Genomic DNA, 72,089 nt, shown 5'->3' on the forward strand with positions numbered 1-72,089 from the left:
ATTGATTGATTGATTGATTGATTGATTGATTTTATTGGAGTTCAATTTGCCAACATATAGCATAACACCCAGTGCTCATCTCACCAAGTGCCCCCTCTCAGTGCCCATCACCCAGTCACCCCAACACTCCGCCCACTCCACTTCCACTACCCCTTGTTCATTTCCCAGAGTAGGTGTCTCTCATGTTTTGTCACCCTCACTGATATTTTCACTCATTTTCTCTCCTTTATTCCCTTTCACTAATTTTTATATTCCCCAAATGAATGAGATCATATAATGTGATATATGTATACAATGGAATATTCCTCAGCCATTAGAAATGACAAATACCCACCATTTGCTTCGACGTGGAGGGACCTTGAGGGTATTGTGCTGAGAGAAAGAAGTCAACTGGAAAAGGACAAACATTATATGGTCTTATAGGTGATTTAGACCTTACCTTCCCAGCAGCTGTGGAGGTGCTTTGGAAATGACCTGGCATTAATTCTGTGACTCAGGTGCGGAGGCCAAAAAAATTAAGGCCATTCCACCTCAAGTTTAGCATTAGCACAAGTACAGCCATCTTAGCCCCCTGTGAATAAGAGCTGAACTTTACAGGAAAAACTGCAGAATGTCCTTGACAGGGAATCCCATATCAGAAAGACAACAGAGTTCAGAATGCCCTCGGCAGAGAATCCCATATCAGATCTTAAGAAACTCCCCCACCCTTTCCCCCATATTGGGATGGAAAAATTCCTCCACCCCTTCTGAAAATCCCCTAGACCCACCCATAAAAAACCCAGCTGTAACCCACTTCGGGGTCCAAGCCCCTGCACTGCTGTGTGGAGTATACTTGGACCCAAGCTTGAGCTTCATGCATTTGCATTGGTGTCAGCTCCTTGGTGGTTTCTCAGATTCGTAATCTTGGGCACAACATCAGGCATTCCTAGCCAGCCAGCTTCTCGATCAAGGAAGTTTAAACCTATATCTACAGCAGTTTGGGAAGCCTGGTATATATGGGCTGAAGGGCCTCTGGGAAGCCACAGATAATTAATTGTAGGTTTCCACTAGCCTCTTCAAAAAGAAGATAGACCCCTCTTCAAGGGTTGCTTACTGGCCGTGGAAAGGTGGTCTGCTTCACTTTGAAACCAGACTTCTCAGATGTACCCTTCAATGAGCATTCATACCTGAGGAACCTTAGAAGCTAGCCCCACACTTTGGTGTGTTGGCTCAGTGGAAATGCCAGGTGTTTAACACTGAAAGAATCTTTTCTGGCCTGTAGCTTACAACTAGCCTATCACCAGAATGATTTAGAACCTTCTAAAATTTTCATGTGGAGATGTAGTAACAAACTGATATTGTTAATTCTTAGACACTAGTGTTCTAGGGTTAGAGTCAGGGTCAGGCTTAGTGGTTAGGGTTAGGGTTAGGGGTTAGGATTAGGGCCAGGGTGGGGGTTAGGGGTTAAACTTAGGGTAAGAGTCATGGTTAGGGTTAGGTTTTGGTCAAGGTCAGGGTCAGGGTCATGGTTAGGGTTAGGGTCACAGTTAGGGTAAGGGTCAGGGCCAGGTTAGAGTTAGGGTCAGGGTCAGTGTTAGGGTCAGGGTTATGGTCAGGGTTAAGGTCAGGGTCAGGGTTAGGATTTGGTTTACAGTTAGGGTCAGGGTCAGGGTTGGGGTTAGGGTAAAGGGATAGGGTTAGGGTTAGAGTTGGCATTTGGGTCAGTTGTATGTCTTAGGAGCTTGTGGTTTGTGCTTGGTTTTCTGTTAGTGATACATCTAGTATTATGGTTAAGGTTAAGATTACGTTTAGAGTTATTATTTGTAGAGTATGAGTTTGTGTCTTGTGCATGTGCCTGGCATCTGGGACTCCCAGTATCTTCAGTGGGTTAGTTTTTTTTTTTTAATTGTGCTTTTGTGTGTGTGTGTGTGTGTGTTTTCAATGGAAGTGGGTTAGTTTTAAGTGCTATATTCTGGTTGTTGTTTTGAAAAAGGCCTGGCTCCAATTCAGAGGCCTCTCCAGAGAATCCCACTCCAAGCCTCTGCTAGGGTGAGAATAGACATGGCAGTCATCTCCTAAGCTGAGACAAGGAGGAGATTTGTGGCTCTAAGTACTCTTTATATGGATACTCAATTTACTTTCTGTTTTTATATGTGTGCACCTTTGTCATTAATACTAACAGTTATTTTTAAAGTTTTATTTAAATTCCTGTTTGTGGGATCCCTGGGTGGTGCAGCGGTTTGGCGCCTGCCTTTGGCCCAGGGCACGATCCTGGAGACCCGGGATCGAATCCCACATCAGGCTCCCGGTGCATGGAGCCTGCTTCTCCCTCTGCCTATGTCTCTGCCTCTCTCTCTCTCTCTGACTATCATAAGTAAATAAAAATTTAAAAAAAATAAAAAATAAATTCCTGTTTGTTAACACAGTATAATATTAGTTTCAGTTGTACAACATAGTGATTCAACACTTGGATACAATGCCTAGTACTCATCACAGGTGCCCTCCTTCATCCCCATCTCCTGTTTTCCCCATCTCCCCTCACCTTCCTCAGGTTTTTATTAGTTTATTTTCTATGGTTAAGAATGTGTTTCTTGGTTTGCTTCCCTCATTCCTCCTCCCCTTTGCCAATTTGCTGGTTTCTTAAAATCCACATATGAATGCAATTGTATGGTATTTGTCTTTCTCTGACTGACTTATTTCAGTTAGCATAATTCTTTTTAGGTTGTAAATGGCATCGTTTCATCCTTTCTGATAATTGAGTGATATTCCAGTGTGTATATTTACCACATCTTCTTTATCCATTCATCTGTTGATGTTTCCATAGTTTGGCTATTGTTGATAAATGCTGCTATAAACATTGGGATGTATGTACCCCTTCGAATCTGTACTTTTGTATCATCTGGGTAAATAACAATTGTGCAATTCCTGAATCATAGGGTAGTTCTATTATTAACTTCTTCAGGAACCTCCATACTGTTTTCCACAGTGGCTGCACCTGTTTGCATTCCCACCAGCAGTGTAAGAGGGTTCCCCTTTCTCCCTATCCTCACCAATACCCATTGTTTCTTGTGTTTTTTTAAATAATAAATTTATTTTTTATTGGTATTCAATTTGCCAACATACAGAATAACACCCAGTGCTCATCCTGTCAAGTGCCCCCATCAGTGCCCGTCACCCATTCACCCCCACCCCCCGCCCTCCTCCCCTTCCACCACCCCTATTTCGTTTCCCAGAGTTAGGAGTCTTCATGTTCTGTTAATTTTAGCCATTATGACAGATGTCAGGTGATACCTCCTTGTGGTTTTGATTTGCATTTCCCTGATGATGGGTGACGTTGAGTGTCTTTCCATGTGTCTGGTGGCCATCTGGATGTCTTGTTAGAGACAATGTCCATTCATGTCTTCTGCCCATTTTCTTTTTTTTTCTGACCATTTTCAATTGGATAATTTGTGTTTTGGATGTTGAGATTTCTATTTTGGATACTAACTCTGTATTGGATTTGTCATTTACAAATATTTTCTCTCATTTTGTATGTTGCCTTTTAGCTTTAGTTGTTTCCTTCACTTGCAGAACCTTTTTATATTGATGAAGTCCCAATAGTTTCTTTTGCTTTTGTTTCCCTTGCCTCAGAGGCATATCTAGAAAGAAGATCCTATGGCCAAGTCAAAACATTACTGCCAATCTTTTCTTGTTTTTATGGTATCAGGTCTCACATTCAGGTTTTAAATCCATTTTGAATTTATTTTTTATATATGATGTAAAAAAGTGGTCCAAATTCATTCTTCTGCATGTAGCTGTAGTTTTCCCAACACCATTTGCTGAAGAAACTATCTTTTAACCATTGGATAGTCTTTCCTGCTTTGCTGAGGAGTAATTGAACATACTTACTGGTTCACATCTCATTTCAGTTTTCCATTCTGTTCTATTGATCTACGTGTCTCCTTTTTGTGCCTGCACCATACTCTTCTGATCACTAGAGCTCTGTGATATAACTTGAAGTCTGAAACTGTGATGCCCCTAGCTTTGGTTTTCTTTTTCAACACCACTTTGGCTATTTTCAGTCTTTTGTGGTTCCATACCAATTTTAGGATACTTTGTTCCAGCTCTGTGAAAAATGCTATTGCTATGTTGACAAGGATTGAATTAAATGTGTAGATTGTTTTGAGTAGTATAGGCTTTTAAAACAATATTTGGTCTAATCCATGAGCATGAAATGTCTTTCCATTTTGTTTGTGTCATCTTCAATTTCTTTCATCAATGTTTTATAGTATTTACAGTACAGGCCATTCACCTCATTGGTTAGGCTTAATCCTACATGTCTTATTGTTTTTGGTGCTAGTATAAATGGAATTGATTCCATAATTTTTCTTTCTGCTGTCTCATTATTGTTACATAGAAATGCATCATATTTCTGCACATTAATTTTATATCCTGCAACTCTTCCAAATTCATATTTGACTTTTAGCAATTTTTTTTGGGTTTTCTACATAGAGTATCGTGTGGTCTGCAAATAGTGAAAGTTCTTCCTTGCCTATTTGGATCCCTTTTATCTCTTTGTTTTCTGGTTACTGAGGCCAAGACTTCTAGTTAAATTGGAATGGTGAGAGTGGACAACCTTGTCTTGTTTCTGAGTGTAGGGGAAAGGCTCTCAGTTTTTCCCCACAAAGCATGATATTGGCTGTGGATCTTTGGTATATGGACTTTATGATCCTGTGGTATGTTCTTTCTATCCCTATCTTGCTGAGAGGTTTTTTTTTTTTCAAGAAATAATGCTATATTTTGTTGAATGCTTATTCTGCATCTATTGACATATCATATGGTTCTTATTCTTTCTTTTATTAATGTGGCATATCATTGATTTGTGAATGTTGAATCACCCTTGCAATCCAGTAATAAATCCCACTAGATTGTGGTGAATAATTCTTTTAATGTACTGCTGAATTTTATTTGCTAGTATTTTACTGAGAATTTTTACATCCATGTTCATTAGGGGTATTTGTCTGTAAAAAGTGGCGTCCTTCTCTGGTTTTGGGATCAAGGTAATGCTGGCCTCAAAGAACGAGTTTGGAAGTTTTCCTTCCATTTCTATTTTTGGGAAACGTTTGAGAAGAATAGGTATTAACTCTTCTTTAAATGTCCAGTAGAATTGCCCTGGGAAGCCATCCAGCCCTGGGAGAGTTTTTTTTTAAGATTTTTTATGTATTCATGAGAGACACACACAGAGAGAGGCAGAGACAGAGGTAGAAACAGAATCCCTGAGGGGAGCCCGATGCAGGACTCAATCCTAGGACCCGGGATCATGATGAGAGCTGAAGGCAGACACTCAACCACTGAGCCACCCAGGTGCCCTGTTTTAATTGCTACATGAGTTTCTTTGCTAGTTATGGGTCTGTTCACATTTTCTATTTCTTCCTGTTTTAGTTTTGGTAGTTTGTACATTTTTTGAGATTTGTCCATTTATTCAAGATCTCCCAGTTTGTTGCCATATGCTTTTTCATAGTGTTCTCTTATACTTGTTTTATTTTTGTGGTGTTGATTCTGATCGCTACTCTTTCATTTGTGATCTTATTTTTTTGGGTCCTTTCTCCTTTTGATAAGTTTGGCTAGGGTTTTATCAATTTTATTAATTATTTTGAAGAACCAGCTCTTAGTTTCATTATTCCATTCTATTGTTTTGTTGTTGTTTCTGTATCATTTATTTCTACTCTAATCCTAATTATTTCCCTTCTTCTGCAGGCTTTAGGCTTTGTTTGCTCTTCCTTTTCTAGCTCCTTTAGGTGGGTGTAGAGTTAAGTTGTATATTTGAGACTTTTGAGGCTTTGTTTGCTCTTCCATTTCTAGATCCTTTAGGTGTACGGTTAAGTTGTATATTTGAGACTTGTTTCTTGAGGTAGGCCTATATTGCTATGTACTTCCCTCTTAGGACTGCCTTTGCTACATCCCAGAGGTTTGGACAAACACGTTTTCATTTTCATTTGTTTCCATATACTTTAAAAATTTCTTCTTTAATTTCCTGGTTGCCCCATTTATTCTATTTTTTACATAATAAATTTATCTTTTATTGGTGTTCAATTTGCAAACATACAGAATAACAACCAGTGCTCATCCCGTCAAGTGCCCCCCTCAGTGCCCGTCACCCATTCACCCCCACCCCCACCCACCACCCCTTCCACCACCCCTAGTTCGTTTCCCAGAGTTAGGAGTCTCTCATGTTCTGTCTCCCTTTCTGATATTTCCCACACATTTCTTCTCCCTTCCCTTATATTCCCTTTCACTATTATTTATATTCCCCAAATGAATGAGAACATATAATGTTTGTCCTTCTCTGATTGACTTACTTCACTCAGCATAATACCCTCCAGTTCCATCCACGTTGAAGCAAATGGTGGGTATTTGTCGCTTCTAATGGCTGAGGAATATCCCATTGTATACATAGACCACATCTTCTTTATCCATTCATCTTTCGATGGACACTGAGGCTCCTTCCACAATTTGGCTATTGTGGACATTGCTGCTAGAAACGTCAGGGTGCAGGCATCCCGACGTTTCATTGCATCTGCATCTTTGGGTAAATCCCCAACAGTGCAATTGCTGGGTCGTAGGGCAGGTCTATTTTTAACTCTTTGAGGAACCTCCACACAGTTTTCCAGAGTGGCTGCACAAGTTCACATTCCCACCAACAGTGTAAGAGGGTTCCCTTTTCTCCACATCCTCTCCAACATTTGTGGTTTCCTGCCTTGTTAATTTTCCCCATTCTCACTGGTGTGAGGTGGGATCTCATTGTGGTTTTGATTTGTATTTCCCTGATGGCAAGTGATGCAGAGCATTTTCTCATGTGCATGTTGGCCATGTCTATGTCTTCCTCTGTGAGATTTCTGTTCATGTCTTTTGCCCATTTCATGATTGGATTGTTTGTTTCTTTGGTGTTGAGTTTAATAAGGTCTTTATAGATCTTGGAAACTAGCCCTTTATCTGATACATCATTTGTGAATACCTTCTCCCATTCTGTAGGTTGTCTTTTACTTTTTTTGACTGTATCCTTTGCTGTGTAAAAGCTTCTTATCTTGATGAAGTCCCAATAGTTCATTTTTGCTTTTGTTTTGTTCACAATATTAATTCTGCCAATCCATGAGCATGGAATATTTTTCCATCTCTTTGTGTCTTCATCAATTTCTTTCAGAAGTGTTCTATAGTTTTTAGGGTATAGAACCTTTACCTCTTTGTTGAGGTTTATTGCTAGGTATCTTATGCTCTTGGGTGCAATTGTAAATGAGATTGACTCCTTAATTTCTCTTTCTTTAGTCTCATTGTTAGTGTTTAGAAATGCCATTGATTTCTGGGCATTGATTTGTATCCTGCCACGCAGCCAAATTGCTGTATGAGTTCTAGCAATCTTGGGGTGGAGGCTTTTGGGTTTTCTATGTAGAGTATCATGTCATCGGCGAAGAGGGAGAGTTTGACTTCTTCTTTGCCAATTTCAATGCCTTTAATGTCTTTTTGTTGTCTGATTGCTGAGGCTAGGACTTCCAATACTATGTTGAATAGCAGTGGTGAGAGTGGACATCCCTGTCTTGTTCCTGATCTTAGGGGAAAGGCTCCCCTTTGAAAATGCTTCCCCGTTGAAAATGATATTTGCTGTGGGCTTTTCGTAGATGACTTTTAAGATGTTGAGGAATGTTCCCTCTATCCCTACGCTCTGAAGAGTTTTGATCAGGAATGGATGCTGTATTTTGTCAAATGCTTTCTCTGCATCTAATGAGAGGATCATATGGTTCTTGGTTTTTCTCTTGCTGATATGATGAATCACATTGATTGTTTTACGAGTGTTGAACCAGCCTTGTGTCCCGGGGATAAATCCTACTTGGTCATGGTGAATACTTTTCTTAATGTACTGTTGGATCCTATTGGCTAGTATCTTGTTGAGAATTTTTGCATCCATGTTCATCAAGGATATTGGTCTGTAATTCTCCTTTTTGTTGGGGTCTTTGTCTGGTTTTGGAATTAAGGTGATGCTGGCCTCATAGAACGAATTTGGAAGTACTCCATCTCTTTCTATCTTTCCAAACAGCTTTAGTAGAATAGGTATGGTTTCTTCTTTAAACGTTTGATAGAATTCCCCTGGGAAGCCATCTGGCCATGGACTCTTGTGTCTTGGGAGGTTTTTGATGACTGCTTCAATTTCCTCCGTGGTTATTGGCCTGGTCAGGATTCCTATTTCTTCCTGGTCCAGTTTTGGTAGTTTGTGGCTTTCCAGGAATGCATCCATTTCTTCTAGATTGCCTAATTTATTGGCATATAGCTGTTCATAATATGTTTTTAAAATCGTTTGTATTTCCTTGGTGTTGGTAGTGATCTCTCCTTTCTCATTCACGATTTTATTTTATTTTTTTTTTATTGGTGTTCAATTTACTAACATGCAGAATAATACCCAGTGCCCGTCACCCATTCACTCCCACCCCCCGCCCTCCTCCCCTTCTACCACCCCTAGTTCGTTTCCCAGAGTTAGCAGTCTTTACGTTCTGTCTCCCTTTCTGATATTTCCCACACATTTCTTCTCCCTTCCCTTATTTTCCCTTTCACTATTATTTATATTCCCCAAATGAATGAGAACATATAATGTTTGTCCTTCTCCGACTGACTTACTTCACTCAGCATAATACCCTCCAGTTCCATCCACGTTGAAGCAAATGGTGGGTATTTGTCATTTCTAATAGCTGAGTAATATTCCATTGTATACATAAACCACATCTTCTTTATCCATTCATCTTTCGTGGACACCGAGGCTCCTTCCACAGTTTGGCTATCGTGGCCATTGCTGCTAGAAACATCGGGGTGCAGGTGTCCCGGCGTTTCATTGCATTTGTATCTTTGGGGTAAATCCCCAACAGTGCAATTGCTGGGTCGTAGGGCAGGTCTATTTTTAACTCTTTGAGGAACCTCCACACAGTTTTCCAGAGTGGCTGCACCAGTTCACATTCCCACCAACAGTGCAGGAGGGTTCCCCTTTCTCCGCATCCTCTCCAACATTTGTGGTTTCCTGCCTTGTTAATTTTCCCCATTCTCACTGGTGTGAGGTGGGATCTCATTGTGGTTTTGATTTGTATTTCCCTGATGGCAAGTTATGCGGAGCATTTTCTCATGTGCATGTTGGCCATGTCCATGTCTTCCTCTGTGAGATTTCTCTTCATGTCTTTTGCCCATTTCATGATTGGATTGTTTGTTTCTTTGGTGTTGAGTTTAATAAGTTCTTTATAGATCTTGGAAACTAGCCCTTTATCTGATATGTCATTTGCAAATATCTTCTCCCATTCTGTAGGTTGTCTTTGAGTTTTGTTGACTGTATCCTTTGCTGTGCAAAAGCTTCTTATCTTGATGAAGTCCCAATAGTTCATTTTTGCTTTTGTTTCTTTTGCCTTTGTGGATGTATCTTGCAAGAAGTTACTATGGCCGAGTTCAAAAAGGGTGTTGCCTGTGTTCTTCTCTAGGATTTTGATGGAATCTTGTCTCACATTTAGATCTTTCATCCATTTTGAGTTTATCTTTGTGTATGGTGAAAGAGAGTGGTCTAGTTTCATTCTTCTGCATGTGGATGTCCAATTTTCCCAGCACCATTTATTGAAGAGACTGTCTTTCTTCCAATGGATAGTCTTTCCTCCTTTATCGAATATTAGTTGCCCATAAAGTTCAGGGTCCACTTCTGGATTCTCTATTCTGTTCCACTGATCTATGTGTCTGTTTTTGTGCCAGTACCACACTGTCTTGATGACCACAGCTTTGTAGTACAACCTGAAATCTGGCATTGTGATGCCCCCAGATAGGGTTTTCTTTTTTAAAATTCCCCTGGCTATTCGGGGTCTTTTCTGATTCCACACAAATCTTAAAATAATTTGTTCTAACTCTCTGAAGAAAGTCCATGGTATTTTGATAGGGATTGCATTAAACGTGTATATTGCCCTGGGTAACATTGACATTTTCACAATATTAATTCTGCCAATCCATGAGCATGGAATATTTTTCCATCTCTTTGTGTCTTCCTCAATTTCTTTCAGAAGTGTTCTCTAGTTTTGAGGGTATAGATCCTTTACATGTTTGGTGAGGTTTATTCCTAGGTATCTTATGCTTTTGGGTGCAATTGTAAATGGGATTGACTCCTTAATTTCTCTTTCTTCAGTCTCATTGTTAGTGTATAGAAATGCCACTGACTTCTGGGCATTGATTTTGTATCCTGCCACGCTACCGAATTGCTGTATGAGTTCTAGCAATCTTGGGGTGGAGACTTTTGGGTTTTCTATGTAGAGTATCATGTCATCGGCGAAGAGAGAGAGTTTGACTTCTTCTTTGCCAATTTCAATGCCTTTAATGTCTTTTTGTTGTCTGATTGCTGAGGCTAGGACTTCCAGTACTATGTTGAATAGCAGTGGTGAGAGTGGACATCCCTGTCTTGTTCCTGATCTTAGGGGAAAGGCTCCCAGTGCTTCCCCATTGAGAATGATATTTGCTGTGGGCTTTTCATAGATGGCTTTTAAGATGTCGAGGAATGTTCCCTCTATCCCTACACTCTGAAGAGTTTTAATCAGGAATGGATGCTGTATTTTGTCAAATGCTTTCTCTGCATCCAATGAGAGGATCATATGGTTCTTGGTTTTTCTCTTGCTGATATGATGAATCACATTGATTGTTTTACGGGTGTTGAACCAGCCTTGTGTCCCAGGGATAAATCCTACTTGGTCATGGTGAATAATTTTCTTAATGTACTGTTGGATCCTATTGGCCAGTATCTTGTTGAGAATTTTTGCATCCATGTTCATCAGGGATATTGGTCTGTAATTCTCCTTTTTGGCGGGGTCTTTGTCTGGCTTTGGAATTAAGGTGATGCTGGCTTCATAGAACGAATTTGGAAGTACTCCATCTCTTTCTATCTTTCCAAACAGCTTTAGGAGAATAGGTATGATTTCTTCTTTAAACGTTTGATAAAATTCTCCTGGGAAGCCATCTGGCCCTGGACTCTTGTGTCTTGGGAGGTTTTTGATGACTGCTTCAATTTCCTCCCTGGTTATTGGCCTGTTCAGGTTTTCTATTTCTTCCTGTTCCAGTTTTGGTAGTTTGTGGCTTTCCAGGAATGCGTCCATTTCTTCTAGATTGCCTAATTTATTGGCGTATAGCTGTTCATAATATGTTTTTAAAATCGTTTGTATTTCCTTGGTGTTGGTAGTGATCTCTCCTTTCTCATTCATGATTTTATTAATTTGAGTCTTCTCTCTCTTCTTTTTAATAAGGCTGGCTAATGGTTTATCTATCTTATTAATTCTTTCAAAGAACCAACTCCTGGTTTTGTTGATCTGTTCCACAGTTCTTCTGGTCTCGATTTTGTTGAGTTCTGCTCGAATCTTAATTAACTGTCTTCTTCTGCTGGGTGTAGGATTTATCTGCTGTTTTTTCTCTAGCTCCTTTATGTGTAAGGTTAGCTTTTGTATTTGAGTTCTTTCCAGTTTTTGAATGTATGCTTGTATTGCGATGTATTTCCCTCTTAGGACTGCTTTTGCTGCATCCCAAAGATTTTGAAGGGTTGTATCTTCATTCTCATTAGTTTCCATGAATCTTTTTAATTCTTCCCTAATTTCCTGGTTGACCCTTTCATCTTTTAGCAGGATGGTCCTTAACCTCCACGTGTTTGAGGTCCTTCCAAACTTCTTGTTGTGATTTAGTTCTAATGTCAAGGCATTATGGTCTGTGAATATGCAGGGGACGATCCTAATCTTTTGGTATCGGTTCAGACCCGACTTGTGACCCAGTATGTGGTCTATTCTGGAGAAAGTTCCATGTGCATTTGAGAAGAATGTGTATTCAGTTGAGTTTGGATGTAAAGTTCTGTAGATATCTGTGAAATCCATCTGGTCCAGTGTATCATTTAAAGCTCTCATTTCTTTGGAGATGTGCTTAGAAGACCTATCGAGGGTAGAAAGAGCTAGTTTGAAGTCACCGAGTATAAGTGTATTATTATCTAAGTATTTCTTTACTTGGTTATTAAATGATTTATATATTTGGGAGCTCCCACATTCGGGGCATATATATTGAGAATTGTTAAGTCCTCTTGTTGGATAGATCCTTTAAGTATGATATAGTGTCCCTCTTCATCTCTCACTACAGTCGTCGGGGTAAATTTTAGTTTATCTGATATAAGGATGGCTACCCCTGCTTTCTTTTGAGGACCATTTGAATGGTAAATGGTTCTCCAACTTTTTATTTTCAGGTTTTAGGTGTCCTTCTGTCTAAAATGAGTCTCTTGTAGACAGCAAATAGATGGGTCCTGCTTTTTTATCCAGTCTGAAACCCTGTGCCTTTTGATGGGGTCATTAAGCCCGTTCACGTTCAGAGTTACTATTGAAAGATATGAGTTTAGTGTCATCATGATATCCATTCAGTCCTTGTTTTTGTGGATTGTTAAACTTCTTCTTAAAGGGGAATTTTAAGAGTCCCCCTTAAAATTTCTTGCAGAACTGGTTTGGAGGTCACATATTCTTTCAGTTCCTGCCTGTCTTGAAAGCTCTTTATCTCTCCTTCCATTCTGAATGAGAGCCTTGCTGGATAAAGTATTCTTTGTTGCATGTTCTTCTCATTTAGGACCCTGAATATATCCTGCCAGCCCTTTCTGGCCTGCCAGGTCTCTGTGGAGAGGTCTGCTGTTACCCTAATATTCTTCCCCACAAAAGTCAGGGATTTCTTGTCTCTTGCTGCTTTAAGGATCTTCTCTTTATCCTTGGAATTTGCAAGCTTCACTATTAAATGCAGTGGTGTTGAACAGTTTTTATTGATTTTAGGGGGGGATCTCTCTATTTCCTGGATCTGAATGCCTGTTTTCCTTCCCAGATTAGGAAAGTGTTCAGCTATGATTTGTTCAAATAAATATTCTGGCCCTCTGGCCCTTTCGGTGCCCTCAGGAACCCCAATTAAACGTAGGTTTTTATTCCTCAGGCTGTCGTTTAGTTCCCTTAATCTATCCTCATGGTCTTTTAATTGTTTGTCTCTTTTTTCCTCAGTTTCCCTCTTTGCCATCTACTTGTCTTCTATGTCACTCACTCGTTCTTCCACCTCGTTAACCCTCGTCGTTAGGACTTCTAGTTTGGATTGCATCTCATTCAATTGATTTTTAATTTCTTCCTGATTGGATCTAAATTCTGCAGTCATGAAGTTCTTGAGTCCTTTATGCTTTTTTCTAGAGCCACCAGTAGCTGTATAATAGTGCTTCTGAATTGGCTTTCTGACATTGAATTGTAATCCAGAATTTGTAGCTCTGTGGGAGAGAGGACTGTTTCTGAATCTTTCTTTTGTGGTGAGGTTTTCCTTCTAGTCATTTTGCTCAGTGCAGAGTGGCCAAAAACAAGTTGTATTGGGAAAAGGAGAAAAAGAGAGAGAAAGAAGGAAAGAAAAGAGAAAAAGACAAAAGAAAAAAGGAAGAACAAAAATTTAAAAAAGAAAAGAAAAAGAGAACGAAAAAGAAAGAAAGGAAAAAAAAAGGATGGAGGAAGCAAACAGAAATCAAAAAGAAAAAAGAAACCCACGGGGGAGTATCTTCTGATTCTGTATACTTTAAGTCTCTTGACTTCCCCTGGAACTTGTCCGTCTAGCTGGTCTTCTGGGGGAGGGGCCTGTTGTGCTGATTTTCAGGTGTTAGCACTTGGGGGAGCTGCTCTGCCCGCTGCCTGGTGCAGGGCTCAGTGGGGGTTGTTTACCCCGTGAGGCCCCAGGAGGAACAGCCGCAGTGGCGGGGCCAGCTCTGCAGTCTGGATTCAGCTCCCACAGTAACTCCGGAGCTCTCCGTCTGCAGGGCCTGGAGGCTCCGGGGCGGGGCCGCTGATCTGCTCAGTTCGGGGCATGAGCGTCCTTGTGGTCCTGGGCCCTCCCGGCCTCTGCCTGTCCCGGGGGGAGGCCGGATCCCGGGCTGTGTCCCGGTGCCCTGTGCTCTGTGGCCTGCGCTGTAGGATTCGCGCTCCTGCCCCGCAGCCCCCTCCGCAGAGCCTCTTCCTCTGCCCGAGCCCCTCGGAGCTGCTCCGTCCTGCTGTGCCGGCGCAGCCCTCAGGGAGTTCGGCACACTCTCCTGGGCGCCCAGGCATCTGTTAGTGTCCCAGGGAGCCTGAGGGCCTCCCCGCCCTCCTGGGGTCCTGCTCTAACTCCCTGTGGGCGCCTTTCCACCTGGGAAGATTGGTGAAGCTCCTGCTTCTCTGGGTCGGGGCTCTCCTGTCCTGGGGACATTCGCCTGGCCTTAGCACGGCTCCTCGCAGGGCCCCTCCCCCTTGTAGGCCTTTTGTTTCTTTATTTCTTTTTCCCCATCTTCCTACCTTGATAGAAGCATGAACTCTTCTCACTGTAGCATTCCAGCTGGTCTCTCTTTAAATCTCAGGCCGAATTCGTAGATTTTCAGGATGATTTGAAGGTTATCTAGGTAATTTGGTGGGGACAGGTGATTTGGGGACCCTACTCTTCCGCCACCTTGCCCCTCCTCTAGTGCCCGATTTTTACCCACACCTGCCTTTGAACTCATGACCTAGAGTTCCTTTACAAACGGATGTTAGCAATAGCATCCGGAGGCAGAGGAAACCTCTCTTAGATATTACACATAGGGACACAAAGACACAAACAAGATGCCAATGAATTCTAGCCTTTGTCTCACTCCTTATGGGTCATGAAAGACCCAATATTCCAATCTCCCCCATTTATGAAAACTACTCTAGTTACCAGGTAGTTCGACCATGTCTGGATCCCATCCATCGGTTGTTTTTACTTTCCCATCACAAAAATAGCCAAACTATGGAAGAAGCCTCGGTGTCCATCAAAAGATGAATGGATCAAGAAGATGTGGTTTATGTATACAATGGAATATAACTCAACCATTAGAAATGACAAATACCCACCTTTTGCTTCGACGTGGATGGAACTGGAGGGTATTATGCTGAGTGAAATAAGTCAATCAGAGAAGGACAAACATTATATGGTCTCATTCATTTGGGGAATATAATTAATAGTGAAAGGGAATAGAGGGGAAGGGAGAAGAAATGGGTAGGAAATATCAGAAAGGGAGACAGATCATGGAAGCCTCCTAACTCTCAGAAATGAACGAGGGGTGGTGGAAGGGGAGGTGGGTGGGGGGTGGGGGTGACTGGGTGGCGGGCACTGAGGGGGGCACTTGACGGGATGAGCATTGGGTGTTATTCTGTATGTTGGCAAATTGAATACCAATAAAAATAAATTTATTATTTAAAAATTAAAAAAAATACATTTTATTTATTCATGAGAGAGAGAGAAAGAGAGAGAGAGAGAGGCAGAGACACAGGCAGAGGGAGAAGCAGGCTCCATGCAGGAAGCCCAATATGGGACTCAATCCCGGGACCCCGGGGTCGCCCTCTAAGTCGAGGGCAGATGCTCAACCACCGAGCCCCCCAGGTGTCCCTCAGCAGATTCTTTGTGGTGAGAGGCAGGGGGAGATAATGGACACCAAAATGATGCAGTATCATTTGTTGAAATAAACAGCTTTGTTTCATTGAATTGTTTTTGCACTTTAGTAAAAAATCAGTTGGCCAAAAACAAACAAACAAACAAAATAAAAAAGAACTATTGGCACTTCATCAAGATAAAAAGCTTCTGCATAGCAAAAGAAACAGTCAACAAAACTAAAAGACAACCTACAGAATGGGAGAAGATATTTGCAAATGACATATCAGATAAAGGGCTAGTATCCAACATCTGCAAAGAACTCATCAAACTCAACAGCAAAGAAACAAACAATCCAATCCTGAAATGGGCAAAAGACATGAACAGAAATTTCACAGAGGACAACATAGACATGGCCAACAAGCACATGAGAAAATGCTCGGCATCACTTACCATCGGGGAAATAGAAATCAAAACCACAATGAGATACCACCTGATACCAGTGAGAATGGGGAAAATTAACAAGACAGGAAACAACAAATGTTGGAGAGGATGTGGAGAAAGGGGAACCCTCTTGCACTGTTAGTGTGAATGTGAACTGGTACAGCCACTCTGGAAAACTGTGTGGAGGTTCCTCAAAGAGTTAAAAATAAATCTCCCCATATAAAAAATAGTGAAAGGGAATTAAGGGAAAAGGAGAAAAAATGAGTGGGAAATATCAGAAAGGGAGACAGAACATGAAAGACTCCTCACTCTGGGAAACGAACTAGGGGTGGTGGAAGGGGAGGTGGGCGGGGGATGGGGGTGACTGGGTGACGGGCACCGAGTTGGGCACTTGACAGGATGAGCACTGGGTGTTATTCTATATGTTGGCAAATTGAACACCAATAAAAACAAATAAATTTGTAATAAAAAAAAGAATAAATCTCCCCTATGACTCAGCAATTGCACTGCTGGGGTTTTACCCCAAAGATACAGATGCAGTGAAAAGCTGAGACACCTGCACCCCAATGTTTATAGCAGCAATGTCCACAATAGCCAAACTGGAGAAGCAGCCTCGGTGTCCTTCGAAAGATGAATGGATAAAGAAGATGTGGTCAATATATACAATGGAATATTACTCAGCCATTAGAAAGGATGCATACCCATCATTTGCTTCGATGTAGATGGAACTGAAGGGTATTATGCTGAGTGAAGTAAATCCATTGGAGAAGGACAAACATTATAGGGTTTCACTCATATGGGGAATATAAAAATAGTGGAAGGGAATAAAGGGAAAGGAGACAAAATGAGTGGGAAAAATTAGGATGACAATGCTTAAAAAACCCCTAACTCTGGGAAATGAACAAGGGGCAGTGGAAGTGGAGGTGGGTGAGGGGATGGTGACTGGGTGATGGGCACTGAGGAGGGCACTTGATGGGATGAGCACTGGGTGTTATACTATATACTGGCAAATCAAATTCCAATAAAAGAAATTTTTAAAAAAAGTTCCAGGTTGTCAAATTAAAAAAAAAATACACTGCAGATCTACAAATGACCCAACCATCTTCCAGTTGGATTGATTATATAAAACTCTAAGGCATTTGGCTATGTCTTCCCCAGAGTCCTAGGCAGGAAGTTTTTTATGGAATTCCATGGAAGGAACACTCTCAAGGCAAGCCAGACCCTCAGAACCTTGAAGAAACAACCCACCAGCATGAAACAGTTGAGTGCTGAGTCCCCCAGTTAGTTCTCCAGAAATAGCTTCCAGTGAAAAGTAATTTGTGCTCATAGTTCAATGAGATATGGAAATGGGTTCACAATGTCTTCTATTTACTGGTAGGTAACACATTGTCCTGCTAGTAGATGTGTGAGTGAACTAGAAGTGGCTGACCAACACTAACAAGGCATCAAGTTCTCAGTACCAGCCCCTGAAAAGCACACAAAAGGCAAAAAGGCCACAGAAATAAAGTCAACGAATCAACTTATTTAAATGTTTTGCAAGTGTATTTGCTTCTTTAAATGGAAGTGAGAGCAGTTGAATATGCTAGAAGATAATTAGACCTCTTCACAGTGTTTCTTCAGCATAGTGAACTCAAATTTCCAAGGTTTGGTTGCAACAATAAAGGTGCAAAAAAACATCTAAAAGAGACAAAAAGAATAATTAGCTTGTAAGAAATAAAAAAGAAAAATAAATAAACGGAAGTTTCTATTTCTGGGTTTCTTATTTCTAAACCAAATTTCAGAATTTGGTTTCAGGCTGTCTAAAATCAGCCTAAGCCAGCCATACCCCTGCAGTCCCTGGAGCTACTGTATCTGAGACCAGATGGGAGTGGAGCCAGCCTCACTCACCAGAATGAACCCCTCCCAATTCACCTCCCTGTGATCTGAAGCCATCATGTATAGCAGGAGCCCAGAAAATTGTTCTCAGAAATTCTCATCTCCAGCTTGGGCCTTCATCCAGCCACGGTGATTTCTCTGCAGCCTACTGAGATTGCATGCTGCATGGAGGGCCCAATGAGTCCTTCCCAAGAGAAGCAACCCAACAGGAATAATACAGAGTCCTGCACATCTTGGTGGGGCAGCAGATCAAGGTTGGCCAGAGACAAGAAGCAAAACTTGAAGCCAGGGAACTGAGGTTTCCCAAGACATCCAGAATGAGCAGAGAGAGTTTCAGGCTCTTGTGTGGGATGAATTCACTTATGTCCCTCCTCTCACTCCTAAAATTTGTATTCACTTAGAATAAAAATACAAATGAGAAATCCCTCACTATATCAATGAAAACATGGATGCAACATTAAATAGAATTGAAGTTATAGAAGATACAAATATTGAGGATCAGCTTGAGGAAGAAAATAGGACCAAGCTACCAGCAGTCTAGTCAAACCCTTGGTGAGTAATTCAACATCCAGGAACTCTGTCTACAAGGAAACAATAATAAAACAAATAGAAATAAAGAATATTTATTAAATCAATGTTCATAATAGCTAAAAGTTAGAAAAACTTAACCAATGCTCAGGGATTTGCTAAGTGAAATGTGGAACACCATTAAATGAAATCACATAGTTCCACTATATGATGCTTTCCAATATTTTACAGTTTTATAAATTCTTAGTTATTATTAAATGAAAATCTGAATTATAGAATAGTATACAGTAGGATCCCAACTACACAAAACTGCAGATATAAAATATAGGAAAACTAGTATAAAAATATATGGACAGTGGTAAACTTTACATAAGGGTATTAATAACTGATTTTAAGTGGTTTAAATTTTTGAAAGTTCTAAATTTTCTACATGTATCAAGCTAATAACTTTAAAATCATGTCAAGTTTTAAATTTATATTTCAAGGATCTCAGATGTTTGCCTTTTATTCCTTTCTAAATCCCAATAAATAACTAAAGAAAGCAGATAAGGTCAAATCTGCAGAAGCTCTATGAAACAGGAGGGGACATTTTCCAAGGACAGAGACAGAGAGGATTCTCTGCGTGATAAGAAGTGGATGCAATCAGGGTGACCAAGTCTACTGAATGCCAGTTGCTCCATGTAGAGGATGAGAACATAAGAGGAAACCAAGAGAGCAAACTGCCTCCAAACTCCACAAACCTTGAAGTCATACTTAACTCTTTTTACTCTCCATGGCCAATCAATCAGCAAATTCCAAGCCTTTCACAGACATCTAAAACCGAGTACTTCCTCCATCCTAACCAACATCATCTCTCATCTGATCTATTCCATTAGACTCCTAACAGATTCCTATTAATCCACTCCTGCCCCTATGCCGTCTTTTCTCCATGTGTCTCTCAGTGTCTGTACTTCTTCTATTCATACCTGGTGTATCTTGAAAGACCAATGACTTTTATGGGCTGTGTCAATGGGCACTCTCACCCTATGACCTCAACTCTCTGTGACAATGGGAACCCTGCTCTCTGACCTCCATAGATCACATCACTGGGCACCCTCTGGCTTCCAGTTGGGTTTGGCCAAGGGGAGATAGAGGAAGGAAGTGGGAAGCATGAGGAGTTGAGGTCAGGGGGTTCCAGTGGGTTGGCTGTGGCTCCTGACAGGGACCCTCTGGTTGCTCCAGAAAAAAAAAAATATTAAAAAGCAAAGCCTAGAAGTGAAAACTTGGATGATCAGTAGGAAGCAACCAAGTGAAGTGGTGGGGAGATCACCTTTCACATACATCAGAATGAAAACATTTTAAGATTCAACCCCAAGTGCTGAGGGAAAATGAACAACCACACACATCACTATGGAAGATGTGCTGGTCCAACCACTTTGGAGAGTAAAACTGAGGTTGCAAGTCACATGTAGTGGCCCCAGGAGCGCTGAAGCTGCATGTGTAGCAGTATGGCAGCCCTACTCTAGAGGGTGCCCCCGGGGATAGCCCCAAACCTGCTCAGTCAGCATGCATCCAAACTGTCACTGCTGCATTGTGGTTAAGAGTGAAATTTTAAGACAACCACAGTATCCAAAATAGTGAGATGGTCAAATACAACATAATACAGTCATATAAGAGCTTAATATGCAGTAACAAAAACAATTTTGGCTGATTTCTATACACCTTAAATGGCCCAAGAAATCACTTGGCATAAATAAATAATAACAGATTGTACCAACATAATAAATCTCATAACAAGAGAAAGTTCCAAAATGTACGTAAATTTTGAAAAACACACAAAACTCTGCATGCACAAATTTAAAAAAATTTTTAATGGGTAAGAACACATTTTTTTCAGTGTAGAGAATATTTACTATGGAGTATTTGGGGATCAACACTTGTGGAAAGTGGATGGGATATTCCACAGCTTGGTTTTACAAGTTATAGGCCTAATGGCAGAGGGAAGATGGGGGTAGTGACAGGTACAGGGAGAAGCTTTCGCATTTTCTTCAACAAGGAGTGATGGTAATGGAGGTGGGTGGGTAAGAACACTTCTCAACAATTTGAGTGTTTATATTTGAGAGGGAGAAGTGGAATGCATGTTTAACATTTTACTTGTTGAAATAAACATTTAAATTAATGTAATAAAATGATTACAGTTATAATATCAAGTTCATGGTTATTTGATATATCATTCTTAGTATCTACCAGAACTTTTAAAATATTACTTCATTAAAATCTAGTAATTTATAATAATAGCAATTTATAATAACAACTTACTCTCTAGATGTAGCCATCCATTCATGTTTGGTATTCTGCTGTGGTGCCTACTATTCATCAGAATATGAAGATGTATTTTATTTGCACATGTATGGGCAATTTTCAGGAACCACTAATCTGCCATTATTTTTGCTTAGCCGTATCTCATGCCAGCCAGCCTTAGGTATTCACCAAACAGGTGAAGAAAATTCAAAAGACACAGAAATATACATACTTGTAAATGCAGTTTCAACTATGAAAGAGAAAAATTAGAAGTAACTTTATGAAAAGATCATAAAGACAAATTTGAACAAGGGAAAGGAAAATTACTTCTGTCTAGCCCAGATTGCAGGATAGTGAGAAACAATGAATGGGTGTTGCTTTAAGCCACTAAGTGTTATGTGTGTTTTGGCAGGGGTGAAGAGTACCAGCAAAAACTGATAGAAACAGTTTATGTCTGTGTCTGGAATCTGGCTATATGATCAGAATATGGTTTAAAAGGAGACAAGAAAATCAAAGCAGGATTGGTCCTATTGGTTTTCTCTGTCTAGTATGCAGATCTGACCAGGCCATCCACTGCCTCCACCTGAGGCACATACCTTTTGGATTTGGGGATCCTTTTGTAATAGGCAATATTCATTTTCTCCTGAAATTTTCTTGCACATTGTTCGGGCAATTTTGACCTCAAGAAAGTAGTCTAAACTCTCTGTGACCTGTCAAGGAGTAATTTAGAAATTAGATATCATAAACGAATGTATGATACCAACTGTCATCTCTGATAAATAAACATATCCTGCTTAGGGCAAAGAATGCCTCCCCATCTCCCTCCCTAGTTTCCTTGCCAGAAATTTTGAGGTAACAGGAGGGGATGAGTTCTTACCTTGATATCTCTCCCTCTATCTGCCTATTTGTCTCACATCATGGTATTGAATGTTGAATAGTGACAACTGTTCCCAAGATAAAGGAAGAAAAATCCCCAAATAATGTTTTCCTGTGAAAGGTAATGGTGTGCTTATAGAGCTTGGGAAATAAGCTGCAGAGTCTAAACATCTTCATACTTATTCAATAGATTTGGGAGAAGAAATGATATCTAATAACTGAAATTTGTTTGGAGGGTATTGCTTCTCTCTTTAGCTTCCCTCCTTGGCAATTTTAGCAATCCAACCCTATTCCACATGATCCACTCTCCTGAATCCCTGATTGCAGGGCCTCTTCCTTGCAGACCCCCCACTGGCCTCTGTATTTCAGAGGTTTCCTGGGGAAATAGAAATGCACAATGGCAAATAGAAACTATTAATTATTTAAAAATGAGAACAATATAAGATTTTGTAACTTAAGGGAGAGACGGTATTAAAATTACCAAGTTAAACACATTCACTGACCCTAGAAGAGTAAGACATCATCTCAAAAGCATAGTAAACATTTTGAACATCCTAGGGAAGTTGCCTGGGCATTAAACAAAATGGTCAGCAGAATTCTAAGTAGTTTTTTGAATATCATATATACTTAAAATTTTTTCAGTTATTTATGTAAGTGTATATAAAGTGTCTAGAATGACAGAGCCAACTGTTTCCAGGGTGCTCTCAGGAAGTGAAGAGTGAGATTGGAAATGCAGGAAATTGAGTCTTTGCTACCATTTTTCAGCTCAACAACTTCCAGACATACTCTTAGGAGTTTTTTTTATGACTAGATAACAAATTTCTCAAACTCAGCGCTATTGACATTTGGGGCTGGATCAGTCTTTGTGGTGAGGGCTGTCCTGGGTGCTATAGGGGATGCAGTAACAGTGTCCCTAGCCTCTGCCCACTAGGTGTGTATAGTGGCCTTCTCTGATTGTGATGACCAAAAATCCCTCCAATTATTGCCAAAAATTCCCTGCCAAGCAAAATCCATGCCCATTTGAGAACCATTGCTTTACATTTGAGTAATACTTCCAAGTTAAAATTATCATAAAAAGAATAATACTGAATCAGATTCAACCACCACCACTGACCACCAGCCCTAGCTTGATCCCGGATTGCCCAGAAAAGGGAAAGGAATGGGGATCCTGGCTGCTGAGGCAGCCATTCACTGCTTTCACAGACAGGCCCTTCTGACTCTCCTGACCTTCTGTGACCTCTTTAGTCTTTCTGCAATGTCCCACCACTTGCACTCCATCCATTCCACTCAGTTAAAATGTGTGCTCATTCACTGTAGGCAGCCTTAGCTCTTCTCCATACCAGTTGTGTGCTGTGGAAAAATTATTAAACCACTCTGGCCCCATTTCCTCTTTAAGGTGGAAGAAAATAGCTTCTACATAATGAGTTGTGAGATCTGAATGAGCATATGAAAAGCAACCAGGTCTGGCATAAAGTAGACTGTATATACAGCTGACCCTTGAACAATGTGTTCAAGGCAAAAAGTTCAAAGCAATGTGTAACAAGGAGTTACAGGCACAATCAAAGATCTAAGTGGAGCTTTTGACTATAAAAAACTTAACTACCAATAGCCTACTGTTGACCAGAAGTATGCATATATTCTTGAAATAAAGTAAACTAGAGAAAATAAATTTTTAAAGAAATTATAAGAGAAAATACATTTATAGTACTGCACTGTATTTCTTGAAAGAAATTAGCATATAGTCAGACCTACAGTTCTCATTTTTACCATCATTCACCTTGCACAAAATCTGCAGCAAAGACTTAGTCAACTATGAACTAAAGCAAGTAGCAAACATTTTCTTCAACGGGAGAGTATTTAGGCTCAGAACATATAATCTTGTTATTGCAGCACAAAGGTGGCCCTAGACTGCACTCATAACATAGGTGGCAATGTTCTAATAAAACTTTATTTATAGACATAGAAATTTAAATTGTATGTAATTTTCATGTTATGAAATATTCTTTTTTTTAAATTTCTTATAACCATTCTTAGTTCATGGTGCATACAAAATAAGCAGCAAGCCAGACTTGTCTGCAGGCTATAATTTTCTAACTCCTGATACAATCTTTGTATTTTAAGTTAAATCAACCAATAAGATATACCTATTCTCTTTATATAAAGCTTGTGTATGTGTTACTAAGTTTAATCTGAATTATCACCAAGCATTTTTCTTTTTCTTTTTGTTTTGTTTTCAGTTAATTTTGTTTGGAGGGGATGTTTCATTCTTCCTTACTCTTTTCTTCAGTGTGTTTTCCAGTGGTATGTAGATGGAATGTCAAGGAATTTTAAATACTTCTGTTTAGCCTCTTTTCAAACCTATTTCTACCTCATTCTTTTGAATGACACACTTTCTGGCCTGAGGTGTCCAGTACCCAAGAAACACAAACAACATAACCAAGATTAGAGGGACCCAAGGCCTGTGAGTGTGGAGGAGAGCCAAGAGGCCAAATGCCCCAGGGGATGAAGCGGTCAAATGAGCCTCCTCTCCTAACTCCTTAATTCCTAACTCAGGTTCCTGATGACATGGAGGAATGGAAAGCAAGGTGAAAGGGCAGACAGTAGAGAGGAGATGGTGGAAGGAGGAAGAGAAGCACAAGACTGTCCCTGTACTCCATGTCATTCTGATGTTGCACGGTAGCCTCCATTCTCCGTCAGCCCCCTCTCTTCCCTTCCTTAAATTCCAGCCAGACTGGCTGAATCCCTTTTCCTTCTGGGCACCTACTGATTCTTCTATGGGATCCCCCCAAACTACAGTCCCATCAACTTTCTTGGGAAACATAATTGGTGCAACACTATCTTCTACAACATGGTCCACATTCCAATTCCTCCAATTACCCCAATAATGTCATTGATAGTTTTCTTTTTAAATCCAGGAGATAATACAAAATCATATATTGGATTTAGTTGTCACATTTCATATCTGAGCTTTCTTTTTCTTTATTTATATTTATTTTTAATTTTTTATGATTTTGTATATTTTTTATTGGAGTTCGATTTGCCAACATATAACACCCAGTGCTCATCCCAGCAAGTGCCCCCCTCACTGCCCATCACCCAGTTACCCCATCCCCCTGCCCACCTCCCCTTTCACTACCCCTTGTTCATTTCCCAGTTAAGAGTCTCTCATTTCTGTCACCTCTAATATTTCGCACTCATTTTGTCTCCTTTCCCATATAATCCCTTTCACTATTTTTTATATTCCCCCTATGAATGAAACCATATAATGTTTGTCCTTCTCCAATTGACTTACTTCACTCAGCATAATACCCTCCAGTTCTATCCATGTCAAAGCAAATGCTGGGTATTAGTCCTTTCTAATGGCTGAATAATATTCCATTGTGTATATAGACCACATCTTCTTTATCCATTCATCTTTCGATGGACACCGAGGCTTCTTCCACACTTTGGCTATCGTGGACATTGCTCCTAAAACTATTGAGGTACAGGCATCTCACCTTTTCACTGCATCTGTATCTTTGGGGTAAATCTCCGGTAGTGCAATTGCTGGGTTGCAGGGTAACTCTACTTTTAACTCTTTGAGGACCACCACACAGTTTTCCAGAGTGGCTGTACCAGGTCACATTCACACCAACAGTGCAAGAGTGCTCCCCTTTCTCCACATCCTATCCAACATTTATTGTTTCCTTTCTTGTTAATTTTCCCCATTCTCACTGGTGTGAGGTGGGATCTCATTGTGGTTTTGATTTGTATTTCCCTGAGGGCAAGTGATGCGGAGCATTTTCTCATGTGCTTGTTGGCCATGTTTATGTCTTCCTCTGTGAAATTTCTGTTCATGTCTTTTGCCCATTTCAGGACTGGATTGTTTGTTTCTTTGCTATTGAATTTGATAAGTTCTTTATAGATCTTGGAAACTAGCCCTTTATCTGATATGTGATTTGCAAATATCTTCTCCCATTCTGTAGGTTGTTTTTTAGTTTTGTTGACTGTTTCTTTTGCAGTGCAGAAGCTTTTTATCTTGATGAAGTCCCAATAATTCATTTTTGCTTATGTTTCCCTTGCCTTCATAGATGTATCTTGCAAGAAGTTGCTGATGTCAGATTGAAAAAGAGTGTTGCCTGTGTTCTCCTCCTGGATTTTGATGGATTCTTGACAAACATTTAGATCTTTCATCCATTTTGAGTTTATCTTTGTGTATGGTGTAAGAGAGCAATAAGTTAGGCAACCTAAAAGAAATGGATCCATATCTGGAAAATGACTAATTATGAAAACTGGAACAGGAAGAAATAGAAAACCTGAACAGGCCAAAAACCAGGGAGGAAATTGAAGCAGTCATCAAACACCTCCCAAGACACAAAAGTCCAGGGCCAGATGGCTTCCCAGGGGAATTCTATCAAATGTTTAAAGAAGAATTAATACCCATTCTACTAAAGCTGCTCCAAAAGATAGAAAGGGATGGAGTACTTCCAAACTTGTTTTATGAGGCCAGCATCACCTTAATTCCAAAATCAGACAAAGACACCACCAAAAAGGAAAATTATACACCAGTATTGCTGATGAACACAGACGCAAATATTCTCAACATGATACTAGCCAATAGGATCCAACAGTACATTAAGAAGATTAATCACCATGACCAAGTGGGGTTTATCCCCGGGATGCAAGTTTGGTTCAACACACAAAACAATCAATGTGATAGCTTCAGTATCTTCAAAGCCATCTATCAAAAGCTCAGAGCAAATATCATTCTCAATGGGGAGAAACTGAGAGCCTTTCCCCTAAGATCAGGAACAAGTCAGGGATGTCCACTTTCACCACTGTTATTCAACATGGTACTAGAAATCCTAGCCTCAGCAATCAGACAACAAAAAGAAATAAAAGACATTCAAATTGGCAAAAGAGAAGTCAAACTCTCCTTCACAAATGACATGATACTGTACATAGAAAACCCAAAAGACTCCACCCCAAGATGGCTAGAGCTCATACAGCATTTGGGCAGTGTGGCAGGATACAAAATAAATACCCAGAAACCAGTGGCATTTTTATCCACTAACAATGAGACTGAAGAAAGAGAAAGTAAGGAGTCAATCCCACTTACAATTGCACCCAAAAGCATAAGATACCTAGGAATGAACCTAACCAAAGAGGTAAAGGATCTATACCTTAAAAACCACAGAAAGACATTGATGAAGACATAAAGAGATGGAAAAACATTCCATGATGATGGACTGGAAGGAGTAATATTGTGAAAATGTCAGTGCTACACACGGCATTTTACACATTCAATGCAATCACTACCAAAATACCATGGACTTTCTTCAGATAATTGGAACAAATGCAAAATTCTCATCCTAAGATTTGTGTGGAATCAGAAAAGATCCCAAATAGCCAGGGGAATATTGAAAAAAGAAAACCAGAGCCAGGGGCATCACAATGCCAGATTTCAAGTTGTACTACAAAGCTGTGATCACCAAGACAGTGTGATGATACTGTCATAAAAACAGACCCATAGATCAATGGAACAGAACAAAGAACCCAGAAATGGGCCCTCAATTCTATTGTTCACTAATATTTGACAAAGCAGGAAAGCCTATCCACTGGAAAAAGGACAGTCTCTTCAATAAATGGTGCTGGGAAAATTGGACAGCCACATGCAGAAGAATGAAACTGGACCATTCTCTTACACGATACACAAAGATAAACTCAAAATGAATGAAAGGTCTTCTTTTAAAAATGTGAATGAAAGATCTAAATGTGAGACAGGATTCCATCAAAATCCAGGAGGAGAACACAGGCAACACCCTTTTTGAGCTTGGCCACAGCAACTTCTTACAAGATACATCTATGAAGGAAAGGGAAACAAAACAAAACAAAAAAGAACTATTGGCTCTTCATCAAGATAAAAAGCTTCTGCACAGCAAAAGAAACAGTCAACAAAACTAAAAGACAACCTACAGAATGGGAGAAGATATTTGCAAATGACGTATCAGATAAAGGGCTAGTCTCCAATATCTATAAAGAACTTATGAAACTCAACAGCAAAGAGACAAACAATCCAATCCTGAAATGGGCAAAAGACAGGAACAGAAATTTCACAGAGAATTGAGGAGGGGCAAGGTGGCGGAAGAGTGGGGTCTCCAAATCACCTGTCCCCACCAAATTACCTAGATAACCTTCAAATCTTCCTGAAAATCTACGAATTTGGCCTGAGATTTAAAGAGAGACCAGCTGGAACGCTACAGTGAGAAGAGTTCGCGCTTCTATCAAGGTAGGAAGACGGGGGGGAAAAAGAAATAAAGAAACAAAGGCCTCCAGGGGGAGGGGCCCCGCGAGGAGCCGGGCTGAGGCCGGGGCGAGGGTCCCCAGGACAGGAGAGCCCCGTCCCGGAGGAGCAGGAGCTGCACCAACCTTCCCGGGCGGAAAGGGGCTCCCAGGGAGTTGGAGCAGGACCCAGGAGGGCGAGGATGCCCTCGGGCTCCCTGGGACAGTAACAGACACCTGCGCCCCGGGAGAGTGCGCCGAGCTCCCTAAGGGCTGCAGCGCGCACAGAGGACCCGGAGCAGCTCGGAGGGGCTCGGGGGCTGCTCCGCGGAGGGGGCCGCGGCCCGGGAGCGCAAATCCAACAGCGCAGGCCCCGGAACACAGGGCGCCGGGACACAGCCCAGGATCCGGCCTCCCCCGGGACAGGCAGAGGCTGGGAGGGCCCAGGACCGCAAGGACGCTCCTGCCCCAGGTGAGCAGACCAGCAGCCCCGCCCCCCAGAGCCTCCAGGCCCTGCAAACAGAGATCTCGGTAGTTACTGAGGGGGCTGAATCCAGGTTTCCAGAGCTGGCCCCACCACTGCGGCTATTCCTCCAGGGGCCTCACGGGGTAAACAACCCCCACTGAGCCCTGCACCAGGCAGGGGCAGAGCAGCTCCCCCAAGTGCTAACACCTGAAAATCAGCACAGCAGGCCCCTCCCCCAGAAGACCAGCTAGACGGATAAGTTCCAGGGGAAGTCAAGGGACTTAAAGTATACAGAAACAGAAGATACTCCCTCATGTTTTTTTTCTTTTTGATTTCTGTTTGCTTCCTCCATCCTTTTATTCCCTTTCTTTCTTTTTCTTTCTCATTTTCTTCTCTTTTTTTCTTTTTTTCTTTTGTCTTTTTCTATTTTCTGTCATTCTTTCTCTCCTCTCTTTTTCTCCTTTTCCCAATACAACTTGTTTTTGGCCACTCTGCACTGAGCAAAATGACTAGAAGGAAAACCTCACCGCAAAGGAAAGAATCAGAAACAGTCCTCTCTCCAACAGAGCTACAAAATCTGGATTACAATTCAATGTCAGAAAGCCAATTCAGAAGCACTATTATAAAGCCACTGGTGGCTTTAGAAAAAAGCATAAAGGACTCAAGAACTTCATGACTGCAGAATTTAGGTCCAATCATGAAGTAATTAAAAATCAATTGAATGAGATGAAATCCAAACTAGAAGTCCTAACGACGAGGATTAACGAGGTGGAAGAACGAGTGAGTGACATAGAAGACAAGTAGATGGCAAAGAGGGAAACTGAGGAAAAAAGACACAGACAATTAAAAGACCATGAAGATAGATTAAGGGAACTAAACGACAGCCTGAGGAATAAAAACCTACGTTTAATTGGGGTTCCCGAGGGCGCCAAAAAGGGACAGAGGGCAAGAATATGTATTTGAAAAAATCATAGCTGAACACTTTCCTAATCTGGGAAGGAAAACAGGCATTCAAATCCAGGAAATAGATCCCCCCCTAAAATCAATAAAAACCGTTCAACACCTCGACATTTAAAAGTGAAGCTTGCAAATTCCAAAGATAAAGAGAAGATCCTTAAAGCAGCAAGAGACAAGAAATCCCTGACTTTTGTGGGGAAGAATATTAGGGTAACAGCAGACCTCTCCACAGAGACCTGGCAGGCCAGAAAGGGCTGGCAGGATATATTCAGGGTCCTAAATGAGAAGAACATGCAACAAAGAATACTTTATCCAGCAAGGCTCTCATTCAAAATGGAAGGAGAGATAAAGAGCTTCCAAGACTGGCAGGAACTGAAAAATATGTGACCTCCAAACCTGCTCTGCAAGAAAATTTAAGGGGGACTCTTAAAATTCCCCTTTAAGAAGAAGTTCAGTGGAACAATCCACAAAAACAAGGACTGAATAGATATCATGATGACACTAAACTCATATCTGTCGATAGTAACTCTGAACGTGAACAGGCTTAATGACCCCATCAAAAGGCACAGGGTTTCAGACTGGATAAAAAAGCAGGACCCATCTATTTGCTGTCTACAAGAGACTCATTTTAGACAGAAGGACACCTACAGCCTAAAAATAAAAGGTTGGAGAACCATTTACCATTCAAATGATCCTCAAAAGAAAGCAGGGGTAGCCATCCTTATATCAGATAAACTAAAACTTACCCCCGAAGACTGTAGTGAGAGATGAAGAGGGACACTATATCATACTTAAAGGATCTATCCAACAAGAGGACTTAACAATCCTCAATATATATGCCCCGAATGTGGGAGCTCACAAATATATAAATCATTTAATAACCAAAGTGAAGAAATACTTAGATAATAATACACTTATACTTGGTGACTTCAATCTAGCTCTTTCTACCCTCGATAGGTCTTCTAAGCACAACATCTCCAAAGAAATGAGCTTTAAATGATACACTGGACCAGATGGATTTCACAGATATCTACAGAACTTTTCATGCAAACTCAACTGAATACACATTCTTCTCAAGTGCACATGGAACTTTCTCCAAAATAGACCACATACTGGGTCACAAATCAGGTCTGAACCGATACCAAAAGATTGGGATCGTCCCCTGCATATTCTCAGACCATAATGCCTTGAAATTAGAACTAAATCACAACAAGAAGTTTGGAAGGACCTCAAACACGTGCAGGTTAAGGCCCATCCTGCTAAAAGATGAAAGGGTCAACCAGGAAATTAGGAAAGAATTAAAAAGATTCATGGAAACTAATGAGAATGAAGATACAACCGTTCAAAATCTTTGGGATGCAACAAAAGCAGTCCTAAGGGGGAAATACATCGCAATACAAGCATCCATTCAAAAACTGGAAAGAACTCAAATACAAAAGCTAACCTTACACATAAAGGAGCTAGAGAAAAAACAGCAGATAGATCCTACACCCAGCAGAAGAAGAGAGCTAATTAATATTTTAGCAGAACTCAACAAAATCGAGACCAGAAGAACTGTGGAACAGATCAACAGAACCAGGAGTTCGTTCTTTGAAAGAATTAATAAGATAGATAAACCATTAGCCAGCCTTATAAAAAAGAAGAGGGAGAAGACTCAAATTAATAAAATCGTGAATGAGAAAGGAGAGATCACTACCAACACCAAGGAAATACAAGCGATTTTAAAAACATATTATGAACATGTATATGCCAATAAATTAGGCAATCTAAAAGAAATGGACGCATTCCTGGAAAGCCACAAACTACCAAAACTGGACCAGGAAGAAATAGAAAACCTGAATAGGCCAATAACCAGGGAGGAAATTGAAGCAGTCATCAAAAACCTCCCAAGACACAAGAGTCCAGGGTCAGATGGCTTCCCAGGGGAATTCTATCAAACATTTAAAGAAGAAATCATACCTATTCTACTAAAGCTGCTTGGAAAGATAGAAAGAGATGGAGTACTTCCAAATTCATGCTATGAGGCCAGCATCACCTTAATTCCAAAACCAGACAAAGACCCCAACAAAAAGGAGAATTACAGACCAATATCCCTGATGAACATGGATGCAAAAATTCTCAACAAGATACTAGCCAATAGGATCCAATAGTACATTAAGAAAAGTATTCACCATGACCAAGTAGGATTTATCCCTGGGACACAAGGCTGGTTCAACACTTGTAAAACAATCAATGTGATTCATCATATCAGCAAGAGAAAAACCAAGAACCATATGATCCTCTCATTAGATGCAGAGAAAGCATTTGACAAAATACAGCATCCATTCCTGATCAAAACTCTTCACAGCGTAGGGATAAAGGGAACATTCCTCGACATCTTAAAAGTCATCTACGAAAAGCCCACAGCAAATATCATTTTCAACGGGGAAGCATTTTCAAAGGGGAGCCTTTCCCCTAAGATCAGGAACAAGACAGGGATGTCCACTCTCACCACTGCTATTCATCATAGTACTGGAAGTCCTAGCCTCAGCAATAAGGTAACAAAAAGACATTAAAGGCATTCAAATTGGCAAAGAAGTCAAACTCTCCCACTTTGCCGATGATATGATACTCTACATAGAAAACGCAAAAGCCTCCACCCCAAGATTGCTAGAACTCATACAGCAATTTGGTAGCGTGGCAGGATACAAAATCAATGCCCATAAATCAATGGCATTTCTATACACTAACAATGAGACTGAAGAAAGAGAAATTAAGGAGTCAATCCCATTTACAATTGCACCCAAAAGCATAAGATACCTAGGAATAAACCTCACCAAAGAGGTAAAGGTTCTATACCCTAAAAACTATAGAACACTTCTGAAAGAAATTGATGAAGACACAAAGAGATGGAAAAATATTCCATGCTCATGGATTGGCAGAATTAATATTGTGAAAATGTCAATGTTACCCAGGGCAATTTACACGTTTAATGCAAAATATCAAAATACCATGGACTTTCTTCAGAGAGTTAGAACAAATTATTTTAAGATTTGTGTGGAATCAGAAAATACCCCGAATAGCCAGGGGAATATTAATAAAGGAAACCATATCTGGGGGCATCACAATGCCAGATTTCAGGTTGTACTACAAAGCTGTGGTCATCAAGACAGTGTGGTACTGGCACAAAAACAGACACATAGATCAATGGAACAGAATAGAGAACACAGAAGTGGACCCTGAACCCTGTGTTCAACTAATGTTCGACAAAGGAGGAAAGACTATCCACTGGAAGAAAGACACTCTTCAATAAATGGTGCTGGAAAATTGGACATCCACATGCAGACGAATGAAACTAGGCCACTCTCTTGCACCATACACAAAGATAAACTCAAAATGGATGAAAGATCTAAATGTGAGACAAGATTCCATCAAAATCCTAGAGGAGAACACAGGCAACACCCTTTTTGAACTTGGCTACAGTAACTTCTTGCAAGATACATCCACAAAGGCAAAAGAAACAAAAGCAAAAATGAACTATTGGGACTTCATCAAGATAAGAAGCTTCTGCACAGCAAAGGATACAGTCAACAAAACTAAAGACAACCTACACAATGGGAGAAGATATTTGCAAATGATGTATCAGATAAAGGGCTAGTTTCCAAGATCTATAAAGAACTTATTAAACTCAAGAGCAAAGAAACAAACAATCCAGTCCTGAAATGGGCAAAAGACATGAAGAGAAATCTCACAGCGGAAGACATAGACATGGCCAACACGCACATGAGAAAATGCTCTGCATCACTTGCCATCAGGGAAATACAAATCAAAACCACAATGAGATACCATGTCACACCAGTGAGACGGGGAAAAGTAACAAGGCAGGAAACCACAAATGTTGGAGAGGATGCGGAGAAAAGGGAACCCTCTTACACTGTTGGTGGGAATGTTAACTCAAGCAGCCACTCTGGAAAAGTGTGTGGAGGTTCCTCAAAGAGTTAAAAATAGACCTGCCCTACGACCCAGCAATTGCACTGTTGGGGATTTACCCCAAAGATTGAGATGCAGTGAAACGCCGGGACACCTGCATCCCGATGTTTCTAGCAGCAATGGCCACAATAGCCAAACTGTGGAAGGAGCCTCGGTGTCCATCGAAAGATGAATGGATAAAGAAGATGTGGTTTATGTATACAATGGAATATTCCTCAGCTATTAGAAATGACAAATACCCACCATTTGCTTCAACGTGGATGGAACTGGAGGGTATTATGCTGAGTGAAGTAAGTCAATCAGAGAAGGACAAACAGTGTATGTTCTCATTCATTTAGGGAATATAAACAGTGAAAGGTAATATAAGGGAAGGGAGACGAAATGTGTGGGAAATATCAAAAAGGGAGACAGAACATAAAGACTCCTAACTCTGGGAAATGAACTAGGGGTGCTGGAAGGGGAGGTGGGCGGGGGGTGGGGGTGAGTGGGTGACGGGCACTGAGGGGGCCACTTGACGGGATGAGCACTGGGTGTTATTCTGTATGTTGGCAAATTGAACACCAATAAAAATAAATTTATTAAAAAAAAGAAATTTCACAGAGGAATATATAGACGTGGCCAACAAGCACATGAGAAAATGCTCTGCATCACTGGCCATCAGGGTAATACAAATCAAAACCACAACGAGATACCACCTGACACCAGTGACAATGGGGAAATTAACAAGACAGGGAACAACAAATGTTGTAGAGGATGTGGAGAAAGGGGAGAATTCTTGCACTGTTTGTGTGAATGTGACCTGGTGCAGCCACTCTGGAAAACTGTGTGGAGGTTCCTCAAAGAGTTAAAATTAGATCTGCCCAGGAAAGGACTAATTAGAAAGGACTAATATCCAGCATTTGCTTCGACATGGATGGATCTGTAGGGTATTATGCTGAGTGAAATAAGTCATTTGGAGAAGGACAAACATTATATGGTCTCATTCTTTTGGGGAATATAAAAATTAGTGAAAGGGAATAGAAGGAGAGGAGAGAAAATGAGTGAAAATATCAGTGACGGTGCAAAACATGAGAGACACCTAACTCTGGCAAATGAACAAGGGGTAGTAGAAGGGAGGTGGGTGGGGGTTGGGGTGACTGGGTGATGAGCAGTGCGGGGGGCTCTTGGTGGGATGAGCACTGGATATTATGCTATATGTTGGCAAATTAAACTCCAATAAAAAAATTTTTTAAAAAGAAATCTGAGAAAAAAAATAATTGGAGTCAATCCCATTTACAATTGCACCCAAAAGCATAAGATACCTAGGAATAAACCTAATCAAAGAGGTAAAGGATCTATGCCCTAAAAACTGCAGTACACTTCTGAAGGACATTGAGGAAGACACAAAGAGATGGAAAAACATTCCATGCTCACGATTGGAAGTATTAATATTGTGAAAATGTCTATGCTCCCCAGGCAATTTACAAGTTCAATGCAATCCCTATAAAAATACCATGGACTTTCTGCAGAGAGTTGGAACAAATCATCCTCAGATTTGTATGGAATCAGAAAATATGCCAAATAGTCGGGAATATTGTAATAGTAAACCAGAGCCGGGGCATCACAATGCCAGATTTCAAGTTGTACTACAATTGTGGTCATCAAGACAGTGTGGTCCTGGCAGAAAAACAGACACACAGATCAATGGAGCAGAATAGAGAATTCTGAAATGGGCCCTCTATGGTCAACTAATATTTGACAAAGCAGAAAATACTATCCACTGGAAAAAGGACAGTCTCTTCAACAAATGGCCTGGGAAATTTGGACAGCCTCGTGTAGAAGAATCTTACATGTCTTTTAATCAGGCCATTTCCTTGCTTTTCCTCTTTCATGACACTGATAATTTTAAGAGGTCTTACAGAATGCTCCATAATATGGATATGTCTAACTGTTCCTTGTGATTACCTTTAAGGGATTGATTTCAGACAATGATACCATACACTAGTGACGCTGTGTCCTTTCTGTGACCTCACATCAGGGGCACATGATGTTAGTTTGTCCCAGTATTGTTCACAAACATTTAATGAACAAAGTCTTGGCCAGGTGTCCTGATCGTAAGGGTATCTTTTCCCTGTTGTAATTAATTAATGAAAGAATCCCTGCAAGCAATTTGTCCCCCACCACTTTCCCACCCCAGGGATTGTAGGATTCATTGATGATGTTTGCCTGAAGTAGTTATTGCCATGATGATTTACTCCTTACACAATCTTTTACATCTATAGGTAGCTGTTTTTTTCTGTAAAAAGCCTTCCATTTCTTTTTTCAGTGAAAGCTGGACTTGCACTTCCTTTGCTTTTTCATTGTGTCATAATCCATAACAGTAATGACTCATTTTGATATCAGCCCAAACTGTCCCAAATTTGTCCCTTTCAATAGCCCTTCTTGGGCTCTCACCTATGCTTTCTGATATGACTGTAATCAATATTAAGTTATTATGATCTTTATTTTATGTTTCATCCCAGAATAAGAAAGGATGAAGTGTAACTAATTTTCCTCCAGAAACCCCTAAAATAAAAGTAATATATATTTGGTTAAAGGCATCTCTTAGCTATTTTCCACTCCCTGGTGTCTGTGCCCTCCATGAATAATGGGCCCCTGTATGACTGCATCTTGAAGAGAAAGAAGAGAGAGCATGCTCACTGACCTGCTCCTGGGATTTCAAGACCTTTATGACCTTGAAGATGTACTTGTCTTTGCTGGCCTTGTTATACTCTTTCATGGCATACCATAGCGCCTGCTGCACATAGACATAAGTTTCAGGAATGTCTTGGAACGTCCTCACCACCTTTGACCTGCCCCAGGCATGGATACCTCTGGACACAAGGGTCACAGTGGCTACCAGGAGCAGCAGACTCAGGCAGGGTCTGGCCATGGCACCTCAGCCAAGGGGGTACAGGTCTTGTTCCTTCTGTCCTTACAGGACTATAGTAGGACATGGGCTGGTCTGGCTGTGCTGCTTCTGCACCCCCACGTCTTCCTGGCACTGCTAGGGATAAAAGGGGGAGAACTTCTGTTAGCTTTATGTCCTATGAGATTCTCTCTCTCCTTCCCCATAGAGAAGTGGAGTAATAAATCAGCAGTCACAATTCAGAGCATTTTCTCCTACTGGCTGTTCCTTTCTGGAAGGAATGCATGCCTCCACACACTCGCTGTCCTTTCCTTCCCCTTCCCTACCAAGTGACCCCAGCCTCCTTGTCTGCGAGGTCCCTCTCACATCCAGTGCAGGGGCCTATCTCTATCAGTTCTCAGTGCACAGAAAGGCACAAATTCTGCAACAGAAGCACGTCACAGGAAGAACACTGGTGTCAAAACTTCTTATTTGTTTCCTCTTCAGAAGCATGTATGAAAATCCTCAGCCAAGCCTTTGTCTGGCTTCAAAACTGCCCCCCTGTGTCTCCCCCATTTCCAGTCAGACTCATTAGCAATCACACTGGGATCTGTTTATGGAGTATTATTGAGTCTTGCCAGACCCTATAATAAGAATATCACATATTTCTCTTCTTTAATTATCCCCCTTGGGGCCACATAAGGAATAGCCCCTTTTACACAGGAGGAAGATAGGACTCACAAAGGGGTCAAGTAAAGCCTCAGGCTACCTGACTTAGTGTAGGAGCTTCACCTCATTTCCTGAAACACACCTTCAGACCTACCTCAATCTAACAGAGGAGTATGTGTAGATTACAGCTTGTAACAATTGCTTTTGAGGAGATTTGATTCTCTTATAGAAGGTGAATCAAGATGTAGCTCCTGAGACAGAGCCACAACAGTTAGTGTGTTAAGTATAGATAATGAAGAAGCAAATAGCCCGAGGGATGTAGGGGCCAAGGGCAGGCCACCTCAAAAGGAACTACTTTGGCATGAAGATTATTTTGATTTATTTTTTTTTTAAAGATTTATTTATTTATTCATGATAGACATAGAGAGAGAAAGAGGCAGAGACACAGGAGGAGGGAGAAGCAGGCTCCATGCACCGGGAGCCTGACGTGGGATTCGATCCCGGGTCTCCAGGATCGCGCCCTGGGCCAAAGGCAGGCGCCAAACCGCTGCGCCACCCAGGGATCCCCGATTATTTTGATTTAAAAAAAAAAAAATTGGGATCCCTGGGTGGCGCAGCGGTTTGGCGCCTGCCTTTGGCCCAGGGCATGATCCTGGAGACCCGAGATCGAATCCCACGTCGGGCTCCCGGTGCATGGAGCCTGCTTCTCCCTCTGCCTGTCTCTCTGCCTCATTCTCTCTCTCTCTCTGTGAGTATCACAAATAAATAAAAATTAAAAAAAATTAAAAAAAAAATCAAAACCCAGCAGATTCAGGAAAAGTTCTATACCTCTTCCCTTCCCCTAACCTAAAAAAATTTAGATAGAGAGCCTGCTCCAGGAAGATATCTATCACCACAGACAACCACATTATACTGTCAACAAAGTATAGTAGACAGGAGAAACCTAGCAAAGTCCCCTCTGGGTCCCATTGTTTCATTGGGGCCAATTTTTTTTTGTTTTGTTTTACTTTTATTTTTATTTTTTTTAAATAATAAATTTATTTTTTATTGGTGTTCAATTTGCCAACATACAGAATAACACCCAGTGCTCATCCCGTCAAGTGTACCCTTCAGTGCCCGTCACCCATTCTCCCCCACCCCCTGCCCTCCTCTCCTTCCACCACCCCTAGTTCGTTTTCCAGAGTTAGGAGTCTTTATGTTCTGTCTCCCTTTATATATACAATGGAATATTACTCAGCTATTAGAAATGACAAATACCCACCATTTGCTTCAACGTGGATGGAACTGGAGGGTATTATGCTGAGTGAAATAAGTCAATCGGAGAAGGACAAACATTCATTTGGGGAATATAAATAATAGTGAAAGGGGCCAATTTGTTTACCAAACATCAATTCTTTTTCTTTCTTCCTAAGGATTACATCCCTTCTCTTTGAAGTCTTAGACCACACCCTTCTCTTTAGTTCAGAGTGACATATATACCTCAGTTTACCTGAGTGCCTTTGGAATTTCAATGTCTTTATGGATTCCCCATATGTATGAAATTAAATTTGATTTTTTTCCTTGTTAACCTATTGCATGTCAATTTGATCCTTAGTGTGGCTAGAAGGCCTTTGAAGGAGACAAGAAATTTTTCCTTCCCAACAGAGACAAAGGCAAAGTCCACAAGTTGTGTTCATCACAGATAAGCAGTAAATATAGCTTGCCTAAGTTGAATAAGGACTGTGACAGCATAATCAAGAGACACCTGATATTCACCAGACACTAACTACACATGAGATACATGGAACACAGAATATTCATAAGGTATTACGTCAGCCACCCAGTGATGATGCCATCCTGGCTCCACGTGTCCTCACTCCAGAAACCGTCAACCAAATCCTCAACGTGTCCAGCTATACCAGGCAGACTTGCCTGTGTGTCTCATCAAGGCCAGTGTGTGTTTCTGACCTGCCATATAGGCTTTGCTCAAACCCTTACTATGGGCCCCGTAACTCCATCAGCTTTGAGACTGAGGCAGCAGAGAGTATCACAGGCCCAGGGTCCAACCAACCTGGCCTTTGTGTCTCATGGCTTGCCCCCCACCATACCTGAAGTGTGTTAGCTTGTTCTCTTTCCCTGCCTAGCCTCTTGCTGGATGGTTTGAAAGTTTGCACTAACTTGATACACATGGGACATGCTCAAGCAGCTAACTTTGGCCTTCAAGCCTTTCTGTTCCATGATGTCAGAATGTGTTTCCCAGGGAACATTTGGAGGCCACCTTGGCATCATAATCCTTCCACACCTGATGCAGCTATACCCCAGACCCACCTCAGAACCAAGGTCTTCACCACACTCCTGCTTGATGAGCCTTCAGCTGGCTGTCTCACCCACAAGTGGTATCTGTCTCCTTCTTGAGGACTTGAGCTTTGACCAGCACGCCTTGTCAGCCACACTCAGTTCATGCCCCTGCATCTGGTCAGGGTGTTAGTCAGGCCTGAGTCAGGGGTGCTTTTGACCTCTGGCTGCACTCTCTGGCCAGGTGATCACATCTGGGGCCCCTTTGTGAGGTAAGCTCAGTCCCTCTGATGCTACTCAAGTGCAGTGCAAATCTGACAGATCCTTCAGCTCTGAGAGCTTCATGAACTCAGCAAGAGCCGGCAGTATCTGCCCCTAGTGCAGAAATCTGGCTTGTTTCACACCTTCTGGCTTTCTAAATACCTGGGCTTAGGACTGAAACCCTTAAAAATGAAAGCACCTCTTTGGTTCTTTCTGTCAGGGTCTTGTTATGTGACTCTATAGTTCTAGAGGCAGGATGAGGCATTAAACTGCCTGGGTCAGGGAATCTGGAACTGAGAGGCCCTTGGGGAGGTAGTACCTATGCCTGAGAAGAGCTGCCCCCAGGAACACCAAGTAGAAGGCATCATTTGGCAATGGTGGTGTTGATATGACATACCTCTGTGGGATGAACAAATTAGATCCCCACAGACCCACTTGCCATATGTCCCCCCTTTGTTAACCATGTCCCAGGTAAGAATTCCTGATTCTGCCTGCCTCCCCCATGTGGGAGTTCTCTCTCCTGGTGGTGATTCTCAGGCCACAAGCCAGGCTCCACTAAGGAGAAGACTCCATCCCACTCTGCAGTTAGAGCCTGGCAGTGACAAGCAGCTCCCAGGAACTCAAATGGTTGGGGATTAATATTTGTTTATCCAGAAGAAAATATATATCAGCATAAAGAGGATCATACCTGAGATACATAAGATAAAACTCCAAACAGGAAGTGAGACTCTTGAACCCTATAAAACCTGAGAATTGCCAGCTGAGGGTTCAGATGTTTTAGACAAAATTGTGTACTTGGCCCGAGGAGCAGTTTCTAAGCAGGTATAAAACACAGACACCAAAATGGAAAAAGATAGTTAATTTGTCCACACATTTTGTTGCACATACACATGTGCACATACACACAGAATAAAGAGATGAATGAGAACACAGATTAAGTTACTTGGAAGATATTTGGTCTTTGGCAAGGAACTAAATTCTCTCTTATGGAAAAAGCTCTTTAAAATTTAAAAGAGGGATGTCTGGTGGCTCAGCAGGGCGTGATCCTGGAGACCTGGATCGAGTCTCACATCCCGCTCCCTGTGTTGAGCCTGCCTCTCCCTCTGCCTATGTCTCTGCCTCTCTCTCTCTCTCTCTGTGTCTCTCATGAATAAATAAATAAAATATTTTTAAAAATAAAATAAAATTTAAAAGAAGGGAGAGGCGGAGCAAGATGGTGAAAGAGTAGGGGTCCTCAACTCACCTGGCCCGAGCAACTTACCTAGATAACTTTCAAATCTTCCTGAACACCTACGAATTTGACCTGAGATTTTTTTTAAAGATTTTTATTTATTTATTCATGACAGAGAAAGACACAGAGACATAGGCTGAGAGAGAAGCAGGCTCCATGCAAGGAGCCCTATGTGGGACTCGATCCTGGGACTCCAAGATCACACCCTGTGCTGATGGCAGGCGCTCAAATGCTGAGCCACCCTGGCATCCCTCGACCTGAGATTTAAAGAGAGAACAGCTGGAACACTACAGAGAGAAGTTTTTGCTTCTAACAAGGTAGGAAGGCAGCAAAAAGTAAAATAAAAAAGAATCAATTGGGGGAGGGGCCCTGCAAGGAGCCGGGCTAAGGAGGGCAGTGAGAGCCTTGGGGACAGGAAAGCTCAGCCCTGGAGAAGTGGGAACTTTAAAAATCCACACCGGATTCTTACCAGATGGAAAGGCACTGAGCAGGGAAATGGGGCAAAACCACAGGAGGGGCAGGGCAGCTTCCAGTCTCCCAGAATCACTAATAGAGGAAGTGCACCTGGAGGAGAGCACAATGCACACCATAGGTGGATCTCGGTAATGGGCTGGCGTGCAGGCCCAGCACAGCATCAGGGGGAAGCAAGTCGGTCAGGCAGGGGCTCGGGGCTCAGGGTCTGTACCCTGCTGCCTTTGGGAGCCGCGGCCCCAGGAGCATGATTCCAGCAGCACAGGCCCCAGATCCCAGGGTGCCAGGGAGACACAGCCCATGATCCTGCACTCCCAGCAGGGAGGCAGAGGCAGGAAGGGCACAGAACAGCGAGGACTCTCCTGATTCTGGGTGCCCCCAGGCTGTGGAGGTCAGCACCCTCCACTGCCCTGGGAGCATCAAGGCCAGTGCAGACTGGGAGACTGTGGTAGTTACTGTGGGAGCTGACTCCAGGGGTGGAAATCTGGCTGCCGCCAGCGTTGTTGTTCCTCCTTGTGTCACCCTGTGCCTGGGACGGAGCGGGGCCGCCAGGGGACAGAGGCCTCACAGGATAAACAGCTCATCTGAGCCCAGCACCTGGGGGCGGGGGCATCTCCCTCAGGTACATACACCTGAGAATCAGCACAGCAGGCCCCCCCCCAGAAGACCAGGTGGAAGGACAGGGGAAGAGTAAGTTCCTGACCCAGCAGTGCTAGGAAGCTCCAGGAGAAGTCGAGGGATTATACAGTATATAGAAGTAGAGGGTACCCTCCCCTCTTTATACCCCTTTTCCATTACAACTCGTTTTTATATCAGATTTAAAATTTCCAATTCTTTTCTCTTTCCCCACCTTAACTACAATATTTTACCACCTCTTCATTTCTAGGTTTCTTCCTTTTTGACTTTCATATTTCTACAATTACATGTCTTAGATATATTTTCTGCTTCTAGAATCCCTTCAACATACTCAACTTAATTTTAGATATACGGGGTATTTTGTTGTTGTTGTTCTGTTTTGTGTTTTTTTTTTCTCTGCCTCATTTTGTTCTACAATGGCAAAAGTTAATACCTTCTAATCCATGACAAGCATGCACCCATAACCACGTGGTATACTGTGCTGGTTCACTCTATAAGATTATCTTCTCTCTTCATTCCCATTCTTCCCCCCTCTTTAAAGTCATTTATATGTTGGTGGTCAATGTTGGGGCTCTCTTCAATTATTGCTGGTTTATATAAATTTGAGACTGAGCATCTTCTAACACACAAAACTTAATACACTCAGAGCCAAAACGGTCACCCTCTAGGACCCCTCAGGTAGACTATATTCTCCCTCCACTAAAACTTCTTCACTACCATCATCTCGCAGTAGCACCTGCTTTTTTTTCTTCTCTTTTTTTCTTTTTTGCCCCTCTTTAATTTTGCTTTTTTTCTTTTCTTTTTTTCTCTTTTTTTTTCTTCTTCTTTGGGGTTTTGCCCTTTTGTATTTGTATTTATATTTTGTATTGAAATTTGACTTCACTTTAATGGTCCTTTTATTTTATTTTGCTCTGATCTTCATTTTCATTTTCTGGTCTCTGACCTTGTCAGAATCATCTAGGGTGGATTTTACATAGGTTGTGGTTGAGGTTGATATTTTCGACTCAACCCATTCATACAGCCACTCTCCACTGAGCCAAATGACTAGAAGGAAGAACTCACCACAAAAGAAAGAATCAGAAACAGTAATCCCTGCCACAGAGTTACAGAATATAGATTTCAATTCCATGTCAGAAATCCAATTCAGAAGCAAAATTATAAAGCTACTAGTGGCTCTGGAAAAAAAAAGCATAAGGGACTCTAGAGCCTTCATTACTGCAGAATTTAGATCTAATCAGGCAAAAACTAAAAATCAATTAAATGAGATTCAATCCAAACCAGATGTCCTAATGGCTAGGGTTAATGTGGTGGAAGAAAGAGTGAATGACATAGAAGGCAAGTTGATTGTAAGAAAGGAAGCTGAGAAATAAAGAGGAAAACAAGAGACCATGAGGAAACGCTTTGGGAAATAAATGATAGCCTAGGCAGGGAGAATCTGTGTAAATTTGGGGTTCCAGAAAACATTGGGAAGGAGAGAGGGCCAGAAAGTATATTTAAACAAATCATACTGAGAAATTCCCTAATTTGGGGAGGGAAACAGGCATTCAAATAGAGGTGATAGGAGGTCCCCTTCACACACAATCAAAAATCATTCAGCACCTCGACATTTAATAGTGGAACTGGCAAATTCCAAAGATAAAGAGAAAAATTGTAAAGCAGCAGGAGACAAGAGATGCTTAACTTATATGGGGAGAAATATCAGATTAACAGCACACCTCTCCACAGAGACTGGCAGGCCAGAAAGGGATGGAAGGATATAGTCAGGGTAATAAATGAGAAGGACATGCAGCCAAGAATACTTTATTCAGCAAGGATCTCATTCAGAATAGGACAGATAAACAGCTTCCAATATAGGCAGAAAGTGAAAGAATATGTGACCACCAAACCAGCTCTGCAAGAAATATTAAGGGGGACCCTGTAAAAGAAAGAGGAAGCCCAAAGAAATAATCCACAAAAACAGGGACTGAATAGGTATTACGATGACACTAAATTCATATCTTTTAATAGTTACTCTGAATGTGAATGGGCTACATGCTCCCATCAAAAGATGCAGGGTTTTGGACTGAATAAAAAAACCAAGACCCAACTATTTGCTGTCAACAAGAGGCTCATTTTAGACCTAAGGACACCTACAGCCTGAAAATGAAGGGGTAGAGAACCATTTACCATTTAAGTGGTTCTCAAAAGAAAGCAGGGGTAGCGATCCTCATATCAGATAAATTTGAGTTAATACCAAAGACTGTAATAATATATGAAGAAGGACACTATATCATACTTAAAGGGTCTGTCCAACTAGAAGATCTAACAATCATGAATATTTATGCCCCTAATATAGAAGGTGCCAAGTATATCATTCAATTAATAACCAAAGTAAAGATATATAAAAATACACTAATAGTAGGAGACTTCAACATAGCACTTATTGCAAATGACAGATTTTTCAACCACAAGATCAGCAGTAAAACAAGACCTTGGTGAGGCGGGGCAAGATGGTGGAAGAGTAGGGTCCCCAAGTCACCTGTCTCCACCAAATTACCTAGATAACCTTCAAATCATCCTGAAAATCTACAAATTCGGCCTGAGATTTAAAGAGAGAACAGCTGAAACGCTACAGTGAGAAGAGTTCGTGCTTCTATCAAGGTAGGAAGACGGGGGGAAAAGAAATAAAGAAACAAAAGGCCTCCAAGGGGGAGGGGCCCCGCGAGGAGCCGGGCTGAGGCTGGGGCGAGTGTCCCCAGGACAGGAGAGCCCCGTCCCCGAGGAGCAGGAGCTGCACCAACCTTCCCGGGGGAAAGGCGCTGGCAGGGAGTTCAGGCAGGATCCCGGGGCCGGGCGGGGGGGGGGAGCAGGGATGCCCTCAGGCTCCCGGGGGCACCAACTGAGGACCCGCACCCCAGGGAGAGCCGCCACACCCCCCGCCGAGCTCCCTAAAGGGCTGCAGCGCGGGACCCCAGACACAGCTCGGGTGGCTCAGGCGGTGGCTCCGCCTGGAGGGGGCTGCGCGGCCCCAGGAGCGCGATTCCAGCAGTGCAGGCCCTGGAGCCCAGGGCCCCGGGGGACACAGCCCAGGATCCGGCGCTCCCCCAGGGACAGGCAGAGGCCGGGAGGACACAGGACAGCGAGGACGCTCCTGCCCCGAGCTGAGCAGAGCAGCAGCCACGCCACTGCGGCTGTTCCTCCTGGGGACTCACGGGGTAAACAACCCCCACTGAGCCTTGCACCAGGCAGGGGCACAGCAGCTCCCCCAACTGCTAACACCTGAAAATCAGCACAGCAGGCCCCTCCCCCAGAAGACCAGCTAGAGGGACAAGTTCCAGGGGAAGTCAAGGGACTTAAAGTATACAGAATCAGAAGATACTCCGCCATGGTTTTTTTCTTTTTGATTTCTGTTTGCTTCACCCACCCCTTTTTTTACCTTTCTTTTTCTTTCTCTTTTTCTTCTCTTTTTTCCTTTTTTTCTTCCTTTTTTCTTCTTTCTTTTTCTCTTTTCTTTCCTTCTCTCTCTCTTTTTCTTCTTCCCAATACAATTTTTTTTTCGCCACTCTGCACTGAGCAAAATGACTAGAAGGAAAACCACACCTCAAAAGAAAGATTCACAAACAGTCCTCTCTCCCACAGAGCTACAAATTCTGGATTACAATTCAATGTCAGAAAGCCAATTCAGAAGCACTATTATACAGCTACTGGTGGCTCTAGAAAAAAGCTTTGGACTGAAGAGACTTCATGACTGCAGAATTTATATCCAGTCAGGGCGAAATTAAAAATCAATTGAATGAGATGCGATCCAAACTACAAGACCTAACGACAAGGGTTAATGAGGTGGAAGAATGAGTGAGTGACATAGAAGACAAGTTGATGGCAAAGAGGGAAACTGAGGAAAAAAGACACAGACAATTAAAAGACCATGAAGACAGATTAAGGGAAATAAACAACAGCCTGAGGAAGAAAAACCTATGTTTAATTGGGGTTCCCGAGGGCGCCAAAAAGGGCCAGAGGGCCAGAATATGTATTTGAACAAATTATAGCTGAAACTTTCCTAATCTGGGAAGGGAAACAGGCATGCAGATCCAGGAAATAGAGAGATCCGCCCCCCTAAAATCAATAAAAACCGTTCAAAACCTCGACATTTAATAGTGAAGCTTGCAAATTCCAAAGTAAAGAGAAGATCTTTAAAGCAGCAAGAGACAAGAAATCCCTGACTTTTATGGGGAAGAATATTAGGGTAACAGCAGACCTCTCCACAGAGACCTGGCAGGCCAGAAAGGGCTGGCAGGATGTATTCAGGGTCCGAAATGAGAAGAACATGCAACCAAGAATACTTTATCCATCAAGGCTCTCATTCAAAATAGAAGGAAATATAAAGAGCTTCCAAGACAGGCAGGAACTGAAAGAATATGTGACCTCCAAACCAGTTCTGCAAGAAATTTTAAGGGGGACTCTTAAAATTCCCCTTTAAGAAGAAGTTCAGTGGAACAATCCACAAAAAAAAGGACTGAATAGATAACATGATGACACTAAACTCATATCTTTCAATAGTAACTCTGAACGTGAACGGGCTTAATGACCCCATCAAAAGGCTCAGGGCTTCAGACTGGATAAAAAAGCAGGACCCATCTATTTGCTGTCTACAAGAGACTCATTTTAGACAGAAGGACACCTACAGCCTGAAAATAAAAGGTTGGAGAACCATTTACCATTCAAATGGTCCTCAAAAGAAAGCAGGGGTAGCCATCCTTATATCAGATAAACTAAAATTTACGCCGAAGACCGTAGTGAGAGATGAAGAGGGACACTATATCATACTTAAAGGATCTATCCAACAAGAGGACTTAACAATCCTCAATATATATGTCCCGAATGTGGGAGCTGCCAATATTTAAACCAATTAAAAACCAAAGTGAAGAAATACTTAGATAATAATACACTTATACTTGGTGTCTTCAATCTAGCTCTTTCTACCCTCAATAGGTCTACTAAACACAACATCTCCAAAGAAACGAGAGCTTTAAATGATACACTGGACCAGATGGATTTCACAGATATCTACAGAACTTTACATCCAAACTCAACTGAATACACATTCTTCTCAAATGCACATGGAACTTTCTCCAGAATAGACCACATACTGGGTTGCAAATCGGGTCTGAACTGATAGCAAAAGACTGGGATCGTCCCCTGCATACTCTCAGACGATAATGCCTTGAAATTAGAACTAAATCACAATAAGAAGTTTGGAAGGACCTCAAACACGTGCAGGTTAAGGACCATCCTGCTAAAAGATGAAAGGGTCAACCAGGAAATTAAGGAAGAATTAAAAAGATTCATGGAAACTAATGAGAATGAAGATACAACCGGTTCAAAATCTTTGGGATGCAGCAAAAGCAGTCCTAAGCGGGAAATACATCACAATAGAAGCATCCATTCAAACGCTGGAAAGAACTCAAATACAAAAGCTAACCTTACACATAAAGGAGCTAGAGAAAAAACAGCAGATAGATCCTACACCCAGCAGAAGAAGAGAGCTAATTAAGATACAGCAGAACTCAACGAAATCGAGACCAGAACGGTGGAACAGATCAACAGAACCAGGAGTTGGTTCTTTGAAAGAATTAATAAGATAAATAAACCATTAGCCAACCTTATTAAAAAGAAGAGAGAGAAGACTCAAACTAATAAAATCGTGAATGAGAAAGGAGAGATCACTACCAACACCAAGGAAATACAGACGATTTTAAAAACATATTATGAACATGTATATGCCAATAAATTAGGCAATCTAAAAGAAATGGATGCATTCCTGGAAAGCCACAAACTACCAAAACTGGAACAGGAAGAAATAGAAAACCTGAATAGGCCAATAACCAGGGAGGAAATTGAAGCAGTCATCAAAAACATCCCAAGACACAAGAGTCCAGGGCCAGATGGCTTCCCACGGGAATTCTATCAAACGTTTAAAGAAGAAATCATACCTACTCTACAAAAGCTGTTTGGAAAGATAGAAAGAGATGGAGTACTTCCAAATTCATTCTATGAGGCCAGCATCACCTTAATTCCAAAACCAGACAAAGACCCCACCAAAAAGGAGAATTAAGACCAATATCCCTGACGAACATGGATGCAAAAATTCTCAAGATACTAGCTAATAGGATCTAACAGTACATTAAGAAAAGTATTCACCATGCCCAAGTAGGATTTATCCCCGGGACACAAGGCTGGTTCAACACTCGTAAAACAATCAATGTGATTCATCATATCAGCAAGAGAAAAACCAAGAACCATATGATCCTCTCATTAGATGCAGAGAAAGCATTTGACAAAATACAGCATCCATTCCTGATCAAAACACTTCAGAGCATAAGGATAGAGGGAACATTCCTCAACATCTTAAAAGCCATCTACGAAAAGCCCACAGCAAATATCATTGTCAATGGGGAAGCACTGGGAGCCTTTCCCCTAAGATCAGGAACAAGACAGGGATGTCCACTCTCACCACTGCTATTCAACATAGTACTGGAAGTCCTAGCCTCAGCAATCAGACAACAAAAAGACATTAAAGGCATTCAAATTGGCAAAGAGAAGGCAAACTCTCCCTCTTCGCCGATGACATGATACTCTACATAGAAAATGCAAAAGTCTCCACCCCAATATGGCTAGAACTCATACAGTTATTTGGTAGCCTGGCAGGATACAAAATCAATGCCTAGAAATCAATGGCATTTCTATACACTAACAATGAGACTGAAGAAAGAGAAATTAAGGAGTCAATCCCATTTACAATTGCACCCAAAAGCATAAGATACCTAGGAATAAACCTCACCAAATACGTAATGGATCTATACCCTAAAAACTATAGAATACTTCTGAAAGAAATTGAGGAAGACACATAGTGATGGAAAAATATTCCATGCTCATGGATTGGCAGAATTAATATTGTGAAAATGTCAATGTTACCCAGGGCAATTTACACGTTTAATGCAGTCCCTATCAAAATACCATGGACTTTCTTCAGAGCGTTAGAACAAATTATTTTAAGATTTGTGTGGAAGCAGAAAAGACCCCGAATAGCCAGGGGAATTTTAAAAAAGAAAACCATATCTGGGGGCATCACAATGCCAGATTTCAGGTTGTACTACAAAGCTGTGGTCATCAAGACAGTGTGGTACTGGCACAAAAACAGATACATAGATCAATGGAACAGAATAGAGAACCCAGAAGTGGACCCTGAACTTTATGGTCAACTAATATTCGATAAAGGAGGAAAGACTATCCACTGGAAGAAAGACGGTCTCTTCAATAAATGGTGCTGGGAAAATTGGACATCCACATACAGAAGAATGAAACTAGACCACTGTCTTGCACCATACACAAAGAGCAACTCAAAATGGATGAAAGATCTAAATGTGAGACAAGTGTCCATCAAAATCCTAGAGGAGAACACAGGCAACACCCTTTTTGAACTTGGCCACCGTAACTTCTTGCAAGATACATCCACAAAGGCAAAAGAAACAAAAGCAAAAATGAACTATTGGGACTTCATCAAGGTAAGAAGCTTTTGCACAGCAAAGGATACAGTCAACAAAACTCAAAGACAACCTACAGAATGGGAGAAGATATTTGCAAATGACGTATCAGATAAAGGGCTAGTTTCCAAAATCTATAAAGAACTTATTAAACTCAACACCAAAGAAACAAACAATCCAATCATGAAATGGGCAAAAGACATGAAGAGAAATCTCACAGAGGAAGACATAGACATGGCCAACATGCACATGAGAAATGCTCTGCATCACTTGCCATCAGGGAAATACAAATCAAAACCATGATGAGGGGATCCCTGGGTGGCGCAGCGGTTTAGCGCCTGCCTTTGGCCCAGGGCGCGATCCTGGAGACCCGGGATCGAGTCCCACGTCGGGCTCCCGGTGCATGGAGCCTGCTTCTCCCTCTGCCTATGTCTCTTCCTCTCTCTCTCTCTCTCTCTCTCTGTGTGTGACTATCATAAATAAATAAAAATTTAAAAAAAAAAACAAAACCACGATGAGATACCACCTCACATCAGTGAGAATGGGGAAAATCAACAAGGCAGGAAACCACACATGTTGGAGAGGATGCAGAGAAAAGGGAACCCTCTTACACTGTTGGTGGGAATGTGAACCGGTGCAGCCACTCTGGAAAACTGTGTGGAGGTTCCTCAAAGAGTTAAAAATAGACCTGCCCTACGACCCAGCAATTGCACTGTTAGGGATTTACCCCAAAGATTCAGATGCAATGAAACGCCAGGGACCTGCACCCCGATGTTTCTAGCAGCAATGTCCAAATAGCCAAACTGAGGAAGGATCCTCGGTGTCCATCGAAAGATGATAGGATAAAGAAGATGTGGTTTATGTATACAATGGAATATTCCTCAGCCATTAGAAACGACAAATACCCACCATTTGCTTCAAGGTGGATGGAACTGGTGGGTATTATGCTGAGTGAAGTAAGTCAACCGGAGAAGGACAAACTGTATGTTCTCATTCATTTGGGGAATATAAATAATAGTGAAAGGGAATATAAGGGAAGGGAGAAGAAATGTGTGGGAAATATCAGAAAGGGAGACATATCATAAAGACTCCTAACTCTGGGAAACGAACTAGGGGTGGTGGAAGGGGAGGAGGGCGGGGGGTGGGGGTGAGTGGGTGATGGGCACTGAGGGGGACACTTGATGGGATGAGCACTGGGTATTATTCTGTATGTTGGTAAATTGAACCCCAATAAAAAATTAATTTATTAAAAAAAGAAGATGTGATTTATGTATACAAAGGAATATTACTGAGCCATTAGAAATGATGAATGCCAACCATTTGCTTCAATGTGGATGGAACTGGAAGGCATTTGCTGAATGAAATAAGTCAATCGGAGAAGGACAAACAGTGTATGTTGTCATTCATTTGGGGAATATAAATAATAGTGAAAGGGAATAGAAGGGAAGGGAGAAGAAATGGGTAGGAAATATGAAAAAGGGATACAGAATATGGAAGACTCCTAACTCTGGGAAACGAACTAGGGGTGGTGGAAGGGGAGGTGGGCGGCGGGTGGGGGTCACTGGCTGATGAGCACTGAGGTGGGCACTTGATGGGATGAGCACTGGGTGTTATTCTATATGTTGGCAAATTGAACACCAATAAAAATAAATTTGTAAAAAAAAAAAACAAGAGCCTTGATTGATATACTGGACCATATGGATTTCACAATATATACAAAACTTTCCTTCAGAATGCAACTGAATACACATTCTTGTAAAGTGCACATGGAACTTTCTGCAGAATAGAGGACATACTGGGTCACAAATCAGATCTCAACTGATACCAAAAGATTGAGATTGTCACCTGCATATTTTCAGACCACAATGTTTTGAAACTAGCACTCAATCACAACAAGAAAATTGGAAGAAACTCAATCACGTGTAGGTTACAAAGCATCCTGCTAAAAGATGAGTCAGTCAACCATGAAATTAGAGAAGAATTAAAAGAGTCATGGAAACTAATGAAAATGCAAATACAGTTGTTCAACATCTTTCGGATACCCAGAAAAGCAGTTAAGAGAGAAATACATCACAATACAAACCTCCCTCAAAAAATTGTAAAAAACTCAAATACACTAGCTAACCTGACACCTAATGGTACTGGAGAAAGAACAGCAAGCAAAGCCTACACCAAACAGAAGAAGAGAGATAAGAAAAATTTGAGTAGAACTCAATGAAATACAGACCAGAACTGTAGAACAGATCAACAAAACCAGGAGTGGTTTCTTTGAAAGAATTAATAAGATAAATAAACCATTAGCCAACCTTATTAAAAGGAAAGGGAAAAGACTCAAATTAATAAAATGATGAATGAAAGAGGAGAAAGCACAACCAAACCAAGGAAATACAAACAATTTTAAAAACGTATTATGGGCAGCTATATGCCAACAAATTAGGCAATCTAATAGAATGGACACATTTCTGGAAAACCACAAATTACCAAAACTGGAACAGGAAGAAATAGAAAACCTAAACAAGCCAATAACCAGGAGGGAATTCATACAGTCATCAGACACCTCCCAAGACACAAAAGTGCAGGGCAAGATGGCTTCCCAGGGGAATTCTATCAAACGTTTAAAGAAAAAACAATATCTATTCTAATAAAGCTGTTCCAAAAGATAGAAAGGGATGGGGTACTTCCAAACACCTTCTAGGAGGCCAGCATCACCTTAATTCCAAAACCAGACAAAGACCCCACCAAAGAGGAGAATTATAGACCAATATCCCTGATGAACACAGATGCAAAAATTTTCAACAAGATACTAGCCAACAGGATCCAACAGTACATAAGAAGATTTTTAACCATGACCAAGTGGGATTTATCCCCAGGATGCAAGGTTTGTTCAACACTCGTAAAACAATCAATGTGATAGATCATATCAACAAGATAAAAACCAAGAACCATACGATCCTTTCAATAGATATAGAGAAACAAATTGCCAAAATACAGCATTCCTGATGAAAACTCTTCAGAGTGTAGGGATGGAGGGAACATTCTTCAGCATCTTAAAAGCCATCTATGAAAAGCCCACAGCAAATATCATTCTCACTGGGGAAACACTGAGAGCCCTTCCCCTAGATCAGGAACACAACAGGGATATCCACTCTCACCACTGTTATTCAACATAGTACTAGAAGTCCTAGCTTCAGCAATCAGGCAACAAAAAGAAATAAAAGACATTCAAATTGGCAAAGAGGAAGTCAAACTCCTCCTCTTTGTAGATGACATGATACTGTACACATAGAAAACCCAAAAGACTCCACTCTGTTGATACAAAATCAATGCTCAGAAACCAGTGGCATTTCTATTCACTAACAATGAGACTGAAGAAAGAGAAATTAAGGAGTCAATCCCATTTACAATTGCACCCAAAAGCATAAGATACCTAGGAATAAACCTAATCAAAGAGGTAAAGTATTTATACCCTACAAACTATAGAACACTTCTGAAGGACATTGAGGAAGACACAAAGAGATGGAAAAACATTACATGCTCATGGATTGGAAGCATGATTATTGTGGAAATGTCTATGCTAACCAGGGCAATTTACACATTCAATGCAATATCTATAAAGATACCATGGACTTTCTTCAGAGAGTTGGAACAAATCATCTTAAGACTTGTGTGGAATCAGAAAAGACCTCAAATAGCCAGGGGAATTTTGAAAAAGAAAACCAGAGCCAGGGGCAACACAATGCCAGATTTCAAGTTGTACTACAAAGCTGTGATCATCAAGACAGTGTGGTACTTGCAGAAACACACACACACATAGATTAATGAACAGAATAGGGAACCCAGAAATGGGCCCACAACCCCATGGTCAACTAATACTAGACAAAGCAGGAAAAAAGGCAGTCTCTTCAATAAATGGTGCTAGGAAAATTGGACAGCCACATGCAGCAGAATGAAACTAGACCATTCTCTTACACCATACACAAAGATACACTCAAAATGGGTGAAAGATCTAAATGCGAGACAAGAATCCATCAAAACCCTAGAGGAGAACACAGGCAACACACTTTTTGAATGTGACATCAGTAACTTCTTGCAATATACATCTATGAAGGCCTGGGAAACAAAAGCAAAAATGAACTATTGGCACTTCATCAAGATAAAAAGCTTCTGCACAACAAAAGAAATAGTCAACAAAACTAAAAGACACCCTAAAGAATGGGAGAAGATATTTGCAAATGATATATCAGATAAAGGGCTAGTATCCAAGATCTTTAAAGAACTTATGAAACTCAACAGCAAAGAAACAAACAATCCAATCCTGAAATGGGCAAAAGACATGAACAGAAATCTCACAGAGGAAGACATTGACATGGCCAACAAGCATGAGAAAATGCTCTGCATCACTGGCCATCAGGGAAATACAAGTCAAAACCACAATGAGATACCACCTGACCTCAGTGAGAATGGGGCAAATTAACAAGAGAGGAAACAACAAGTGTTGGAGAGGATGTGTAGAAGGGGAGCCCTTTTGCACTTTTGGTGGGAATGTGAACTGGTACAGCCACTCTGGAAAACTGTGTGGAGGTTCCTCAAAGAGTTAAAAATAGACCTGCCCTACGACCCAGGAATTACACTGCTGGGGACTTACCCCAAAGTTACAGATGTAGTGAAAAGCCGAGATGCCTGTACCTCAATGTTTATAGCAGCAATGTCCACAATAGCCAACGTGTGGAAGGAGCCTCGGTGTCCATCGACAGATGAATGGATAAAGAAGATGTGGTTTATGTACACAATGGAATATTACTCAGCCATTAGAAATGACAAATACGGGGATCCCTGGGTGGCGCAGTGGTTTAGCGCCTGCCTTTGGCCAAGGGCGCGATCCTGGAGACCCGGGATCAAATCCCCCATCAGGCTCCCGGTGCATGGAGCCTGCTTCTCCCTCTGCCTATGTCTCTGCCTCTCTCTCTCTCTCTCTCTCTCTCTCTCTGTGACTATCATAAATTAAAAAAAAATTTTTTTAAATGACAAATACCCACCATTTGCTTCAACATTGATAGAACTGGAGGATATTATGCTGAGTGAAATAAGTCAATCAGATAAGGACAATTATTATATGGTTTCACTCATATGGGGAATATACAAAATAGTGTAAGGGATTATAGGGGAAAGGAGACACAATGAGTGGGAAATATCAGAGATGGTGACAGAACATGAAGGACTCCTAACTCTGGGAAACAAACAAAGGGTAGGGAAAGGGGAGGTGTCTGGGGGCTGGGTTGACTGGGTGATTGGCACTGAGGGGAGCACTTAACAGGATGAGCCTTGGGTGTTAAACTATATGTTGATAAATCTAACTCCAAAATACACACACACACACACACACACACACACACACACACACACACTGTGTAAAGAAAACTGGGTTTTGTAGTCATCCCCCCAACCCCCCACAAAAGCTAATTTATCTTTTTTATTCTTCCTTTTAAGAAAACAATGTGTTCTTTTTTTAATGGGAGCCTTACTCTGGGTTGGTAAATTCTCCCTCATGAAAATGATAGCAATGACACTGAGTAGTTTCTTAGAATATACCTATTCCATCCTTTGTTTTCTTTAATTCTGTTTTTAAAATTGTAATGGCCTGTGTGATGGTGAAGTTCAATGTATGTACTCTGGTCAAATCTTCACCCTGGACCATTTTTCTAGAAATGTCCTGCTGGCTGTCAGACAGCTTTCGGAGATTTACTTGTGTGGTTTTATTCAAAACCAAAGTTAAGGGCTAATTTCATAGTCATACATGGCTTTTATGAGGCTGTGAGATTTTTGTTACCTTACCTCTGGCACAGGGAACTATTCCCTGAGTATTTGTCATACTTGGTATTTTATCAGCTGCTCCTGTGTGGTCTTCCTGCAGCCTTAATGCAGTTGACAAATCCCCAGGAATCTGGCTAGCCAGGCAGAAAGCTGGCTCTTCAGGTCAATAGGACCTACAGTCAATGTTCCTTGCTGTTCACTTAGAAAGTCTCTGTATTTTAGGATGCAGATGTTTAAAAAAAAACTCTGAAGAGTTTAGAACCAGAATACAGGAAAGTCTACTGCTCCTACAGCAGATTGCTCTTCTTATTGTCTCTTGGCATCATAAATTCATAACCAAAAAGTCATCATCTGGCAGTGGGTGGCAGTTGTCAGTTTAAGCCCTTATCTTCTCCTGGCAAGGGGCCAAGTATGGCATTCTTGGTGCCACTTTCTCTGGACTCCCAGCTGACTCGTGGGTGTTTTTGACAGCCTTCAATCCACTGAAAAAGGGGCCAGTGTTTCCATCCATCAAGGACAGTTTTTGACTCACTGATATTTTTATTTATCACTTGTGGTCTTGACCTCCTCTTCCCTCCACAACTGGTGACAAGTGTGTTAGAAAGTCCATCTCAGAATCTCCCTGAGTCAACCTGGTGAGGGATGGGATTCAAGAAAGGAGGGCAGCAGGTCCTGGATACCACCGGACATACCTGGTGTCTGATGTGTGGAGAACTTTGGGGGGGGGTCCACATGGAAGCATCAAAGGATAAGTTTCGGAAGGTTACAAATCTGGTCCACTTGCAAATATAGAATGTCAAGAGGGAATTCCTAGGTAAGTTACAAAATTGGCTTATTTTCCAGAAAGCAATAAAACCATACCTCCAGAATAACCTTTTTGATTAGATACTAATCATTTGCACCTCTCAAGGACAAAAAGACCCACAAGTAAACATTTGACTTCAGAGTCTGGCTTTTAATCAATAATGAAAAGAACATCAAACAGAGGTATATACCCTGGATGACTCAATAATCCTCATTAGACTCATTGAACAATATCCAAAATGGCAAGTCAACACATGTTGACTTCTCTGTGTCTTATTCCAAGTTTCTGGTAAATTTTTTTCTTAGCATAAACCCAGAGGAGAGCAAGAAGTGAAGAACGTGGCACTGGGGAAGAGTAAGTGGCACAGTCCCTTCTCTGAATCCTGGGTCCTATTTCCAGACCTCTGCCAGAGCCCACCTTCCAGGGAGGCCCCCATGTAGAGCATAGAGATGGAGGTGGTGGCCCCTCTACACTTACACTCTTACCAGCTTCTATCCTCCCTCAGGAGGAAGACGCCTCAGGCCAAAAAGGAGGCTTCCATAGGGAATCTGTTGAGGCAGCACCCATTGGCTCCAGACCTCTGGAAGGGGTTGTTAAACCCAATCATAAAGGAATCCCTCCTCAGATTTGCAGTAGGGAATGGAATCAGACCTCACCTCCATCGTTTGTACTCAGAGACTAACTGATTCCCTGGTAGTGGGTCACCAAGCTAGACAAAGTCAAAGGGGCTTCCACTTGAGGCCAAAAAAAAAAATTGGACATATTCATCTCTTACCACCACCTAATAAGAAACCAGGAAACAAAATAAGCAGAGAGGCATGCATGGGGAAACCACATTGGTAACACCAGCATGAGCCATTTATCTCTTCACAGAGAAAGGTGGCGATGATGGGGAGGGGGAGTACTCCAGAACCCCCTAAGCATCCACACACTGCTTCTTCATCATGATGAATTCACCATTCCAGGGGAGTGCTCCGACCAAAAAACTGCATATTACTTTCTGAAAAAGACCACAACCACAACAAAATCAGTAATCCCAGAAAATAGAGAGAAAAAAATGTCCTGTTGCTAGGTATCAGTTTAGGAATATGCTGGAGGATGAGTCATCATCCATCAGTGAGTGCTCCTAGGAATCTACTAGACCTTTAAAGCCATCAGCATATACCTGGAGGGGTGTCTATTCCCATAAGAACAAAGACAATCACCATGCTTTGCTGGGAGATCAGATGTAAACTTGATTTTATTAGTAATTCTCTTTGATGTTTTCTACAATGTAAATAAAGGAATTCTATGTCATATATAAGCTTATGTATGTTATCTTAATAATTAAATAATGCCTTTTGTTCTAATAGCAAGAGCAATTCAGTGGGTTCTAGGGTTCTACCATCTTTTATTTCAAAGAGTCCTTCTCTCCATTTCATTTTTTAAAATAATAAATTTATTTTTTATTGGTGTTCAATTTGCCATCATACAGAATAACACCCAGTGCTCATCCCATCAAGTGCCCCCCTCAGTGCCCATCACCCAGTCACCCCCACCACCCGCCCTCCTCCCCTTCCACCACCCCTAGTTCATTTCCCAGAGTTAGGAGTCTTTATGTTCTGTCTCCATTTCTGATATTTCCCACACATTTCTTCTCCCTTCCCTTATATTCCCTTTCACTATTATTTATAATCCCCAAATGAATGAGAACATACACTGTTTGTCCTTCTCCTATTGACTTACTTCACTCAGCATAATACCCTCCAGTTCCATCCACCTTGAAGCAAATGGTGGGTATTTGTCGTTTCTAATGGCTGAGGAATATTCCATTGTATACATAAACCACATCTTCTTTATCCATTCATCTTTCGATGGACACTGAGGCTCCTTCCACAGTTTGGCTATTGTGGACATTGCTGCTAGAAACATCAGGGTGCAGGCATCCCGACGTTTCATTGCATGTGCATCTTTGGGTAAATCCCCAACAGTGCAATTGCTGGGTCATAGGGCAGGTCTATTTTTAACTCTTTGAGGAACCTCCACACAGTTTTCCAGAGTGGCTGCACCGTTTCACATTCCCACCAACAGTGTAAGAGGGTTCCCTTTTCTCCGCATCCTCTCCAACATTTGTGGTTTCCTGCCTTGTGTCCCCATCCATTTCAAAATACTATTGAAATGGCAAATGAAATATTCTGTGTGTGTGATAGGTGGATGGATGGATTGTTAGATAGATAGGTAGCTAGATAGGCAGATTATACATTGATAGCAGTCCTGCCAAAACAACAAAAAGCATCTTAAATAATTGTTAACATTGAGGTACTCCCAGGAGCTATTAGGAGTCAGAGAAAAAGAAGCCTGGTCTCTGCTTAGTATTGGATACACACAAAAGAGGAATATGTAGGCCTCTTTCTCCCAGAAACCCACATAAAAAAACACCAAGTCAAGATGGTTTTATAGGCAAATTACACCAAACCTTGGGAACCCAAAGCTCCTGTGGTCTCTCAACTGATCCAGAGGACACACAAAAAAGATGGGAAGTCTTCATTCTCATTGTACCAGACTAGAAAAATCCTGAAACCAAAATACAACTGAGGGAGCACTTGATGGGATATATACACAAAAAAAGACTCCTAACTCTGGGAAACGAACTAGGGGTGGTGAAAGGGGAGGAGGGTGGGGGGTGGGGTGACTGGGTGGTGGGCACTGAGGGGGGCACTTGACAGGATGAGCACTGGGTGTTATTCTGTATGTTGGCAAATTGAACACCAATAAAAAATAAATTTATTAAAAAAATAAATTAAACTTACCTGAAACAAAAATCCTCAAAAAAAAAAAAAAAAAAAAACACTAGCAAGTTAAAGGCGGTGGCACATTAAATAATTTCTGTCCCTATGGCAATGTTTCAGAGACATTCCTAGTGATCTGAAAAGTGTAGGGTGTCTGCACCTGGAAATTCACATGCGGTAGGTCTGGGATGAGGCCATGGAATGTGTGTGTGTGTGTGTGTGTGGTTTCACCACATGATCCAAATGATTCTTTTTTTCTTAAGATTTTATTTTTAAGTAATCTCTACACCCAACACAGGGCTTGAATCCACAACCTTGAGATCAAGTTATATGTTCCACCGACTAAGCCAGCAAGGTACCTCTGATTCATAAAATTAGGGAAGTTTAAGAGTGTTTAATGTAAATAAAATAAAAATTCCTAAATTTAAAAAGTGGCATATTGGATTTCACCATATTCTAAAAGACAAGGGCAGACATAATCCATTGTGCTCCTCCTTCCTACGCTGGGCTCAACACAATGGCTCCCACAAGGAAAACTGGAAAGAGAAGGGGCTATTCTGCCATTAGTGAGGTACCAGAGAATACACCATCTATGTTCACAGCACATCTGTGGAGGAGCCTTCAAGAAGTGTTCCCTGAGGGCACTCAGGGAGAACATGAAAGAGATGGATGTGCATGTTGACACCAGGCTCAACATTGCTATCTGGGTCAAAGGAGTCAGGAAAGTCCCATGCCATATCTGCGTGCAGTTGTCTCAAAGATGTAAAAGATGGTGATACATCTTGTACATTGGTTAACTGTGTACTTGTTGCCACTTTGAGCAGCTTGCCATCAGTCATTGTGGATGAGAACTACCTAGCCAGCAATCCAAGCAGTAAAATCCCCCTCAAAAAACAGACCATATTCCAGATACGTAAGAATGACACAATGTTAGTGAATGTCTTACTTTATTTCACTAATGAGTCAAAGCAGAACACTTATTCAAGTATCCTTGGTAGATGCTGAAAGAATAATTGGTAGGAGAAATGTTCTTAATTAAAAAAATAACTCTTGGGAAAAGGAATTGGAGGAATCCCAGAAATCAGCACTTGATATAATGTTTAATAATTGGTTATATGTATTGAAAACACTGTCGTCAAAGCTGAGAATAAGAAACATTGTCCAGCATTATTACTTTTCAGCTTTATTCTACAGATTTCAAAAGAAAAAGCAAAGCAGTTTTCATTATTGATAAGTGTGTAATTTAAAACATGCACCTTAAAATTTGGGATGGTCCATGGAAACCTTAGATGCAATATGTGAGCTCCTTGAGGACAATTCTCAATTCTCTTTAAGCTTTTCTACAGACAGGTAAAAAGTAACAACTTTTCTATAATCCCAGTGGGCCCAGTAGAAAATACAAATGTGAACCAACCATACTTCTACTAACAGTAAAAGATAAACAAAAGTAACATAAAAGCCATATAGCATGAAGACATGCTCTCTGCTTAAATGTCTGTCCTGAGGCATATCTGCTATTAACTAGACACAATCAGATTTGTAAAGTTTGAGCATACAGAGGCAGTTTTAGTGAAACATAATAGAAGTGCACTTTGTTAATTGGCCCTCACAATTTCCTGTGCCATGGCTACATGAAGCAGTGGTTCTTGAAGTATGATCCTACAGCCAGCAGCGAGAGCAGCAGCAATAGCTAGGAACTTGTTAAGAATGCAAATTTTTGGATCCTACTCCAGATCTACTGAATCCAAAGCTGTGCAGGTAGGATCTGGCCATCTGGGTTTATCAAGGCTTCCAGGTAATTCTGATGCTTGCTCACATAAAGAACCACTGGTGTAAAAAAAAGCAAAGACACACCTCTCAGGTAAACCTGCAGAAAGCCTTCACCTCAGATTAAACACTTCAATGAATCTGGGCTTCTCCCCACCTCTGAGACCAGAAATACAGGCTTGAGGCTAAAAGTCCCTGGGCCAGGTCAGCCCTTTGGTGGGGGACATTTGGGATCTTCCATGACCTTCCTGGAAATCATGGCCAAGCCTGGCAAAAATCAACTATAATTCTGGGGGATGGAAATACCCTCTGGCCTAGTCACTGCTTAATCTCAGCACCCAAAATACCACCTGGTGGTAAGTTTGGATGAGTTGCTGAGTGGATGGATAAGTTTCTGTTTGTGTCTTCACAAGGATGAGCAACTCTGGTGCCAGGAATGGCTGGGTTGTTTATTTGGATCCGAGAGAACAGACATATGTGTTGTCAAGTTTTCCTGCACCAAGAGGCCAGAGTTGATGAGAGTGATCCTGAAAGCATTCTGTCCCTAGGATGAGGGGTGGGGAAAGACTCAGAGGGGTTCAATGCATTCCATTGTTTTCTACCTTCTGCTCTAAAAGCCCATTTCTGGGGCAAATCTTTGGGAGTGATCAAAACTTCAGAGGAGGATACAGGCACCTCATGTTCTTTTTGAGGTTCAGAGTAGCCAAGACCATCACAGAATATTGGTCACCTACCTTTTCCAGTTTAGAGCTCTCTTGAATGACACAGTTTTCACTACTGTTTGAAAACTTTCTGCAATTGCTGCGGGCAATTTCAACATCAATAAAGTATTCCAAATGATCTGTGACCTGTCAATTAGCAATGGTACAATTTTATTCAAAACACTTTTATTTTACTTTTTTAAAGTTTTAGCCAAAAAAAAAACCCCTAAAAAACACTCACCCCTTCATCCTCTCTCCCTACCACCTACTCCCTATCCCCTCTCTCCAAAATATCTTTAGAGGAAGACCTACAACATCCTACCTGGTTCTCTCTGTATACTGATAATAGTAAGACCCTGGAAACTACTACCTGGAGCTGTATACTCAGGGAAAATTCTCCTTTCCAGTGTGAGGCTCCAGTGAAGGTGAGACTTTGTATTTCCATTTTTTTTCCCCAAAGTCCAGAGCATTCTGCATGCTCCATAAAAGATCAGAGGGGAAAAAAAGGATCAGAGGGAAGGATGAGGTCACCAGAACCATTGGCTCCCCTGGGCTGGAGATGTTATAGGTTCACATGGGTCAGAAGTGAGGACAGGCCCTGTGTCCACAATGGATGCTCCTTCCTTATTCCTTTCCCACTCTCTCTACACCTCAGAGTCTGTTATCTGGTGAAATCTCCTGCTTTGGAGGGCTTCCCCACCAACTTAGCAAGCAGTTCTTAAAGGGGCCATGCTGGCTAAAATTTGTCTTGCTGTTCTCTGTTGAGTGTTTAGCAGTAGGTCTACAGCAAGGCTTTAGTAGTCCTGAACTCATGAATGGCTGAGTGTACTTAAGGCTACTCATGATGTCCATTTAAATGAGCTTTCATCTGGTTTTAATAGATTACAGCAGGAGACAAAAGGAGTATCTTTCCTCATTGCTATCTTCAAGGCTTTAATAAGATTGGATTATATTTTAGCTACATTCTAAGGAATTAACAAGGTGACTCTGACTTGCCATGGGGAGAAGCTGGTTGACATTAAGAAGGGATTGGCAGAGCTGGCCTTGGGTTTGAGAGTTAAGTTGGGAACCTGAAAAATTCCATAGAGGCAAACCCAGACAGCCACAGGACTTTGCATCAGTCCTAATACTTGCTAATGCTTACTGAGTGCTTGCTCTTTGCCTGACACTGTTCCTGGGGCTTGGCACACAATAACTTAACCCACACAGCAACCCTCTGCTGTGAGGCCATCACTCCCATTGTTTTTAGTAGGGAAATAGGGCAGAGGAACTAAGTGACCATCCATCTAGCAGGCAAGACCTGGAGTTCCAACAGAGGTGCCCAGCACTAAACTCGCATCCCAAAGCACCATGATCCACCCCTTCCACATGGCAGAAAAGGGCTACTATGTGTCATTTCCAGGGAAACACAAACCTGAACTGAGCGGAGCCAAGGCCATTGGTTCCATGGACACCTTCATGGAACCCTCACAATCCTTTCTAAAAATAACCAGAATGACAGTTTTAAAACCCCAATCCAATTACGTGGATCCCAAGAACTCCCTGACCTAATGTTTATCTGGCTTCTCAGTATTCCTTTTTTTTTTTTTTTTTTGCTTCTCAGTATTCCTAACATAGAATAGAAAGTTTTGGGGCAGCCCGAGTGGCTCAGCAGTTTAGTGCTGCCTTCAGCCCAGGGTCTGACCCTAGAGACCCAGGATGGAGTCCCACGTCAGGCTCCCTACATGGAGCCTGCTTCTGTCTCTACCACTCTCTCTCTCTCTCTCTCTCTCTCTCTGTCTCTCTCTCTTATTAATAAATAAAATCTTTAAAAAAGAAAAAGAAAAAGTTTTGCCCACAATCTTCAAGGCCCTTCATGATCTGATCCATGAGCACCTCTCAAGCTAGTCACACAGCCTCCTTTGAGTTGCCAAATGGGCCATGCTTCTTCCCAGTGGCAGCTTGCTATACCCAGTTGCTCTTCCCAACCCCATGCAGCCCTCCCATCATCTTTTCCAGGAGATGCTGTGAGTGATACTCATGTCCTTTGCTCTTCCCAAACACACTGCCACTTCCTGGCTGTCCCTGCCTGGGGCTTCCTGACCAGCAGGAGCCAAGAGCAGCTCTTAGCCAACAATGGATGGGAGTTGATGGGTAAGCAACTGAGCTTCCCTCTTGCAGTGTGGCTAAACTCTGAGGAAGGCTATGTACCCTTTTCCTGAGGCTCCAGGGAGGCCCATAGTGGTCACCTGCACAGTAACTCACTGCCCTGCCCTGTCTCCCTTCTCTTCCAGCCCCCTGGTGCTTACTGGGATGGCCTCCCAAGTAAACTACTAGCACTAGGATCTGATGTGGGAAACCTAAACAAAAATACTTCCCACCAGCATCCATCACCTCCTAGTCTGCCTTCAGGTTTAGCCACCAACATTACTCCCTAGAGAGGTGGTTCTTACTCTTGACTCATATTGGGATCACCTAGAAAGCTTTAACACCTACTGAGACCTAGGTCCCATCTAGAGATCCTCATTTAATTGGTGCCAGTGAGACCAGTGCAGTAGGACATATACAAGCTCCTCAGGTGAGAGCCTGTCCGAAGAAGACTTTCCTGACCTCTGGGCCCCTAGGTACCATGCCAGCAGGCTAGAATCCCCAGTTCTCATTCTGGGTTTGGCACTATTTCTTTCTGATAAGACTGCTGGCTCCCTAGAAATGTGATTATTTCTGTCCATCTCACTGCCTCATCTGCAGCAGCCTGCATAGAAGCTGCTTGGGAGAAACTTGCTGAGTATGGTGCTACTTGGGTACCAAAGAATGACAACTACAAAGGGGTTGGGGGAAGGTACAAGAGCTGGAATCCATTCCCCTATTTCAAAGTGCTGTAGGAGTTCCCCAGGTGGATTGAACAGTATGCCCAGTCATAAACAGAGTGCCATCAGCACGATATACTGGAAATATGGACTGATGGCTCATAAGGTTCCAAAGGGACAAGGTCATAAGTGCCGACATGTGCATTGGCTCAGCTCCTTCAAATGGAACACTATATGGAGAAAATAAAAACTGAAGTAAATCCTGCTAAAAATGACCTCTCTGCTGAGTATCTTTACAATTCATTCCAAGTTTCATTGTGGAATTATAAGCCACACTACCAACCCGCCAACTGAGGATGGTACAGTCAGCTGAATTCCAGCTCTGGGGGCTTTTTCTCGACCATGACAGGCAGGGACACGTGTTGCAAGCTTCAGAGAGCATTATCCTCAATGGAATCCAACTAAGCAATGCTTCCTAGCATTGGGCCATGCTTGGGCTTGTGAGAAGGGATACATTTTTATGAACATAAAATCAGAATGTCTTCACTTCCACTAAATAAATGTTGGAGTCAAAGAATTATAGGCTAGGAGTAGGGACTTTATTACCTACACATTAAATAGCAACATGTCTCTTTTCAACCCCACAATCCACATTATGTGGATTTTCAGCCCCACAATCCACATTATGTGGCTAGATTGAAATGTTGCCCATGGCAGCATTATTGCAAAATATTCATGACACTCAATTTATCTCCCAATTATAGAAAATACAAATCATGAACGTTAGATTTACAGTTTGGAGTTTAAACAAGTTAATACACATAAAGAACTTAGAACAACAGTGCAAGAATATATAGAAAGTGCAGTGATGTCATAGTGACATGCAAGTGTGTAGGTCCTTAAGCACTCACATAATGGGTCTTTTGTATATCATTGTTTTTCTCCCATGCCCACTCTTTCAGTCCAGCTTCAATCTGTGCCACCATATGCACACATGCATAGTGAGAGAGAACACCTTTACCTGCATCTGGACTTGTATTGTCTTGACCACTTGGAAGAGGTACTTATCCTCACTCTCTTTGTTGTATTCTTGCATGGCAAACCACAGGCACTGCTTCACGTTGGCATTTGAGGCATTGATTACTTTTAATTCCCTCAACACCTTTGCTTTATTCTTGTTTAGGTCTGTGCTGGCCACCAGGGCCCCGAAAATGGTGAACAGAAGCAAGCAGGACCCCCAGGACCTAGTCATGGTCCCTCGGTCTGGGACACAAGTAATTCTCCTTGTCCTCCCAGGCTGGAGCTGCAGGTGGGGTGGGATATCTGTGGCCACTTCAGGTCCAAAGATCTTACAATAACATCAGCCCAGCTGGATTCAAGAAAGAGCCATTAGGTTCACTCCTTAGGACTACCCCTGTCTCTAAAGAAGTCAACCTGCAAGAAGCCAATTAAAGAGTCCTGCTACCAGCCTTCCACCCTCCATCTCCTCCCTCACCATGTGAAGTTCCAGGAAGAACACTTAGACCCAGGTATGCCAGCACCTACCCCACATACCTCACTATCCACTCCTATCTCTGCCCTTCAGGCCTATAAGATGTGACTCTGAAATGGTGCTGCCCCAAGTTTTCTTGGCTCTGGCTCCCTGGGGACTCTCCAACCTGAGGTACCTGCTGGCTGCCTCCACCTCTTATGCAGCTTACTGTGGCCCACACCCTAACCCGTGATTCTCCTGGGTCTCCAGCTCTCAGTTTGTGCCTAAGCCCTGGTAAGGGGCCTCCTTCACTCCTGACCTCTGCTCTCTGTCCATGCCCCTGCAAGGAGAGCATACTTTGTGATGTAATCCAGCCACTGTGACACAGCTTATAGTCAGCTCACACACAGCAGGCAAACTGTGAGGGCTGCCCAGAGGTCTCTTGCCCACCTGTGCAGTGACCCAGTTTCCTAAATGTTTGGCCTCTGTACCCCTTCTGTTTGGGCCGATAGCATTTCCCTCTGCTGTCCTGCCAGGGTAAGGGTCACCCAGCCAACCTGTTGCCCAAGCTTGTGCCTTAGTGGGAGGGGGCACATGCATCTCCTGAACTCTCAGAGATTCTACTTCTCTGTGAAAATTCCAAGTTGATGTCAAGCAAGTTCCCAAAGGGGCAGATAGATGGGCATTGGTTCTAGGGCCAGAAGACTGATGGACTCTTGACCATAACATGTGGCAATGTATAGGAAACAATATGCAGGCATAAATCTGCCTGGCAGGTTGTAAAACATTGCATTGTGAAACACCATATTGTATTTTGAGGGATGTTTTGTTTGCTTGTCATTTATAGCTATTACAAACAGTAGTGTAGTAGATAATATTTTTCCAATATCTTTGTGAAATTACACAGGTATTTCTGTATAGTAAAAGACTAGATGGAAAATTGATGCAAAAGCTTTACCCAAATTAAATTTATTATATATTGCCCAATTGTTAATTGTGTACTAATAATGTATTAACGATTTTCAGATTTTGCTACATTTTAAAGGCACTTGGGGAGTTTTAAGCCAAGTTTTAAGCCACTCCTAACTCTGGGAAACAAAGGGTTGCAGAAGGGAAGGTGGGCGGGGGGTTGGGGTAACTGGGTGATGGGCACTGAGGAGGACACTTGATGGGATGAAGCACTGGGTTATACTATATGTTGGCAAATTGAACTTCAATTTTAAAAAAAAGAAGTACCTAGGCCACTCCCACTAATAAAATCAATGTTGGGGGCAGCCCGGGTGGCTCAGCAGTTTAGCACCGCCTTTTACCCATGGTGAGATCCTGGAGACCCCGGATCGAGTCCCCTGTCAGGCTCCCTGCATGGAGCCTGCTTCTCCCTCTGCCTGTGTCTTTGCCTCTCTCTTTCTTCTGTGTCTCTCATGAATAAATGAATAGAATCTTTTTTAAAAAATTAAAAGAAATTAAAAAAAAATTAAAAGAAATAAAATCAATGTTGGAAGAAAGTCCAATGATGAGGAAGCCATTCCAGGCTTCCAGTACACAGCCAGGTCTGGGAACCAGTGTATTGTATTTGTGCCTCTGTGTATCCATGCACATGTGAGTCAAGAGGCAAAACACTAAATATTATTCTATTCTTCACAAATAAATATATTTATTAAAAAATGCAAAGGCATTTTGATCACACTTTGTGCGCACTCATATCTTCAACCATATCTCTAATAGCCTCTCCCACCTCACCAAAGACTAAGCAGTACCCTGCCTCCCCACCCAGGCCCAGCTTCCTTAGCAGGGCTTCATGACCCCTCACCTTCACCTCAGCCACCTGCAAGTCCCAATACAAAAGTCACTGCTTCCACCCAAGTCTAAGATGTCTCCACCACCCGTTCATAGTTACTACTAACTGCCCCCAGCTACTCCCACCTACCTCACCTACTTCTAGCTACTCACAGCTACTCTCACTTACTCCCATATACTCTTACCTACTCCCAGCTACTCCTGCATTCCCTCACCCATTCCCAATTACTGCTCTCTATTCAAGCTGCCCTACTGTCACCTACTCCCAGCTCTTCCTAGCTACACCTGCCTATTCTTACCTACTAAGAATTCCAGAATGGAAATAGATTCCAAATAGATCAGAATCGGGGGTCCTTGGCAAGATGGCGGAAGAGTAGGGTCCCCAAGTCACCTGTCCCCGCCAACTTACCTAGATAACTTTCAAAGCATCCTGAAAACCTATTAATTCAGTCTGAGATTTAAAGAGAGAACAGCTGTAATGCTACAGTGAGAAGATTTCGCACGTCTATCAAGGTAGGAAGATGGGGGAAAAATAAAGAACTAAAAAAGCATCCAAGGGGGAGGGACCCTGCGAGGAGCCAGGCTAAGGTCATGTGGTGAGTGCCCCCAGGACAGGAAAGCCCAAGCCCAGAGCAGCAGGAGCATTACCAACCTTCCCGGCAGAAAGGCGCTCACAGGGAGCTCAGGCAGGATCCCAAGAGGGGCAGAGATGCCCTCAAGCTCCCAGGGGCACTAACAGAGGAACTGTGCACCGGGGGAGAGCGTGCCATACACCTCGGGCCGAGCTCCCTAAAGGGCTGCAGCCCACGCCCTGCGGGGCCCAGGAGCAGCTTGGGGAGCTCAGGCGGTGGCTCCACCCGGAGGGGGCTGCGCAACTTCAGGAGCGCAATTCCAGCGGTGCAGGCCCCGGAGCCCATGGGGCTCAGGGACACAGCCCAAGATCCAGCACTCCCCTCGGGACACGCAGAGGTGGAGAGGGCACAGGACAGCAAGGACGCTCCTGCCACTGGGCAGCCCCGAGTTGTGCAGATCTGTGTCCCCGCGCCTGGAGCATCCAGGCCCCTGCAGACTGAGAGCTGCGGTAGTCACTGCGGGAGCTGACTCCAGAGTTGGAGAGCTGGCCGCTGCCACTGTTGATGTTCCTCCTGGTGTCACCTTGTACCTGGGACTGAGCAGGGGCCTCACAGGATAAACAGCTCCCACTGAGAGGTGCACCTGGTAGGGGGCTGGGCAGCTTCCCCAGGGCAACACACCTGAGAATCAACACAGAAGGACCTTCCCCCAGAAGACCAGCTAGAAGGACAGGGGAAAAGCAAGTTATTGACCAATCAGCACTGGAAAGTTCCAGGGGAAGACAAGGGATTTACAGTATACAGAATCAGAGGATATTCCCCCTTTTTTTTATTTTCTGTTTGCTCCCCCCTTCTTTTCTTTCTACTTCTTTTTATTTTCTCTTCTCTCTTTTTCTCCATTTTCCAGTACAACTAGTCTTTAGACACTCTGCACTGAAGAAAATGACTAGCAGGAAAAATTCACCTCAAAAGAAAGAAACAGTCCTCTCTCCCAGACTTACAAAATTTGGATTATACTTCAAGTCAGAAAGCCAATTCAGAAGCACAATTATAAAGCTACTGGGGCTCTAGAAAAAGTCATAAAAGACTCAAGATACTTTATGACTGCATAATTTAGATCTAATCAGGCAGAAATTAAAAGTCAATTAAATGAGATGCAATCCAAACTAGAGGTCCTAATGACGAGGGTTAATGAGGTAGAAGAATGAGTGACAAAGAACAACTTGAGGCAAGAAAGGAAACTGTGGTAAAAAGAGAAAAACAGGGTTAACGAGGTGGAAGAACAAGTGAGTGACATAGAAGACAAGTTGATGGCAAAGAGGGAAACTGAGGAAAAAAGAGACAATTAAAAGACCACGAGGATAGATTAAGGGAACTAAACAACAGCCTGAGGAAGAAAAACCTATGTTTAATTGGGGTTCCCGAGGGCGCCGAAAGGGACAGAGGGCCAGAATATGTATTTGAACAAATTATAGCTGAAACCTTTCCTAATCTGGGAAGGGAAACAGGCATTCAGATCCAGGAGAGAGAGATCCCCCCCTAAGACCAATAAAAAAACCGTTCAACACCTCGACATTTAATAGTAAAGCTTGCAAATTCCAAAGATAAAGAGAAGATCCTTAAAGCAGCAAGAGACAAGAAATCCTGACTTTTAGGGGAGAAGTATTAGGGTAACAGCAGACCTCTCCACAGAGACCTGGCAGGCCAGAAAGGGCTGGCAAGATATATTCAGGGTCCTAAATGAGAAAAACATGCAACCAAGAATACTTTATCCAGCAAGGCTCTCATTCAGAATGGAAGGAGAGATAAAGAGCTTCCAAGACAGGCAGGAACTGAAAGAATATGTCACCTCCAAACCAGCTCTGCAAGAAATTTTATGGGGGACTCTTAAAATTCCCCTTTAAGAAGAAGTTCAGTGGAACAATCCACAAAAACAAGGACTGAATAGATAACATGATGACACTAAACTCATATCTGTCAATAGTAACTCTGAACGTGAACGGGCTTAATGACCCCATCAAAAGGCTCAGGGTTACAGACTGGATAAGAAAGCAGGACCCATCCATTTGCTGTCTACAAGAGACTCATTTTAGACAAAAGGACACCTACAGCCTGAAAATAAAAGGTTGGAGAACCATTTACCATTCAAATGGTCCTCAAAAGAAAGCAGGGGTAGCCATCCTTATATCAGATAAACTAAAATTTACCCCGAAGACTGTAGTGAGAGATGAAGAGGGACACTATATCATACTTAAAGGATCTATCCAACAAGAGGACTTAACAATCCTCAATATATATGCCCTGAATGTGGGAGCTGCCAAATATATAAATCAATTAATAACCAAAGTAAAGAATACTTAGATAATAATACACTTCTACTTGGTGACTTCAATCTAGCTCTTTCTATACTCAAAAGGTCTTCTAAGCACAACATCTCCAAAGAAACGAGAGCTTTAAGTGATACACTGGACCGGATGGATTTCACAGATATCTACAGAACTCTACACTTTACATCCAAACTCAACTGAATACACATTCTTCTCAAGTGCACATGAAACTTTCTCCAGAATAGACCACATACTGGGGCACAAATCGGGTCTGAACCGATACCAAAAGATTGGGAATGTCCCCTTCATATTCTCAGACGATAATGCCTTGAAATTAGAACTAAATCACAACAAGAAGTTTGGAAGGACCTCAAACACGTGGAGGTTAAGGACCATCCTGCTACAAGATGAAAGGGTCAACCAGGAAATTAGGGAAGAATTAAAAAGATTCATGGAAACTAATGAGAATGAAGATACAACCGGTTCAAAATCTTTGGGATGCAGCAAAAGCAGTCCTAAGAGGGAAATACATCATAATACAAGCATCCATTCAAAAACTGGAAAGAACTCAAATACAAAAGCTAACTTTACACCTAAAGGAGCTAGAGAAAAAACAGCAAATAGATCCTACACCCAGCAGAAGAAGAGAGTTAATAAAGACTCGAGCAGAACTCAACTAAATCGAGATCAGAAGAACTGTGGAACAGATCAACAAAACCAGGAGTCGGTTCTTTGAAAGAATTAATAAGATAGATAAACCATTAGACAAAGTTATTAAAAACAAATGAGAAAAGACTCTAATTAATAAAATCACTAATGAGAAAGGAGAGATCACTACCAACACCAAGGGAATACAAATGATTTTAAAAACATATTATGAACAGCTATACGCCAACAAATTAGGCAATCTAGAAGAAATGGACACATTCCTGGAAAGCCACAAACTACCAAAACTGGAACAGGAAGAAATAGAAGACCTTAACATGCCAATAACCAGGGAGGAAATTGAAGCAGTCATGAAAAACCTCCCAAGACACAAAAGTCCAGGGCCAGATGGCTTCCCAGGGAATTCTATCAAACGTTTAAAGGAGAAATCATACCTATTCTCCTAAAGCTGTTTGGAAAGATAGAAAGAGATTGAGTACTTCCAAATTCGTTCTGTGAAGCCAGCATCACCTTAATTCCAAAACCAGACAAAGACCCCAACAAAAAGGAGAATTACAGACCAATATCCCTGATGAACATGGATGCAAACATTCCCAACAAGATACTAGCCAATAGAATGGGTAATGGGCACTGGGGGTTATTCTGTATGTTAGTAAATTGAACACCAATAAAAAATAAATTAAAAGAAAAAAGAAAAAAAAAAGATACTAGCCAATAGGATCCAACAGTACATTAAGAAAATTATTCACCATGACCAAGTAGGATTTATCCCTAGGACACAAGGCTGGTTCAACACTCGTAAAACAATCAATGTGATTCATCATATCAGCAAGAGAAAAACCAAGAACCATATGATCCTCTCATTAGACGCACAGAAAGCATTTGACAAAATACAGCATCCATTCCTGATCAAAACTTTTCAGAGTGTAGGGATAGATGGAACATTCCTCGACATCTTAAAAGCCATCTATGAAAAGCCCACAGCAAATATCATTCTCAATGGGGAAACACTGGGAGCCTTTCCCCTAAGATCAGGAACAAGACAGAGATGTCTGCTCTCACCACTGCTATTCAACATAGTACTGGAAGTCCTAGCCTCAGCATCAGACAACAAAAAGACATTAAAGGCATTCAAATTGGCAAAGAAGAAGTCAAACTCTCCCTCTTCTCTGATGACATGATACTCTACATAGAAAACCCAAAAGCCTCCACCCCAAGATTGCTAGAACTCATACAGCAATTTGGCAATGTGGCAGGATACAAAATCAATGCCCAGAAGTCAGTGGCATTTCTGTACACTAACAATGAGACTGAAGAAAGAGAAATTAAGGAGTCAATCCCATTTACAATTGCACCCAAAAGCATAAGATACCTAGGAATAAACCTCACCAAAGAGGTAAAGGATCTATACCCTAAAAACTATAGAACACTTCTGAAAGAAATTGAGGAAGACACAAAGAGATGGAAAAATATTCCATGCTCATGGATTGGCAGAATTAATATCGTGAAAATGTCAATGTTACCCTGGGCAATTTACACTTTCAATGCAATCCCTATCAAAATACCATGGACTTTCTTCAGAGAGTTGGAACAAATAATCTTAAGATTTGTGTGGAAGCAGAAAAGACT

General features: G+C 41.9%; 2 protein-coding genes across 8 annotated transcripts; both read right to left on the reverse strand.

Moving 5' to 3' along the window:
• Nucleotides 1-17,369: 17,369 nt before the first annotated feature.
• On the reverse strand, nt 17,370-39,106 carry LOC606793 (cystatin-13-like). 6 transcript variants are annotated; one of them, XR_005377439.1, is made up of 5 exons: nt 38,684-38,817; nt 35,745-36,086; nt 21,129-21,242; nt 20,551-20,708; nt 17,374-17,526 (listed from the first exon to the last, which is right to left on the reverse strand). XR_005377439.1 is itself a non-coding variant. In XM_038571398.1 (4 exons), the coding sequence occupies exons 2-4, from the start codon at nt 35,970-35,972 to the stop codon at nt 17,443-17,445; spliced, it is 426 nt and encodes a 141-aa protein (XP_038427326.1). In that variant the 5' UTR covers nt 35,973-36,083; nt 38,904-39,106; the 3' UTR covers nt 17,370-17,442. The 6 variants fall into 6 exon arrangements, 5 of the variants coding, with proteins under 5 accessions (XP_038427326.1, XP_038427325.1, XP_038427327.1 ...); XM_038571398.1 differs by lacking the exons at nt 20,551-20,708; nt 38,684-38,817 and adding an exon at nt 38,904-39,106 and having other exon boundaries at nt 17,370-17,526; nt 35,745-36,083; XM_038571397.1 differs by lacking the exons at nt 20,551-20,708; nt 38,684-38,817 and adding an exon at nt 38,904-39,106 and having other exon boundaries at nt 17,370-17,526.
• Nucleotides 39,107-56,410: 17,304 nt separating this feature from the next.
• CST8 (cystatin 8) lies at nt 56,411-65,448 on the reverse strand. Of its 2 annotated transcripts, none has more exons than XM_038571402.1 (4): nt 65,295-65,448; nt 64,649-64,996; nt 60,875-60,988; nt 56,411-56,605 (listed from the first exon to the last, which is right to left on the reverse strand). In XM_038571402.1, exons 2-4 carry the CDS (start codon nt 64,877-64,879, stop codon nt 56,522-56,524), a joined length of 429 nt encoding a protein of 142 aa, XP_038427330.1. In that variant the 5' UTR covers nt 64,880-64,996; nt 65,295-65,448; the 3' UTR covers nt 56,411-56,521. The 2 variants fall into 2 exon arrangements, with proteins under 2 accessions (XP_038427330.1, XP_038427329.1); XM_038571401.1 differs by having other exon boundaries at nt 65,182-65,438.
• Between the last annotated feature and the right edge of the window lie 6,641 nt (nt 65,449-72,089).

The sequence above is a fragment of the Canis lupus genome, chromosome 24, assembly GCF_011100685.1.
Source record: "Canis lupus familiaris isolate Mischka breed German Shepherd chromosome 24, alternate assembly UU_Cfam_GSD_1.0, whole genome shotgun sequence".
Taxonomy (NCBI): domain Eukaryota; kingdom Metazoa; phylum Chordata; class Mammalia; order Carnivora; family Canidae; genus Canis; species Canis lupus.

What these genes read in the sequence shown, in the direction of transcription:
- LOC606793 (XM_038571398.1), bottom strand. Translation starts at nt 35,972, where the DNA reads ATGGCCAGACCCTGCCTGAGTCTGCTGCTCCTGGTAGCCACTGTGACC. An exon ending in TCTTGAAATCCCAGGAGCAG is followed by an intron (nt 21,243 to 35,744) that starts GTCAGTGAGCAT and finishes ACTCCTTGACAG; the next exon opens with GTCACAGAGAGTTTAGACTA. An exon ending in AGGATCCCCAAATCCAAAAG is followed by an intron (nt 17,527 to 21,128) that starts GTATGTGCCTCA and finishes TGTCTCTTTTAG; the next exon opens with ATGTTTTTTTGCACCTTTAT.
- CST8 (XM_038571402.1), bottom strand. Translation starts at nt 64,879, where the DNA reads ATGACTAGGTCCTGGGGGTCCTGCTTGCTTCTGTTCACCATTTTCGGG. An exon ending in CAATACAAGTCCAGATGCAG is followed by an intron (nt 60,989 to 64,648) that starts GTAAAGGTGTTC and finishes GCTAATTGACAG; the next exon opens with GTCACAGATCATTTGGAATA. An exon ending in AGAGCTCTAAACTGGAAAAG is followed by an intron (nt 56,606 to 60,874) that starts GTAGGTGACCAA and finishes GGTCTTTTTCAG; the next exon opens with AAAGTAATATGCAGTTTTTT.